The sequence below is a fragment of the Tasmannia lanceolata genome, unplaced genomic scaffold (genome assembly GCF_043159265.1).
Source record: "Tasmannia lanceolata isolate RefF3 unplaced genomic scaffold, GAP_Taslan_0.1 ptg000008l, whole genome shotgun sequence".
NCBI classification, from domain to species: domain Eukaryota; kingdom Viridiplantae; phylum Streptophyta; class Magnoliopsida; order Canellales; family Winteraceae; genus Tasmannia; species Tasmannia lanceolata.
The window spans coordinates 60932472-61004560 of NW_027518685.1; the positions used below are offsets into that span (position 1 = coordinate 60932472).

Here is a 72089-nt window from a genome sequence, read left to right on the forward strand (position 1 = left end):
TTAGCTGTAGCATGCATGTGTTTGTCCACCGGAACTTAGACACTCATTAGGAATGTCACTCATAATCTAGCTATTTTAGGTGACACACTTCTTTCATTTATCTTTTGTATGCTTATTATTTCTATTCTCAGGAAATGCATGCTTAGGTAGACGACTCCTGATGATTGTTCCCATTTCATATGATTTTACCCAAAAATTCTTTGGATCTAATAATAAATGGCATAAGAGACCAAGTGCTTGCACTCGGACGAATTGGAGGCACTCTTCGGACCTTCTCCATTCGTAATCAGGCACGAACCCATTCATTTCTGGTTATCCATGGTATACAGAGCTTATTTTTTTAGGATCCATGGCCGTATACCATGGATGGCGACTCTGAGTTTTGTTTTGTTTCGAGAGTTCCTTGGTAGAGCTCTCCTTCATATTGTGGATGATCCAAGAGGCCGCTGGGGGCTCGTCTCCTCACCTCTCTCCTGGATCGGGGTCCACACTATGATAAAAATACTTGGAGCCCACCTCTCTTTTAGGATACTTGCCTAATCTCATTAGCACCTTTCCTTGTCTCCCCTTTCTCTAAGAAGACATGCTTTGTCTAGATAGCACCCTCTCATATAGTTATCAGTTTAGAAATTCTTTCCATTAGCATTGGAGTCTATCCTTAGCTAGAGAGTCAGTCATTCTTTCAGGAGTCTGTCCTATCATCATAGGGGTTAGGATTCTTTCCAACCTCTCATCAAATCATGTGATTTTTATCCGCTCCTGCAAGGTATAGGATGCTGTCCAACCCTTGCAGAGTTGTTATTCTGTTCATTCCCCCGCAAAGCATATGCTGTCCAACCTTTGCGGGATATCAGGAGTCTATCCTACCCTTATGATGATAGGATTTTGTCCTCTTATGTCAAAAACATCAAAAACACTTGAAAAATATCTGAGAAACTAAAATTCTCAAAAGTCTTGAGTCACTAGGAGAGTAGTTAGGAAATTCTATTCCGAACTACGTTGGCTTGATCTCTTTCCACAGGGTACGTAGTGCAGCTTGGGATTCATATCCCAAGTCCAGCCAAACCTTCCAAAATAAACATTTCAAAACCTCCAAAAATACAAAAAATTATTCAAAACCATTTCAAAAAGATTTTTCCCTAGAGTTAGGAGTCTGTCCTAGATATTTGGGGTATTTTAGAATTAAGAGTTTGTCCTGATTTGTATTGATATGGTGTGTCTTGTTGGGTGAGTGTCCCTAGAGTTAGGAGGCCTCAAGTTGATCGGTTAGACATTTAGTCGAACTGATGGCTAGACTAGGAAGCATATATACATCACATGGTTTTTCTTAAAATGCACAGCCTAGATACACATAGGATATATGGCCCACCTGCATTAGCTTAGGACTAACCAACTTGCATTAGTTAGGACATATAGAGAGTCCTAAAAAAAATTACAATTCACTCGAATTTAAGCAATCGCACAAAAAGCTCTAAAAACCAGTCGAGTCTAGGATAGCGGTTCTAGATGGTTAGGCATCGTAGTTTAGAATAGGTCATCGAACTATGTCGACTCTGATTCTTTCCGAGGCCGGGATACGTAGAGCAGCCAAGGTGGATGGCCATTTTGGTCCGAGTCAAGTCCTGCATTAGAGTTTTAGGATTCGTCTTGTCCAGTCATGTATAGAGTTGATTTGTGTTGTGAGTTTTGTTGTGTTTTCTTACTTTCATGTACAGATCTTATACTTTTAGCTTTAGCATGCATGTGTTTGCACACCAGAACTTAGACACCAATTAGGTATGACATTCATAACCTAGTTATTCTCAGGTGACACTTCTTTTGTTTCTTTTATGGATGTTTATTAATCATCTCCGAGACATGCATGATTAGATAGACGTCTTCTTGGAGATATTCGTTCCCATTTCACTTGACTTTCGCCCAAAACTCTTCAAAATTATTAAGTAAATGGCATAAGAGACCAGGTGTTTGCACTTGGGCGGATGAGGTGCTCTTCGGACATTCCAAATTCGTAACCAGGCACGAACCTTCTTTTATATCTCTGGTTATCAATTACAACAGAGCATAGTATGGGATCCAGGGCCCACTTCCTTAGATGGCGACTCTTCTTTGTTTAAGATACGCCTCGAATCCGGGCTAGTCCCCGAATTGAGAGGTATCTCCCTTTGTATCACCACTCATGCTATGAGGGGCACTTCTTTCGAGAGTTCCTTAGTAGAGCTCTCCTTTCATGTGGAGATCATAGAGGATGTATGGACCCGTTTCCTCATCATCCTCGGATCAGGGTCCACACTAGTATTCTAAATAAAAGAGGGGAGCGCTACTTAGACCGAGCAAAGCCCCTAAGGATGGGCTTGGGCTATCACCTTCATCGCCCTTGCAATGAGGAGAACTAATGGACACGATTCTAAAGTAGAAAATGACCCTAAAGGTAAGGAAATTCCTTAACCTATAAATCCAAATCACCTGTACAAGTAAAGCATGATATTTCAATCATTTGTATCCTCCAAATCAAAAGAAATTGAGATCAACTTATAAGCTTAAAACATTAGTCAATTAATTCTGATATCATGTATTACTTCTCAACAGACTCATGTTCACAAATTATCACTATTGAAATGAGAATCAAATAAGAATCAATACTTAAAAAAAATAATTAATAAAGACCAAATAGGAAATAGAGTTCGTATACAATTATCTTTTCCTTCCTGGAAAAGAAAACAAATTACTTACACTAACAACTTTAAAGGCCTAAACATGAAATACTATAACAAAGTGTAGACCTGTTATTTACATTTATCTTCTATTATTTTAAATGGAGTTAAGTTAATGCTATTATAAATCACTTGATGGGCTGCCTTGAGCCGATAAAAAAAATAAAAATTCATTGAAATTATTCGAAGAGTATCTTAATATAAAACACTATAAGAATCCTACCTCATGATACTAATTTTTAAATTCCAGTTAGTGTAAATCTAAAGAAGACAATATATATGCAGACCTTATGTATATGCTTTATAAAAGGACTAAGATCAGTAAAATATCTATAAAAGGCATTTAGCGAGTTCATACCTATTAGATAAATACCATAAAACCATTTGAAAGGTTTAATTCTCACTCAATAGCATTGGTAAAAACTTTCTAAGAGGTACAACAATAGGTGTGACAAGACAACTAGTTGTATCATTTCGTTGTAAAGTCAAGCATTCAACATAACTGTAAATTAATTCCACAAAGAGTATGACAATGCAGCTTATATTTTATGTATTAGATTACTCCATATACAACACTACTGGACAGAATTCGTGCATCCATCCAACATGGTTCTATGGATAACAAAAATGTTTTTCTTTGCATTTTATACGAATAATATCATTAAGGCCTACTTCCTTAACCGTATACACTTCATTTCAACCTAACAAATCATGATGATTAGTTGTGACTATAATCATAATCTCATGGAATCAAAGAAATATTGTTAAACACAAAGTAGCAAAATTCTTGTACAATGCAAATAGTTAGTCATGACATCACACATGCTAAATTAATTGGGATTAGATTAGTTATAATTTAAGCATAACTATGAACTATTTTCGCATAATTTATGGCATAAGGAAATGACAACTGTGACATCCAAGCAAAATTATTTAGAAAAAATAAAGGTTTATATCCTTTGGATTTGATCATATCAGGATCCTTAAATACATTTTCATATTATGGTTAAAGCCTAAACCAAAATAGTCTCCAAATATATAGTATACAGAGTCGGGAAAGGATAAGATCAAACACAAAAAGAGTGTGAACGACTAATCCCCTGCTAGTTTTAAGGAAATCAAATTCTTGAATTATGTCAATCATTTTGCCTTTCATTCTACTAATGCAAGAGTTTTACCAAAGACACAAGGAATAATACTATAACTGAACTTCTTTCGCAAACTTCATTCTTATGCAATGATGTCCCAACACATATATTCACACATACTCTAAAAGTCATTTTACTGTTTCCATCAATATAGACTCATTTGAATACATTTCTACCTACTCCTAATTACACAGGTCACTTAAAAATCCTACATTATGAACAACATAGAGCAGATGGGGTTCACGGTGTTAATATGAACACGCTCTTGACAATTGCATAAAGACATCTTGTCTTTCATCGAAACAGTGTAAATGAGATCATTTGAGCCAAATAATGGTACAGTCAAAATGACTTTATGCAATTACCAAAATATGATGAAATTAATATCATTTCCTATGAATAAATAATACCAGGCCTATTAAAATTGTACTAAACAACAAAATAAAGTTATACCATGACAATCTGGTAATGATAACCTAACATGATAAAGCTAGAAGGTAAGGCAATCTTCCATAACAGATCCTGAATTGCATGTCCTAAAGATATTAGAGGGACCGGCCTTATTAAAAGGCCTTTAAACATAACCTGCTCAAATAATTACTTCTAATTGTGTCTCATTCAATATATATATATATATATATATATATATATATATATATATATATATATATATAAAAGCATTTTATCCTAAATAATATTACCATACAAAAAATCTATTTTGAAGCCAGATTACTTATAAAATGACATAGCATATAATATAAAGTGAATAAACATGAGTGTAATGTCAGGGGGAAAAGTAGGTGAAAGAATCTGTCAATGAATGTAGCAACTAAGATCCTTATCTCTATTCAATGTATATGTACATCATAAGAGACCTTGAATCAAAATAAAGCAGAAAATAAGAGACAAGATCCCATTTCTTATCCCTCCAGACAAAATCACCTATTACCTATGAGTGCCACAATTTTAAATCCCTCTAAAAAATAAAGCATATATTCACACACAGGGAGCCAACTAAAAAAAATATAAGCGAATCAAAAGAAGATGACCTACAACACATTCCAGGACCACATATAATATTCAGCCATGATTATATGCATGACATAACTAATTTTTGCCAGGAATTTCGATAGGATGCATTTCATATTCAACCATTTGCATGAAAGAGAGCAATTACCTAGATCATCTTCTAATATACTTTTACCTTGCTTAGTTAATTCGTATCAGCTTAGTACTCTCTTATGCAATAAAATTTTAGTCTAAAAAATAATAATTTTTCAAGCAATTAACGAACAAATCCACACACACACACACACACACACACTATTTTTCATTGAGAATGTGTGTGTGTGTGTGGAGATCAAAACATTTACTCAAAAATTTAAGCCTCAGATTTAAGAATACTCACATTCTCAATGAAAAATAGTGTATAAACAAACTCAGGAAAGAAACTCACCTCTGTCAAACGTTAATCTTTAGGCTGAAATGCTAAATTGGATCTGATTTTCCTCCGATTGAATCCTTCTTCTTCTTTTTTTCTTGATTTTTATGAGCGGAAGTCGCTGAGAGGAACAAAGATTACTCGGATCTTGATGATGTCTCAAAGCAAGTGAATGATCTCTGATCTGTGAAAGCCTTTCAAATTCTAACTGATCTTGAAGGAAATTGGTAACGTAAAGCTTGAATTTGAGGTTCTCAGATACAGATCTAAGATTTTTTTACAACACAAATCTAAAACCTAAGAGTTTAGAGTTAGGGTTTTAGCTTGGGAAAAGTTAGGGTTTGTAGCTAATAGGGTGAATGAAGATAGAGAATGAGAACTGAGGTTAGCAAATGAGGAGAACGAGATGATCAAAGTGAAAATCTGACCAGAAAACTTGCCGGAAACTCGCTGGAAAAAAGAAAATTTGACTGGAGATTTAGGATTTTAGACGAGATCTATTTCTCACTCTTCTTTTCCCTCTTTCTCTCTCTCTCTCTCTCTCTGTCTGTCTCTCTCTGTCTCTCTCTCTCTCTCTCTCTCTCTCTCTCTCTCTCTCTCTCTCTCTAATTAAAAGAAAACCTTTGATTAAAAATAAAAAATGAGAAGATTAAATGATATTTATAGGTAACAGGAAAATTGATATTTGCACTACTGCTTTTGATTGGCGCGCGGTTGCGCGAAAATTGATAGGCGCACGATCAATCGTGTCCTATATGGATCTGGGTCGACCTCCTTCAGGATAATTCACCCCCTTCTGCATTTGTACTACGACACTTTCCTGGCTCGTCTTATTAGGTAATTTTGCTCGGATTCTGACGAAATATTGCAGGGACCTAGATGAGACCCTATGCTAGCCTAGGGTAAAGCTTGGGACCCTAATGGACTGATTTGGGGGTTTTTTTGCACAAAATTGGAAGGTTTAGTGCCCGGTCAAAGTGGGGTGTCTACAAAGGGAAATGATGTTAGCACTCTACTCTCTTTTGTTATGTAGAGAAAGCTTCTTGTCTTTAAGTGTTTCATGGGCTGTCAAAAAGGTTATTTAGACTTCCCAAAAAGCTCTGATAACACCAATTAAAAACTAAAAGACAAGAAGCTTTCGCTACATATCAAAAGAGTGAAGTGCTAAAATCTAGGGGTGCAACTTGGGTCGGTCGGGTTGAGCGCTAAAAATTGAATAGGAATCAATCCAAAGTCCAAACCCGACCCGATTTTAAGGTAAAAGCTCAACCCGAATTCCCAAAAATCAACCCGAGTTGCACCCCTACTAAAATCATTTCCCTATAAGAAATGACCAAAAAATAAGATAAAAAGGGAAATAACATATTCGCCCCCATTTCTTCCATGGGCCAACCCCTTCTAGTGTAAAATTAAAAAAGTAGCATAACTCATAAATACACTAAAGGGTGTGGCCTAGGGAAGTTAAGGGGGCAAATATATCACTTCTTGATAAAAAAAATTACTGAAAATGGGGTGCTAGTGAACATGGACGTAATTGGATCCGTTGATATGATTGGGAAGCACAAGCTCATCTGACTGTCGTTGATTCTACGCTGACCTGATCAACCCAAGTGTTTGATCTTTAGGGTTATGACAAAAACAACATACTAGTATTGTACATACTAGTATTGTAGGAGAGAGCAACCACGTAGGCTCACTTTTCAACAGATTTTGTCTCATTCATTTAATTCTTCTGAGGTGGCTGCTCTCACATGCAGCAGGCCCTCCGCGAAATGCCTTATGCGATGGTCCCTAGCAAATCCCTAATCTTAAATGTGGGATGTTTGTTTGGTGTGGGACCGGGACCATCTGAGTTGCCTGATGATGATCATGCATTGGTGTGGTGGGCCAATAGATCTACACATTAATACCATCTATGTGTACCTTAATTATTATTATTTTGATTGGTAAGCTAGGATGTACCTTAATTATTGTGATATCATGGGGTGATAAAGGGTTTACATTGTAAAAGCTAAAAAAATATGAGAAACCACACAATTAAATATGCCAAGCAAGAAGGGATGCCACCAAAATAGTCCTTATACTTGCAACTAAAATATTTTAAGTGAATCATATTTGCAAATGAGATACATCAACTATATCATATTTTAAAGTATTATAACCATTAGATGCAAATATTCATATTTAACTTTAAAATAATTTGCTAATAAGAATTAATCTATCTACAATATATACTAAATGTGAATCTTTCCCTTGTCATTCGTTTTTTTTTTTTCTTAAATTTTTTTTTATTGGAATTTTTCCATAAGAAAATTCATTTTTCAGCATTTTGTAAGCTCATTTTTCGTGGAAATTATTTTGGAAAATAAAAAAATTTCCCCTTTTTCCAGAAAAATTGTAAACCTACTAGACTTTTCATGGAATATTATTATATTCATGAATTTTTTTTTTCAATTAATGCCTAGCATGGGTGGGGACACCATTTTACACCTTATGTTTTGATGGGACACCATTAGACACCTGTTTTGATAGCGTGGGTCTCGCCATCTCCATCCGTAGCTATGGCGATGCCCACCATTTTAGCATGACGAATTCTAATATATATCTGTAATCTATAATATATGTTAAATGCGTCTCTTTCCTTTGCCTTTCGTTTTCTTTCCATGAAATTTTTTGGGAAATGATAAATGCGCCCCTTTTCATCACTTGGGACACCTAGCTGCATTGTACGTGGCAATCAGGTCACTTCATTCCTTAAATGTGAAGTACATCACCCACTTTGCAGCCATAGATACAATGCAGCTAGGTGTCCAAAGTAATGAAAAGGGGCCCATTTATCATTTCCCAATTTTTTTACTGGAATTTATTAATAGTTAATTTTCTTTTACACCTCATGCCCAGCATGGTTGGGCCCATCATTTTTACAACACTTGCTCTGATAAAATGAGGCCCTTCATTCGACACCCATGTATGGCATGGGTGGGGTCCATCATTTTTACAACACATGCTCTGATAAAATGAGGCCCTTCATTCGACACCCATGTATGGCATGGGTGGGGCCCATCATATTACAACACATGTTTGATGAGGCCCATCATTTTATACACATGCATAGCATGGGTGAGGCCCACTATTTTACACCATGTTTTGATATACTAGAACCCACCATTTCTATGCAAACCCATGCATATGATGGGGCCCACTATTTTACACCAATGAGTGAGACGACCATCCTTGACCCACCATTTTATACCATGTTTTGATAGGGTGAGTCTCACCATCTCTGCCCAAACCAATGCCTTAGCGTAGGAGCCACGATTTTACACCTCATATTTTGATAGTATGGGCCTCACATCTCCACCCAAATGTATATGGTGAGGCCCACAATTTTACACCTATGCATACTCTATAGTAGAACAGTTGATCTGATAAGACAGTTCATCTGGTAGGCCGCCACCAAGCTCTACAATAGAACCAGGTCCCATCCTTGACCTACCATTTAATCATCCTTCGTCAAGGGGCAAGGATTATCCAATTGTGATGAGGCTGTTAGCAATAGAGTAGACTGGTTGTGATTGTCTTGATCAATGGACACGATCATCTGTCACTTGGTTTGGGCCATGATTGTCTAAATTAGAGCTCGTTCTGAAAGATTTATTCCTACTCCATGATTGTCTAAATTAGAGCTCGTTCTGACAAGAAAAAAAAACCAGCAACTTCCTATTGCCACTGCCAGGCAGAAGTCTTCTGCATGTATTTGCTATTGGTTTTGTCGCTATTGCGATGTTAGAGTCCATTGCTGCTGTGACTATTACAACGGATTTTGTTGAAGAGACTGAAGAATGTTTCCTATATATACATATATTTGAGCAGTATTAAAAAACATTTCTTAAGAATGGCTACTGATATTGGCATTGCCATGTTTTAATCATTGCACAAACTTAACTTGTCTTTTCTATTTTATTTGTCTTTTAAGAGCTTTTTGGGAACCCTAATAACCTTTGATAGCTGTTTAAATAGTAAAAGACGAGAAGTTGGTGCAATTTAAAAAAAATAGAAGGGTCATAAGTAGCCCTTAAGAATGTACTTTCTTATATCCTATAGGTAAATGTATGTAGAAATTGTGTTATATTATTAAAATATTGGTGGGCTAGTAGTGTATATTATCTGCATTGAAGAGTTGTGCCGTATGATTAAAAAAAAGACAAAAAATCCCTAGTCTTCTTCTTCTCTAATTTTTTTTTCTGTTTTTTCATCTCTACCACCGCAGATGACCATCACTGCAACTCGGAAGAGTATGAAGATGAAGTAGAAGAAGAGGAGGACGACGACGACGAAGAGGAAGAAGGAGAGGAAGAGGAAGAGGAAGAGGAAGAGGAAGAGAAAGAAGAGGAACAAAAACAAAAGAGGAGGAAGAGGAAGGAAGAAGAGGAAGATAAACAAAAGAGGAGGTAGAGGAAGAGAAAAGAAAAACTAGTGCCAGAAAAATGGAAAAGAAGAGAAAGATATAAAAAAAAAATGGAAGACGCTAGAAAAATAGAAAAGAAGAGAGGAAAAAAGAATCATCAATGTAGGAAAAACTGGAAGACCTGGAAAAATTGAAAAAACAAGAAGAAGGAAAAGTTGGAGTTGAGTTAGGATAAGTTGGAAAATGTTTAGTCGTGTTAGAAAAATGGGGACGTGCTGGAAAAATGTTTGGCCGTGTTCGAAAAAATATCGGGTCACGTAAAAAAAGGTGAAATTTGGGGTCGACTCTATGAAATGTAGGGCGGTGTCAGTGAAATGTCTGGTCGTGTTGGAAAAAGTAAGGTCCGGTCAAGAGAGTGAGGTCGTGTTGGGAAAAGTGTGGTCAATACGACCCGACATTTTTTGACACAATCCCATATTTCACTGACACGACCCCATATTTCATCGACAGTCGTAGTTTATTGAAAATGTGAGAAATGAGGAAGAAAGAGGTAAGACAGCCTTGAAGGATATTTTTGTCTTTTTCTCCGCACAATGCCACTCCGACATGGAATCAAATTATGTTGTCCTTTGGATGTAATTTCAGAAATAAAACCCAATTCATAGAACTTTTCCCTATCTTATAACATTAGATTCGGGTACTAAGTATTAGAAATAATAGAGCATAAATAAATAAATAAGAATAATGAGCACAAGAAGAAGAAGAAGAGGAATGATAGATGCAAGGGCCTTCTTTATGCAAGGGCTAAAGAAGGGCCCTTGAATAGATCCACATCATTAAGTGCAACCGAATTCAGTTTCTCAACCCACTTTAAACACGATGTGGATCTATTCAAGGGCCCTTCTCTAGCCCTTGCATAAAGAGAGCCCTTGCATCTATCATTCCTCCAAGAAGAATGCGAGTTTGAGTCGTTTGACCAATAAGATCTTAGATATTCTAAATTTGTGTAGCAAGGTATTCTAAATTTGTGTACCAATTCACTTGTAGGGACCTATTGTAGAAGTTTTGTTTCCTTGTCCTTTCCCCAACCCTAGTTTGATTAAACGTAGAGATCATTGTGCCACTACAGCATCTGACTCTTTTACCCTGAGATTTGATTTTGATTCTGTGTTTTTTTCGAAACCCACTTTATTTTTTGTACTTTCTTCTATAACAAATTTCAACCATGTCCTTCATCTGAAGAAGAGAAAGGGAAAAGCTAGTCTTGATTTTTCTGCTATGGAAAGCGATCTCGAATTGCCACAAGGAACAGTGCAGAACATATTAGAACAAGACAGTCTGAAATGGGTTTTTGTAGGAGGGAAAGGTGGTGTGGGCAAAACTACATGTAGTTCGGTCCTTTCTATCTTACTATCTAGGGTTCGATCTTCTGTATTGATCATCTCCACTGATCCTGCTCACAATCTCAGCGATGCGTTCCAACAGCGATTCACCAAGACCCCAACTCTAGTCAATGGATTCACCAATCTATTCGCCATGGTAATTTTCATGCCCAATTTATGGATTTTGTTTCTTCTTCTTTTGTGTATGATTTTGGTTTTCTGACTATGTTTTTGTTGTATTTTCATTGTTTGTTAGATGGGTATGTGGTAATTTCGGTTGCTTTTATTGATCTTCATGACAAATTTGTATCTTTGAGGAATTTGGTCGGTACCCAAGTCCTGGATTTTTTTGTTTTTAGTATTGTTTGTTAGTTTTGGGATGCAAAATCAGTTAAAGTAGTGTAAATTAACTGGGTAATATAAAGTGTTACAAAACTAAACAGAGTGGTAAGCTGTGTGTAGTAAGCGAAATTCGACCAAAATAAACTATTAATAGCAAATAGATCTCAAAGTGGTAGAGACATGAAGTACAAGTTAAAGCAAATAGTTCTGAAAGTGGTAGATGTTGGGAGTTCCACACGACATTCTTTGCTATGACTGATGTATACACAGATCTAATACAAGTAACCCCTTTGGAGCAATATATCAAGCAGTTAATTAACAAATGTTTTATGTCAATCCAACCATTGGCCATAATTATAAAACCTGTGAAATTACAAGAGAATTTTACATCAACCAAATACTGATGTATGCCATACACAATCTTCTTCAATATGGAGCCCATCAAGTCAGGAAAAAGAGGGTTTCCTGCCAATATGGAGAATTGACAGCATTGAAAGATACACTAACATCGTAGTAAAATATGGAGAATTGATCCCTTTTTCTTCTTTTTGGTCTCACTCCCTTTTGGGACTTTCTCTTTGCCCTTGCTACCCCTTTGGTTTAGTTACTTGGGCATAGATATCTTCCTCACCCTCTTCATCCTCCCCGTCAACAGTTTCATCCATTGTTGTACTTATATGGATTACCAATATCTTGCAAAACTATATTCTTTCTTGACTTTTCTTTTCTGAAATCTCCCAAAAGCTTTCCTACTCTCTGTTTGACATACATACTGATCTCCTTACAAGCTGTTACATTGCCTTTAATGCTTATTAGATGTTCTTTTAATCAGGTAATGCCTCCACCCGATATAACCTTATCACAAAAAAATGGAAATGGTTTTAGTTCGTTGAACCGACACCAATGTACCATATTCCCATGATGGGTCATCCGATCAATGGAAGATGCCCATCTGGTAGGTCCCAAACTCATCTTGGGCAAGAAATTTTAGGAAAATGGAAGACAAGGCAAAAAAAACCCTAAAATGTGTTACCTCTTTTGAATCACCACTTAGTTGGTTGTTATTCAAAAAAAAAAATAAAAAATCACCACTTTGATGGAGGCAAATAATCCGCCCCTTGGTATATAATGATAAGGAAGAAGAGGCTGCATGAGAAATTGCGACAAACTGATCATCTTCAAGCAAGGATAGGGTTTTAAGAGGGATTTAGGAATGTGTGTATTTCTCAGAAGTGTGAAAATGAAGAGGTTTTGATGTGCCATCCCATTTGAAGCAATCCCGTTTCTTGTTTTTGTCTGTTTTCTTGTTATCACTGATGTGGTTGCAGTCCTCCTTGTTTTTCTTGTTTTTGTGAGAACCATTTTTTAGTGGGAGGTTTCTTCTCACTAGTCTCTACAAGACTAGCCTTGGATACTAACTTGGATTCTTTTTTCATGCTGGTCACGAATCCTATACTATTCGATTTGAAGCTTCTAGTAGAGCTTCTAGAGACAATCTACTTGGATTCTCTGAGGTTTTTTTTTCCAAATTCCTTCTATGGTGGAGGAAGCCTTGTGATGATAGAAGCTAAAAGGAACTGACTGTACATATTGATGCCTTCTGCTAATATTTCACTCAATGGGATCTATAATTCATGAACTTGACTTAAGACCGACATGTTATCAGTCTTCTAATTTCTCAAGTCATTTTCTACTAATTGTTTTAGCTCCTGCATCCGACATTTCTTTGGTGGGTTTCATCCCTCAGTATACATCACATGGGGAATTCATCGTAGATATGATAGAACTAAGGATGTAACCACCATAGAGAAAATCATCATATTCCCACCTTACTAAAGTTAGGATTGAGTGGGCTCATGTTCTTTCAGTAATATGGAGACATGTTCATGACATAACCCATTTGTAGGGTTGATAGATTGAAAAGTAGGTATTACCAATGCTTGAAGTTCAGGTCGTCAAACTTCTTAGGACTGGTATAATCATTGGGACAAGAGGTGTTTGAAACAACTTTGGTAATGTATCTTAAGATTCATAATTGAAGTGTGTAGTAGGAAAAATCCGACCAAAATAAACTAGAAAAAGGAAATAGATCTTGAATTGATAGAGGCACATTACTGGTTAAATGATGCCCCTTAAGATAGATTGTCGCCCCCCCCTCCCCAAAATTCGTGTGTGTTGCTTGCGGCCTATCTCTAGGATACAACCACCACTAATGATCTTTGTCTTTGAGGGTGTACATGCTATGGCTCAAACACAGAGAACACAACCAACACCAATGATTTGCCCACAACGACAGCTTATCTAAAGCTTGAAAACTTGAAATCCAAAGCTTGTGAAAATGAGCTTGGTCATGAAAAGGGCAAGGGAAGAGTAATGAAGAGAGGAAGCTCTTGTGCTTACTGTGTGTAGCACAACAGAGAGGAGAATCGTATATAAAACAAATGAGAGCTCTCCATTTTATAGAGCTCACATAACCCCATTGTTCAGCCATGTTAATGGATAAATAGCTTTAAAAATTCAAATGTAAAATATGATCCGACGAAACGTATGAAAACAAGTTTAGAAGTAAAAGAAGATGAAAGTACAGAGTAGCTTTTGGAATTTTGAAAGAATATCTTGTGGTAATAATATAGATGAATGCTTCTATATTTTTGTATATATTTCCATGCATTGTAAACATTGTTGTATTGGCTTGAACTTCTCACGGATTGAGCTATTTAGGAGATTTGTGATGTACTTTGTTAGGGGATTATCAATCTTCATTACTTGTTTATTGTCAATTGCGTGTTGGGTTTGTTTCCTTTGGTTTCCTTACATTATTTTGCACCGTGTTAATATTCGATCAGCTCAAAATCTCAATTTATTTTTTACAGGAGGTAGACCCCAATGTAGAGAATGATGATTTGCCGAATGGGGAAGGGATGGACAGCTTCCTTTCAGAGCTAGCAAATTCGATTCCTGGAATTGATGAGGCTATGAGCTTTGCTGAGATGCTCAAGTGAGATTTCTTTCTTGTTTTTTTTTCTAATATCACACACACACACACACACAAACTAACTAACTAACTAACTAACTAACTAACTAACTAACTAACTAACTAACACACACACACACACACACACACTAACTAACTAACTAGCTAGCTAGCTAACTATTATGCACCACTTTTTGACGGAATTTAGAATGTTGGAATACTTTACTTCGTATTTGATCCCAAGGATCTTCCAGTACTGGATGACACAATTCTTTTTTCACATTTTCTTATGCTACATCAGGTGTTGGACTATTTAGAATAATCACACACCCTATACATGAACTATTATGCACCACTTTTTGACGGAATTTAGAATGTTGGAATACTTTACTTCATATTTGATCCCAAGGATCTTACCGTACTCGATGACATAATTCTTTTTTCACATGCTCTTATGCTACAGCACGTGTTGGACTATTTAGAATAATCTTATATGTTGATGAGGTTATCATTAATAAACACACGACTTAGAGGTAATATGCGATATTGCTTCTTGAAGTTAGTTGCAGCTTCCCAACGTGCAAGGGATTAGGCAACTCAATTTTTGCGATTCACCCAAGTTGGATTCAATCTGAATTTCAAAAATAACTTACCGTACCATTCTGAGATGGATTACGTTACTTAAGAATGCCTTTAAAACATTTTAAAGTTCATTATTCAAAATACAAGATCAATTGATTTTAGTAGAAGACAGTGAGCGATGAACTCTAAATCTCAAACTTTATGCTGATAGAAGGTAATCCTTCGTAGATTTTTAAAAGAAAACTAATATTCAGAGCAGCAACTTCTTTTTTTTGAACTGAAAAGAGCAGCAACTTCTTAAGTTCAGGCTGATAAAAGATAGGTCTCCACGTGATCAGTATTTGTAGAGGATAAAAATGAATTAGTTCCAACATAAGGTGATGAATTGACTGCAGCTGGGAGATAAAATATCGTATAACCACATCTCGGAGAGTTAACTACAGCTGCTCCATGGCTGGGAGATTGGAGATTGAACAATTGTGGCTTCCTTAACTTTCACCCCATACGTTTCTGCCTGAGATGCAGACTAGTTAGGAAAGGGCAAGTGAGTACGGAGTAGACAAGGAGGGATGGGAGGTGGTTAGAGGGTAACGCAGCGGATCAAACGTGGAATCGCACCCGAAGCGTACGATCCGATAATTTCCCTAGAATCCACTAGGAAGAAGAAAAAGAACCCTAGAATCCACTAGGAAAGGGGAGAAGAGAGAGATAGAGAGACAAAAGTCTTCGATATTATTCCATTAATTGATTAAAACGTACATATTACAACCTTTATATAATAGAAAAGCAATCTCTAAAGAAGTAAACTTCTCTTAAAAGAAAAGACTAGAATCTACCACACAAAGAAAGATCTAGAATCCTAATACATATAGAAAGTAACTAAATTAGAATACCTATAATTAAAAGAGTAATCCTATTACACCTAGGAAACAAATCCTAATAAATAAAGAAACTAATGACCTACTTTCTAAAATGATAAAATCCAAAGAATTAGTAACTAGTGTCCTACATCAGACCCTCCCACTTGAAAGAAACTCGACCTCGAGTTTAGACAAAAGGATGAGAACAAGCTTAAGTTTAGACCCTTAGTGGAATAGATCTTTACGGATGAACTGCTTGCTTCGACTTGGAATTGAGATCCTTTCCATCGAACTAGGTACTTCCATCTGCCTCGTAGAAGGTTGGACTTGATTCGACTGCAACTCAAGGCCTCGATAAACTCTTTGATCCTGGGTAATTGTGGTAGAACATATCATTCACTTTGCTCGGTATCAACGTCGTTGTCATAGAGAGAGAGAGTTTGTCTGCCATTTCTGACTCGCATGTTGCAACTAAGAATTTGATCACGATTCTCCGTTGAGTGATCTTGGCTCTCCAGGCTTTCTGAATGATGTTGGCGGCATATTTTGTGCACGAGTAATCAACTCGGGCGATCTTTTGACGCCACCAACTTTGAATCTTGATTGCAGAGCTGACGTACATCTTAAATGAACGTCTGGCCCGATACATGCGCCAAGTCTTTTGGATTAGGGGACACGCGGCTTTCTTATTGGCACGGTCCTTGGCCTTTTGGGCTTTCTCTCGCCTGATTTTAGCTTGGATCATCAAGCACTCTTGATTAGTAACTGGTGCGAATTCTTTGATAAAAGGATCACGAATTTCATACCAATAGCTGAAGGGTGGTTGTCCCAGTCTATTGCTCTCACATTCCATCTTTTTCAATAGCAATTTGGCATGGAGGCCTATAGTCACTTTGGCACATTTAATCACCTCTTTTTGAGTGGTACTGTATTTTTCTTGACAATCTTCAATGGCATCGATCCATTTCAAATAGGCGGCCTCGCAATCTCCATACCCGAAGAAGGACTGAATCAAAGATAGATTCATGGGTGGTTAAGGTAAAGGAATGAATTTTTTTTTTTCGTGTAAAGGGACAACAAAAATAAAGAAAAACTAATGGAAATCCTATTTGACTGGGGTTTCTGTAAGTAATATGGTGTGTTAGGCTAGGTGAATAAGGGTGTGTATTGGAAAACTGGGTTGGACAGCTAAAACAGGAGTTGTTGCTATTCTTTATGGAATAGTGGGCTATTATTAAAAGGCTACAAATCAGGAAACTTTGGATTGCGTTTTGGAAGAAATGGAGAAGTGATTTGGGTGCCAAAGATGGTGGTTAGCTTGCCTAAAATAAAGGGAAAGTGGGCCGGCTAAAAGTTAGGGAAAAATAGCTTGTTGGCTGCCAATAAAGATGGAAAGGGCACGGTGGCAGATTTTGGCATAAAAGCTCGGCAAAGAGGAGGGATATAAAAAGCTTTTTTTTAATGGACGGTTGGGATAGGGATGATACAAGGGGCTAGTTTAATTGGCTCATAGGGGAGAAGAGGATTAATTGGTTTTGGGTAGTCAAGGAGGTTCTAGGTATTACAAGAAAATGGACTTAATGGGGTCTAGGTTAATCTAGGAAGGAGGGTTAAAAACTCTGGGTCAATGACTGTTAAGTCTGTGATAAATTAACAGGTTTGGTGTTATTTCTAGGCTATTAGGATCGGTTACGGCGAAGATTCCAAGGGAAAGACTGGGTTGGGCATCAACTAAGATACAAAAGGGGTATTTGGAGGTTGCGATGTGCTGCGTTCGATCACCGGAAAAGGAGGAAAGAAATTTGTGGCTAGGTTGGGTTGTTGATGGGGCAGTTTTGAAGCGAAAGGGCTGATTTTTTTATTTTATTTTATTTTTTTGGTAGTGGATGGTGGTAGAGATGGAGGATGAGATTTTTGGATGGAGTTTGGGAGGGTAAAGATCAGGAAAATTTGCTTGTGCGGGAAATCCGCATCATAAATCCAAGCCTCCTTGATGGTGGTGTTTGCCGTTGAAGCAAGATGGTCCGATCTGAGGAGAGACCTCGCTCTGATACCAACTAACGCAGCGGATCAAACGTGGAATCGTACCCGAAGCATACGATCCGATAATTGTCCTAGAATCCACTAGGAAGAAAAAGAACAACCCTAGAATCCACTAGGAAAGGGGAGAAGAGAGAGATAGAGAGACAAAAGTCTTTAATATTATTCCATTGATTGATTAAAACTTACATATTACAACCTTTATATCATAGAAAAGCAATCTCTAAAGAAGTAAACTTCTCTTAAAAGAAAAGACTAGAATCTACCACACAAAGAAAGTAACTTAATTAGAATACCTATAATTAGAAGAGTAATCCTATTACACCTAGGAAACAAATCCTAATAAATAAAGAAACTAATGACCTACTTTCTAAAATGATAAAATCCAAAGAATTAGTAACTAGTGTCCTACATCAGGGGGAGAAGAGGAAAAAAGAACAGGGGGGTCCTGTAGCCACAACTTGTCGTGGAGAAGTGGGGACTGGTCCTGTAGCGACTCTGGCTTTGTCAACTTTAGATATCAAAAGTTTTGCAAAAAAAGTAGACCTCACTTGGAAGTTCTTGTCACGGGATCCCATGCAACTCACAGGGCTGACGGACCTTGTCGGATTCTGAATTATCTTGTCCAGTTACCGGCTTACAATGGGATGGGAACCTGATGTGATCAGCCATCATTTAGCCTTTAGATTTAATTTCTTTTATTGGGATATTGGACACATGTTATTTCATTTAGCATAGATGTGATGTCCACATCAACCTATGGCCCTCCTTACTCTTTTTCCATGGCCCACACATCCTTTTTTTTTTTTTTTGAAAACATTAACTTTTATTCCAATAAAGGTGATCATACAATAAAAGGAAAAGGGGACAAGTTGTCCCTGCCCTTAGATTTGCAGATCAGAAAAGCCCAGAAATGAAGTAGGCAACCAAGCAATAAAAGCAAAGCAGGCTCCAGCTAAGTTCCTCCATTTCTCCTTCGAAAACAATACACGTGACAGCCGCACGAGCACCATCTTTAGCTAATCCATCAGCCATGGAGTTGGCAGATCGTCTCATGTGTCGAATAGATGGATGGAGCAAACGCCCCAGGTTCCGGGTTTCATCAAGAATATGATGGAGACGCCACGGTCCCGGGCACCGATTCAAAGCCCAAGAGATGACATTAGCAGATCCCCTTCCACCACCAAGGGACCTAAGTTATGATTAACGAACCATCAAAGACCAAATAAAAGAGCACGTGCTTCCGCCTCATTAGCATCTCAGATACCAAGCGGCCCGGAATAGGAAGCAATTACAGTGACCTTTTCATCACGGACCACCCCACCCATACCAGCCATACCGGATTGCCGAGAGAGCACCCATCAAAATTAAGTTTGAACCAGCCCGCCTTCGGAGGAGAACAAGCCGGTAGAGTGACTGAGTGATACTTACACTCAGAGGATGCCAGTTGCCAATTGCGCAAAATATGACCAACAGAATACGGGATTCCCGCCTTAGGTTTTGACCAAACAATAATTTTAAGCTTGATCTCAAGTGCCACATAATTCCAAGATCTAGCTTTATTCAAGAAAATGCGATTATTCCTTTCACACCAAAGATGCCAAATGATCGCGAATGGAACTAACGATCACATGCTATTGCCGAAGCACCCCTAGAAAGATCCACCCCAAGATCGTATAACCTTTGTAATTTGACGATGTAAAACAATCGAAATATTGAAGGACAGGAAAATGTTCATCCATGCCGCATAAGCATAAGGACAAGCAAGGAGGAGATGATCAAGGGATTCATCAGCGCAATGGCATTAAAAGCACCAAGAAGCCATCCGAACACCTTTTTTTTGATCGGTCACAAGTGTTGATGCAACTGTGTGATACCAACCAAACAAAAGCCAAATTGTGTGGCGGGGCAGCCAGTTTCCAAATGCGACATCGCCGAGAAGGAGGATGGGTACCTGTGTCCAAATGGTGGAAAAAAATCTTACTGAGAAACCACTATCAACATCAGGTATTCAAATCCATTCGTCATATATGAAAGGAGATAAATAAGTCTACGATAGTAATCCCAAAAGAGATGAAAAATCCTCAATTTCATCCTCTTTTAGGTTTTGTCACAACCGGATATCCCAACTTAGATTCCCGGAACCTTCATTTCGGATCAGATTTGCCGACACAGTTGTAGCATGATCGGTAGTCAATCGATAAAGGTGAGGGTATGATTCCATTAGAGGCATATCCCCAATCCAAAGATCCTCCCAAAACCGCACAGAGTTACCCCGTCCCACTTTGAATCTAACCAGTTTAGAGAAAGAGATTCTAGCAGATTGAACAGATCTCCAAACACCTGAACCCCTGCCAGCCGTGGGACCTTTGCACTCCCAATCACCCTAGCCTCGGCCATACTTATCCCCGATAACGGTATGCCATAGTGCCTCCTTTTCAAAGCCAATGCCACCCCTTCCTTCGGATTTGCATACTTTTTCCCACTTCAATAAGTTCTTCAAGCGTTTTTTATCCTTTGCCATTCCTTCCCATAGAGATCCCCTTTGGAGTTGTTCAATTCAAGCAGCGATCCTAGCCGGTAAACCCATCTTTTATAGCAGTATGTCTAATTTCCTATTCGCTTAACTCTTAAAAACCTACTTAAAGTCATTTTAATAACTTTTCTATTAACCTATTGGTTAGGGTCTCGCCACTTTGGCAACTCAATTACTTCATATAAATACTTAAACGCCCAACTAAAAAAGACTGCTTTGGAAAATGTGAATAAACCCCTTCCCCCCTCCTATTTATTCTCTCCTCCCCTCCTCTATTACACTTTCTCCCTTTCCTCTTTTCTCCCAACACCTTTCACTATCCTACTCCCTTCTTATATTCATCTCTCCCACTCCCCCTCTTGCTTCTTTATCTTGTTCTTTGTTTCTTTTTCCTTCTTTTTCTCTCTTCCCTTTTCACTCCTCTCGGCTGGGTTTATAAATCGTTCTCCCCTTCTACTCTGGTCTTTCTCCATCTTGATCTTGATCTTGATCTTAATCTTTCTCGATTTTGATATTTATCTTTTTTTTTACCCTTCTTTCCTTCATCTCTCGTTGTCTTTGGATGAGACCGACCCCTTTTTCTTCTCCAATCTAGTTGTTTCTCTTTCTTCTCTTACAGATCACCTACATCTGGACGATCGAGGTTGAGGCCCTACGCACTACCCATGTACGGATTTCCCCTTCTTATTCCATTATAGTTTACTGTATTTTACCCTTTGAGCCTCTTCCATTACTTTACGTCCCTTGTTTTCCTTGACTAATTGATCTCCTTGTTACCACCCTAAGTCTACATTCCATACATAACCTTCACCCTTATCCCAATACGCCTTCTAGATTTCTTTTAGGTCATAGTTAGCAGTTTGTTTAGTCATATAGTAGTTAGTTTGTTTCTTTTAGGTCATAGTTAGTAGTTTGTTTTGTCATAGTTAGTAGTAGTTTGTTTAACATACCCGTTTAGAGACTTGATTATTATTTATTAGTGAATTGATTTCTGTGATTTGGGATCGATTGTTTGGAACTCACTTTGCTGACTGGTTCTTTGATGATGGAATTTTAAAAACTATGAATGTTTATTGAAAATCTCGACCGCTTATTGACTATTATGTACATTTATTTAGATTTAGGAGTGCATGTTATTAAGTTGAACTTGAAACCATTTATATGCTCTCAGTTCCCAGAAATTAGTCCCTGAACCTTATGTTTGCACCAGAACTAATGACCATTGGGGCTCAAGAGCTGGTGGGTCATGGGTGGAGATCCTTTTCTCGGAGTAAATACCATGGGTAGGGGCTTGTGAAGCCTAGTCTCTTGTAGGAGGTGCAACCCTAGCCAAGACCGATTGTAAATTTAGGGTTAAGGTCGATGGTGCAGGTGTTAAAAGAAGCGAAATTATACTTCAATGATGCCTGCTAATGAATCTTAGGCTTGTCTTAGGACCTGTAGAAAATTATGGAAGATGGAACCTCGATCATCCCACACCTTGACATCTCCTGATAGATTGATGAGGACAGAAGATTGTAGAAGTCTGGTTGAGTCAGCTTCTATGCTATCCTGTTCCATGCTTGGGGCAAGGAAACCATGTTCACCCTGGGCTCCTGTTTGGCCAAGGTGATTCTGATTGATATTGATTTGGAGTTCGCTAGGGCGCTCGCGGAGTCCCTTGTAGGCATGCACATCTTGGACTTTGTCGGTTTGGAGGTGGGAGGTTCTATTTTTTACAATGAAAAATTTTCAGGTGGAAGAAAACGACGGCCATGGGACGCAACAAAGGTTCGTGTAGGGTGACCAAAAGGGTGGGTATGGGCAGGGTGCATGGCAAGAAGTGCCCAGAACCAGTTTAGCCCTGATGGACAAGGCAAATATGACGTAGAGCTTACCGTGGAGGTTTCGAGTTATGTAAGGAGGATAGAGGGGCCCACCAATGTGGGATTGAAATTTCATTGGGATTATTGGATCCCTACTAGCACTTTGTTCTAGGATCGTTGTCAGAACTCTGGCCAAGGAACCGGTGGTAGTTGCAAGAGGACGCACCATCATGTAGGAATGGGGAAAGCAACAAGGATGGGACCCACAGGGGGGTTCCATTATCAATCCACAGAGGGGTGCCACAGAGGGGGTGCCATTTCCTCGAACAGCATTTTATTTTGAACTAGTAAGATCCTAAGATCACATCGGCTTTTGTTAATGGCCATTTATAAAGTTGATGCTTATCAGGAAAATGAACAGGGATAGTCTATTTGAGATTCCTGATGTCCATGTCTCTGACCATTTACCTTCCAACATTATACTTTGTTCTTGTTGCTTGATTTTCTACTCGTTTTTTTCTATCATACAACATTATTTGTAAGCTATTTTTGTTAAAACTAACACATCTTTACCACAGGCTAGTTCAAACAATGGATTATTCAGTTATAGTGTTTGATACGGCTCCTACTGGCCATACACTCCGCCTATTGCAATTCCCGTCAACATTAGAGAAGGGGCTGGCAAAAATGATGACCTTGAAAAATAAATTTGGTGGTCTGTTGAGTCAGGTATGTCCCTTATGTCTATTTTTGTAAAAAGTATAGTTTTCCAGTTTTCTCCACTCTACAAATGCTTTTAGTTAACATTTTTGGGATCTGAGGCCATATTTAATTTCCAAAGCAGCTTACATGCAACTGGTAGGTATCTCAGTGTGTTGTTTTTTGACTTTTTGCATGGGAGTAAGTAAACAAAATATATTTGCAGATGATAGTAATCGTATTTATACCATTCAAAAAAAAAAACAAAGTAATCATATACAGCTTGCTTATGGATGGGATCATATGTCACAAATGTCATTCTCGGGAATTTCTCGGCAAGGGAAAATCTTGGGATATATATATATATATATATATATATATATATAGAGAGAGAGAGAGAGAGAGAGAGAGAGAGAGAGAGAGAGAGAGAGAGAACATTTCCTACACACTTGTGTAGGTAAGTTACCTACACACTAGCTTAAAATACAGTGGGGGCCCACATTGTTTGGGTGATCCAAACCATTCATTTGAATGGTCCTCACAGAGATAGGGTGTCCACAAAAAATCAGATCCATAGGATCATCCCAACCCTACGATTTGTGGAGGTAAAATGGACGTGTATAAACCTTCACAAATTAGTCCATTTTTTGCCCCCATATATGGATCTGATTTTTTGTGGACACCCTATCTATGTGAGGACCATTCAAATGAATGGTTGGATCACCCAAACAATGTGGGCCCCCACTGTATTTTAAGCTAGTGTGTAGGTAACTTACCTACACAAGTGTGTAGGAAATGTTTTCTCATATATATATATATATATATATATATATATATATATATATATATATATATTTTTTTTTTTTTCGGGTTTATATCGGAAAAAAATGGTAAAAATAAAATTATTTAAAAAATTTATCAAAATATCAAATTTAAGAAAAAAATATAAAATAAAAATATCGTAAAAATATCAGGATATTATCGGGATATCGCGATATTATCAAGATATTTTATGATAAAAATGAAAATATCCCTATAGTAAAGCTTGGCAAGAAAACTTGAAGAAGAAAGTACCGGAAGAGATTCTAGTTCTTGAGCCCCTCTCATCTATAACTTGAGTGACATTAGAGATTCTACTTCCCGGGATACTCTCATCTATAACCCGAATGACAATTAAGTCTCCACCGATACACCAAGGTATCAACCGCCTCTCTTTGACACTGTCCAACTCGATCTACATACTATTGTGGAACCCAGGTGTGCTTTGAACCTTAAACTGCCAAACACACACAATCAAAATTGTCTGTAATCCTCCTCAAGAGGCACCCGCAACATCCTGAGAGGCAAACTGAAAGCTAGTCTTACACCACCAACTCTCCCATAATTGATATGGGTAAGTGATAAGAGTTTTGTTTCTTGAATTCAAAAAATTGGAGGCTTATGCTGCAAAAGATAGTCCTCCGCATGGGCCTTATTCTTAGGGGTTCCCAATCTCCTAATGTTTCAACTCAAAATCTTCATGGATAAACTAATAAGGTTAACTTAACTTTCCCATGGCCCTTGCCAGTCGTTCTTGATCGGCTACCGAAGGATCTTCTGCCACTTGACCCGCCATCACAATTAATACTGGTTTGATGTCGTGCCACCTCCTTAACCAATACGCTACTCCCGCGCCCCTACTCCTTATTCAAAGATTTGCAGTTTAATGTATCTCTTAACTCTACAACCAAGAAGAAATCTCTTGCTTCGACTTCTAACCCAGAAAACGAATGTTCGAGGGGTTGCTCGCATTAAGTGTATGGTTTTCAACCAAACCACTAATCTTTCCTAGTCTTCCTGGAAAAACCTCAATTTCTTTGTCATTGGGTATGTAAGCCAAAGGACTATCCCCTTTTTCCTCTAACATCAGCAAGGCCCATTCCTTATTCCTTATTGAATAGCAAGGGTTGACTTTGGTTTCTGTCGAAGAAAAAACATTCTCCCTCAGGCCTTCCAACTCAAAAGCACCTGCAACCTCTAAATTCACAAAGGAAATCAACTCCTCCCCCAGTTCTTCCTCCATCTCACCGGCTCTAACCAAACTCGACCCAATTCTTGATTCACACTTAGTGATAGCTCCTAACCCCTTGATGTTATTCTTAGGAGTCTTCGCCAATCATTCTCCCTGTGTTCTCTCTGATTCAACCTACACTCACAAAAGAAAGTAGAAGAATATGCATCAAAACAATGTTCGTGTAGAATTGGCATACCTTAAATTGAAGGCAATGCAAGATCCATTCAGATTGTCCCGAGGTTTGCACATCATTCACCTGTTGGTTCGACATTGTGGCATCATCTTATTCTCCCCACCAATGATCGGCAAGTGAAATGAGCACTGGCACTTAAAACCAGGCTACCACCTTCCAAAGCATCATGAACCGGTGAAGATATTGCGGTTGAAGTCCCTAAAAGCAGGCGAATTGCAAAGTTGACTCGCCCCCACCTGAGTCACTGGGTAGCAATTTGGAACAATGTCCCTTCTTTACCTGCTCGATCCACCAGAGTGCTTCACACCAGGGCCTGCCGACGAAATAAGCCAGATTGAGGAAGACACCTCCCTCCCAACGTAAGCTAGCTCTGCTTCATCTGTACGCAGAGGAGCATGGATCTTAATTGATAACCTTGATTGGAAAAGGCGTGGTTCACTGAGCTAAAGAGAAGGTGGAAGGAGGCCCTCACACGACGAGCCACCCACCACTTGCATCTGTATATCAACTATGGTAAAGGAAGGCACCTCCCGCATTGCCCACTTGACATTAGGCAGTACATATGCTGTCGAAAGGAGTCATTCTTGATTCGACCTATTGCAACATATCCCCTGGGTCCCAGCAGGCAGCAAGACCGAGCAACCAAAAAGATTGAAACTTCCGTCGATAAACAAACTTGCTACAACTAGTCTCCATGTTGTGATGATGCGTTAAGATACTGGACAACATGCAACATCTCATCGCCACTATCAGCTACCTCGGTCGCCATGACATCATCTCCTACCTTTTGAGCAACAATGTAGGAGACGAGATACTACTGTGACTCCAGCACCCTGCTCGAACTGGCAGACCACTCAAAACCATTCACCATACCTTCCCCCAGGCCCCCTGCCTTGCCGTCGGAGGATTGACACCGCCGGAGCATGAATCAGCCAAAGCCAACTCACTCGGTCTGAAGAACTTATCCACCACCCCCTTCATCACCATTGAAACCCAAGGTTGAAGCCTTGAAGGAACGGGGCTCTGGGTAAAACCGTCGCTTTTTGTTCATAACCGAGCTACCTGACCCCTGAAACCTTCTTGACAAGATCTGTCTTAAGAAACGATTTCCCCGGCGATGAAGGTTTCAGTTGTCTGAGCATGTGGAGGGACACCCCGTACCTCCCACCAGATCTCCTAGGTCTAGAATCCACTCTTTTTTTTCAAATCTCTAAGCTACGGAAGGGGAAACTAGGTTGCCTCTGGAGCCGAGCAATCACCTCTGATTAGTCCTCTGGTGACACCTCAATGGAAATAGTGAAAGGCCCCACCACCTGAGCAACCATCCTATTTTTTAAGCTTCCACTCTCCAGAACCATTCCTCGATTCCATGCTTGGACGGCCAATGTGAAGCTGAGTCGGAAATGATGAATAGCTCAATTGCAAAGCGATGGTCCAATGCCCACAATTAACAACTCAACTCAACGCCCACAATCAATGATAATATTAAATTTTCTGATCCAGAGAGGTGAAAGAGATGCCGATCTACCTCGGCCAACCTGTCACTGTCAGCTGCCTGAGGTTGAATCAGTGGGGTGCCCCCTAATCCGAGCCTGGACTTCCAGTTGTGACCTGCCAAGGCCACCTCCCACTCTCCCATAAGCTGTAGGAAAGCTGAGATTGGCACTGGACCAAAATTTTCCACATGGTTTGCACATAAACCATCTTTTGAAGTTGGGAAACCGGCATCCGCAGCACATCAGTCACCCAGGTTACATCTTCGCCTCTTCTCCATGCTTTCTTAAAGCTCTCGTCATTACGACTCAGCTTGATCTCCCACCGAACCTTATCAACATTTCCATGTTCCTTTGAAGAATGATCTTGCAAATGAGGTCTGCAATGGAGGCAAAATTTTCTCCAGCAGAAATTGCAGAACCCAGAGGCATTGCAGGTCCAGTCCTCTTCACTGTGAAGGCCTCCTCTTTCATCTTTGTTTGTCTGAGCATCCTTGTTCGGCATTTTCCTATAGAGTTTCTTTCTGTCCTAGAGATGATAAAAGAAAGTCATTTCCTTTTTTATTGGTTCATTCTGATGTTGGGTCATGCTAGTTAAAATTTAAAAGTGTGTTAGGTTGAAGGTATTTTCATATTATCATTGATGATTTTTCTCAAATGACGTGATATTACTTAATGACCGAGGTAGAAAAGAAGAATCTAAACGGTGTAAATCGTTTGGTTTAAAGTTAACCCCAGAATCGCCATTCAAAGAAAAAGTTAAACCCCAAAATTTCCTCTATGGTATTATACGCAATCTCTAGAAATAATAAATTACTAGCATGCCGCACATTAGCGATGAGCTCCATCACAAGATTCACAACATATTCTTTAATAGTTTAAACACTTAGTTTGAGCAGTAACAAAGAAGTAGGCATACAAGCTCTGACATGCTCGCCAACACACTAGAAACATACTAAGACTGACAAAAATTACCAAATCATAGAAATATTTTCACCAAACTATGCCAAAAATCACTGAAAACACAAAACTGTGGTGGAAACATGGTGTATCACTCAATTTCCATGAGCTTAAGTGAAGCTTTCTTCGTCCGATATGCCGCATATGCAACACGTATAGGTGGATACATGTCGTTTTGGCGCTCGGCTGATAACCATCCAATACTGCTATTTTGAACCTTAATCAAACCTTAATCTCAGTTCGTTGAATGTGTTTGAGATTTCTTCACTGTTGAGTTCGATCACAGATTAACGCTAAAGGTTTTTGAGCTATAAAAATGCTCCTGAAGTTCAGCAGCCCTCCTTCAACTTGGGAAATTAGAAGCAAGGGCTCAAGGCTCTGATTTAATGACCACTGGGAAATCATGGACATAATGTCATTTAACCTCTGTCAAGTCATAAAGGGTATTTATAGCCCAACAACTTGAGGACTGCTCTCCCCACAACTAACTAAAAGATTTGAGTGACAAAAACTAACCTGGCAGATATAAACAATTATAGGACTGCCAGTTGCAATGAAGTTTGATGGTATTACTTTTCAACGTGCTTTTAAATTTCCACCGAAACGGACACGAAATGACAGAAACGTTTCCGTTTCCATCCCCACCGAAACGATAGTGAAATCGAAACGCATACCAAAACCAAAATCGTAAGTGCATTAGTGGTATACTATATCATTACGTATTACATAATTATTTTATTATGAATTGCATGTGAAATGTGATATGTAATAAATTATCGGACGTGCAGCAATGCATGTCCCTAGGTGTTCGATGTTATTATTTATTAAACCATTATGGATGGGAAATGATATCTGCGCCAAGGTGTTTCGATAAACAAGCGCTCCACTTGTTTGTCTTGTAGTATTTAAAGGGTTTAAAGAGCTTTTTGAGAACCGTAATATCCTCTGAAATCCCTTTAAATACTACACGACAAACAAGTGGAGCGCTTGTTTATTGAAACACCTTGGCGCGGGTATCATTTCCCTTATGGATAGCTTTCTTGGTTATTTCTAACTGTGTATATGTGCTTATTCTAGCATTTCCCGAAGTTTCATCATAAAGGCCTATCATTTGCTTATGTTTTCATGTGTTTTTATGATTTTGCAGGATTTTCTCTGAAATTTTCAATTGAAACCGAAACATTTCTGTTTCGTGGCGACCAAACTCAAAACCGAAATTTAAAACCTTTCTTTTCAATCTAACATCGACATCCCAATAACACAGCTTGAAATTTGCAGCACTAAAATGGAGCTGATGGTATACACATATATGGCCTGTAACAAAGTCAAATGTTGTATAGCAAACTATTAGGATGAATAAAGAAATTATCTGAAAAAATTGAAGAATATAACATAAATTTCATTATATTTAGAACCTAAATGCTTCATGTTTTGATTATCAGTAGATGCTTCTGTGTAATCAGTCAATTAGATCCATTTACTTCATATAGTTGTCTCTCTTTGATTTATTTATATGCTTCCAGTTACCTGTTCTATCCGTAGACAAATTTTGGTGCATATACTCAGATGACCACTTTACATGTGAAGCCGTTAATGTGATCAGTGAAAAGTCGATTTTGATTTGGTATTATTTCTTGAGTAAAGAACAATTTGGTAACTGTTCCCGACAGGTGACACGTCTTTTTGGTGTTGATGATGAATTTGGCGAGGACGCAATCTTAGGAAAGCTCGAGGGAATGAAAGATGTGATTGAAAAAGTCAATAAGCAATTCAAGGATCCAGTAAGATTCCACATTTTTCAAATGTTCTTTATATAAAATGTAGGAAATAAATGTAATTGATATATTTCCTTTATCTTTTTTCACTTGGAGAAAAATAAAGCACATTTGTGCTTTCATGTCTGATATGGATTTTGTATCATTTATTAAATGGTTTTAATTTCTTGCACCCAGTTTCATAAGTACTTTAAATATTGTTTTGTTTGATGATCTGATTAGAAGTAGCATTGACGTTCCCATTTCAAAAGAAAAAAAGATTAGAAGCAGAATTTATTAATAATCCCACATGTGCATTAATCATTCCATGAAAAACTGGCCTTTAGGAAGGGGCAAAGGCCCTGGCAATCCCTTATAATGAGAACTGTAGTTGAAGTTGTTCGCTTAGATGGCCTTGGGAAGGGGTTTGTTTTACGCCTAGGCAATTGTGTGCAGCCTAGGCCACCAGCAAGGACTAGGTGCAATTATTGCCACCCACAAAGGGAAAAAAAGCCGTTCTCCCGAAGGGAAAATGACCATAGATATGGCGTCTATCAACCACCAAAACACTACAAAAACTTAATTTGTCTTTGCTTGGATCCAAACTATATATGCGACATATTTCATAGAAATGATATTATAATTAAATATTTTAAGAAGGCACTTATATTATGTGTGTGTGTGTGTGTGTGTGTGTGTGAGAGAGAGAGAGAGAGAGAGAGAGAGAGAGAGAGAGAGAGAGAGAGAGAGAGAGAGAGAGAGAGATTGTACCATATGCAGCTCACGTTAGTTTTTTTTTTTTGAATGAATGATAAGAAAATTTCATTAAAACAAGTAAGACTAAGATAGTCGGATTATGATACAAGAAAAGAAGCAAGAATTCAAGGAGGGAGGAAGTCAACTCCAATCCCTCCTTGAAGATGCCATCCCCAACAAGCATATCGGCAACACTGTTAGCCAATCTCCTAACATGCCGGAAAGATATGTTCCCGCCACCCATCCTATCTTGGATCTCATAAAAAAGAGAAGCAAATCTCCACGGATACGGATGGGATCCTCTAAGCCATTTTGTCACATTTAGGGAATCCCGTTCCACTCTCACTTTATCCATGTGGTCAACCTCCAGTAGCTTTATTCATTGACATACCGCTTTCACTTGTGGTCGGCTACACCTATGGGCCCCGCAAATGCCCATCTCACCGACCTATTCTCATCTCTAAGAACTCCTCCAATGCCAGATGGTCCAGGGTTTCTGACGCAGGGGGCGGATCAGCGGAAGATTTGAAACAAGAAATCTCTATTGTAGGGAATGAGAAAGTGAATTTCTTAGGTGGTCAATGGAGGAAGTGAAGGGTTGGTTGTTGGTAGTGTTGAAGAATACAATGATGCGTTCGAAAGGATGGAGATTTTGGGTTCTTGGTTTCTAGGAGTTCTTGAAAATCAACACTTGTAGCTGGTTAAAGAACTCCAAGAATCAGTAAGAGGATGAGGGCTATAGTAGTGGTTGTATGGAATTAAAGGGGAAGGCAATCGATTGAGTGGTAGGCTGATATTAACGAGGTGAGGTTGGGAAGAAATTAAAGGGAAGGAGGCCTCTCGGCTGGGTTGAAATTAATGGTTCGGCAAGGATGTAGTGGGGTTTATGATGGGTTTGAAGTACTATTTAGAGGTAAATTAAGAATTAAAGGGAACTGATTGATAGGTGGATCATGTGGCTGCTGGATGTGGATTAGGAAGGGGGTTAAGGGGCTGATTGGATGGAACTTGGGACTGGTTTTCAACAGGGATTAACGTTCCTAAAAACTAGAGAAAAGAGAAAGGTCTCTGCTAGTTAAAGAAGGTGGATGTGAGGCTGTTTTGAAGCAGGAACGGCTGCTTCTTTGGAGATTAAAACCTGCATAAAAACAAGTCAGAGGATAATGAAAGAGAAGCTGAAGTTTTCACAATGAAAAACTTACAAATTCTTCTTCACAAAACACAAGAGATAAAAGAGGAGACTTTTCTCCACAGTAACCCAAATCAAATTTCTATTATTCAAAGCCATCAAAAACGTTTTACAATGCCTTATTTATAGGCTTTTCTTAGATTTTCTAAATCTACTAAAATAAGGAAACAAAAGAAACGAATACTCCTAAAATATCTCACCCAATATTTATCCAATCTAAAGTATCCTAAAAGATATATAACTCCTAAATAATCTCTACTTTTGGGCGTGGCAATGTGGAATTTGCCCAACTCAAAAGTCCTAATTAAACTAAAATTCTAGTAATAATAATAATATAAAAGAAAGTCTAATAAAAGTAAAACTCCATGTTCCATAGGATCAACGTGAACCGTTGATCTGCGCAAATCGGCGAGATGCCCCTGCATCAGTTTCCCATGCTGGAACGCTCAAAATTAAGTTTGAGCAAGCCAGGGGCAGGTGGTTCCCACTCCTGAACAATCTTGGGTCCTTGTTCTTAGCTAAAACAAACCTCAGCTCACGTTAGTATGCTCACAAAAAACAGTTAGACTCATTTTACTCCTTGTAGGTGGCAAGAATGTAATATAAAGGTTGGTTTATTTATCATTTTAAGCAATCCTAATTGAATTACAAAAATACCATTATATTTAATGACAAAAATACTCTTTATTACCCGTCTCCTCTCCTCTTCATAATATTCTACTTTCCCAACCTCATCCTTTGGTGGTGATTCGTGCTCGTATTGCGGCCTGTGGGTGACTAGCGCAGACGATCAGTCTACTGCCAAGATCGGACGTCGCTAAATATTTGGCCGACCAACAACCTGCGCAGGAAGTAACACTGCAAAATGTATTTAAAAAAAAAAAAAACTAAAAACCATTGTTAACACCTGCTCCCTTCCCTGGGTCGGCCAGCCGTCATATTAGGCAAGAACAATGTTAGAAGAGCAGCACATGCTGTCTAGCACAGGACGGCTGGCCTGTGCCAACAACGCAAATGGAAAGATGATTTTTGTTTTCTCAATTTTATTCACGGAAGAACCTCTTTTCTTCTCTGTCGTTCGTCACCAGAAAACCACATTTTAGATTGTTGTTGTCGCTGACCATGGCCTATTTGTGCAGACGAGCAAATTTCATTGTTGCCGTCGCGTCTTCCGATTTGTTCTAGTCTTTGATCCATCCGTGTGATCATTGCGTGCGCTAGCCGATGACATTCTTGCATTTTGGCTTATCTTCATACAATGACATGTTTATGAAAGTTTGATCACCAAATATGGCTAAACAAGGCTTTTGGATGCAAGGGTTTGGGGTTATCAATCCAGTTATTTTTCATACAATGACATGTTGATGAAAGTTTGATCATCAAATATGGCTAAAGAAGGCTCTTGGATGCAAGGGTTTGGGGTTATCAATTCAGTGTGTGTTGTTTGATATTTGACCTCAAAATAGTACGCTTTTTGACCTCAAAAGAGTATGCTTCCCTTCAAAATTTAGCGCTTTCAGTTCCTTTTGCTGATTTCTGTAGTTATCTCATGGTTTTAAATTTCGGCCAAAATACCGAAATTTCGGATTTCAGCTGGACCGAAATTTAAAATCGAAACCGAAATTTAAAAATTTTGGCCAAAATTATAAGATTTACAACGAAATTTCCACCGAAACTGAAATTGCCACCGAAATTTCCACAGCTGAGGCCGAAACGGAAACGGAAACTGAAATTTCAAACCTCGAGTTATCTTTCTGTCTTATTAATATGGTAGTGAGTATCTACTTATTTCTATATCCACACTTTCTTATTCTTATCCTTTAAAGCTTATGACCAATTTCTCGACTTTCCAAAAGCATAATTATCTGTATGTTACTCTAGTTCTGTACATCACCATGGATTAAAGTATTAGCCAGACCTATCACCCACTAAATCTCAGTTTTTAAGTGGAATGATACAAACAATAGTGTATGACTGTATAGTTTGGTACAAACACTATTTATCCAAAAATAAAAACATACTGTATCACTCAATGTGATGTTTTTCTCATGTGATAGAGACTCATCCGATTTTGAGTTGTTTCCTTAGCGGAAATCAGATACTTTAACCATATGCATCACCATCTATCTCACCAGAAAGCTTTAAAATATGCAGGTAACCATGCCCTACATGTATTATGTTCATCTTTAATGCTTTAGTTCACCATTAAACAGCCATATAACCTTTCCCAACCTATGTAAATATATTTCAAAATTTGTATAGTTTTACACAGGGAAAAAATACATAAAATCATGGTACCTATGTGCTCTCCTTTTTTTAGGATGGTCTTTCTCTGTACACATAATGCACGCATACCTACTTTCATAGCCATACCTGGATGAGACTAGGGTCATCTATAACTTCTCATCATTGTGGTCTGCTCCGTGTTCCTTAAGCTTCTGCAAGAAGGAATGAAGGGTGAAGAGTGCCAAGATTTTGGCGATGCATCAAAACCGTAGCATGCATACTTGCCCATAATACCCTTCAAAATGCATCCACACTCCTTGGCTGGAATTGGGACCTGAATAAAGGTGATGCCACCTCAAAACCCCAACAACCTCTTCCTATTTTAGATCCATTGAACTATTTCATTAGAATATTCAATTTCAACATATTCTTTCCTCAGAGCAAAATGATCGACTTTTCATTCCAGATGGTGATATGGACACTCCTTTGGCTACAAATATGCTAATTTTAAGCCAGCCGAATAATGAGATTTTCTGATTTAGGGCCTCTTTTGATACCTCTAAAATTGGTTGCATATAATCTTATATGGAGTTGGTTTTCAAGATGAACATCATTATTTACAAATAACAGAGTTTTGCAAGTGAGTGTCCAAAAAGGCCTTAATGTCCAATTTGCAAATAAGATCGAATTAAATTAATCACAACTGAAAAAAGTAGCAATGTTGGTGGCATCCAAAAAGGCCCTTAAGTAATAGATGGGGAACAAAGATGATAATCCTATCGGTCACTCGGGAACCAAAATGCCCTTACATATCCCCATACTTTTCCATCTAATCACATGATGTGTTTGTGTTCTTGTGTTCTTGTGTTTAAGCGTGATGTAAAATGTGATTGATGGAGATGTCATCAAATTATTGGGTTGCATGCATCATCATTTTTCTTTTAGGTCAAATTTCCCATCGCGTATACTCACTAGGCCTTTTTTTAAAATTTATTGTGACAGGACTTGACAACATTTGTCTGTGTTTGCATACCGGAGTTCCTTTCTCTCTATGAGACGGAGAGGTTGGTTCAAGAACTTGCAAAGTTTGAGATTGACACTCACAATATCATCATTAACCAAGTACTTTACGATGAAGAAGGTGCATTACTTGTCTAAACCCATACTAGGGTGTGCATCAAGCTCATCTTTCATGTTACTGCTTTCCACGAGAATTTCTCAATCATGGCAAACCTAACAATGAATTTGTCTCTAATTTTTGTAGGCGTTGAATCCAAATTGCTGAAAGCACGAATAAAGATGCAACAAAAATACCTTGATCAGTTCTACATGCTGTATGATGACTTCCACATCACTAAGCTACCATTGCTTCCGGAAGAGGTAGCATACCACAGTTTAAACCATTCCTTACATCTTCTGAATTTGTTTGAAGATTTTTGGCTCGCTTCCTCCTTGATTTTGTTTTTTTTCTCCATTTGTAGCTTTGTTTCCTTTCTGTTGTATCGACGAGCTCGGTCACTTTTCCCCATTCAGAAATAAAAGTAGGGGTTTTGCAAAAGGAGTCCTCTACTTTGCCTTATTTGCAAAAACAGTCTTCTAGTTTGACAATTTGAAAATAGAGTCATCATGTTTGAGAGAATTTCGCAAATCAGGTCTTGTCATCAATTTGTGACCAAAATACCCATGGCAATTTTTTTTTGTTTTAAGACTCACAAAAACCCAACATGTCTTAATATGTGTAAAGATCAAAATACCAAAAAACCCATGATGCTCGATATGTTTTGACAGGGTATATCCCACCAACTCAATTCAAACCCATGTATCAGGCGGGGCCTACCATTTTGCCTCATGTTTTGATGGGGTAGGTCTTTATCTGAGCCCGTTGTATGGTGGGGCCCACAATTTTACACGTCATGTTTTGATAGGGTGGGCCCATTTTTGTACGGTGGAAATGATATATCTACACCCTTGATTCAAAACTTATCATTGACTGGGTTTTTGGTCTTTTTATATGGTAATATTTTGTCTTTTCCCATATAAGGCATTTTGGTCTTTGGTAATGAGTGAGGAATCTACCATTGGTATTATGGACTCTATTTGCAAATTGTCAAACTAAAAGACTGTTTTTGCAAATAAAGCAAAGTAGAAGACTATTTTTTTTTGTTGCAAAAATCCCATAAAAGTATTACCGTTCAAAAAATAAAATAAAATTTGACACTCATAGAATTAATTGCGAGTTGGTTTTCACAGGTGTGTGGAGTTGAAGCTTTGAAAGCATTTTGTAGCAACTTCTTAACACCATACAATCCCTGTGCCGCCAAAGACACAGTAGAGGAGCTGGAGAAGAGGATATCTACACTAAGTTTGCAGCTGAAAGAAGCTGTAATGGAGCTAGACAGACTGAGAAAAGGAAAGCAGAAGATCTGATCCACTCGCAGCCACACCCTGGTGCCATTCTTTCATTTCCTTGGCATTCATAAACAAATGGGCCAAATTCGTCGAGGCTGTTCATCAGAGTTGCAAATGTATTATGATGTGTTATATTCTATACAATCTTTTGGGTCTGATTATCGAATTGAGACCGACTCTAATTTATAAATCATGCTCCAATGTGCATTCTTTTTACAAGGAATATATGTATCCAAATTGGTTTGGTGTGCAATTGGCTCCTACTATTCTTAATAAATGAGGGTTTTACGTATCATTCATTCATTTCAGTAGTATTCAAGATATGTGGTTTGATTTAGTTCTAGTTTGGTTTGCATTTCATAAAATCCATTGGTGTCCTATGAAACCAATTCATTAGGTTCAATGTTCAGTCAGTTCTTGACATTGATTTGCAGAGTTCATACAATAGGTTTGTCAAATTTGCAGGTGTACATGAGATGATATAAGTGCTTGAGTAAAAAAATTACGCCTTCAGGTTCTTTTTCAAATTGAAAAATCAGCTTTTTTGATACATTGCTCTTATTGTGTTTCAATATTTCTCTAGATCAGGTTTTTTTTCTCCTTTGATGTTGATAATAAATTAAGGAAAAAGCTTGCTGAGAAGTTAGGGGGCTGTTCAGCATCCATTTTAAAAATGTGTTTAGCAAGTATTGTGTTTCATGATGTTGGACTAATCGACCATGCAGGGGAATGATTTGATCCAATATTATCTCCTAAAATAAATTCCAGAATTCATTTTTTTTTGTTAAGCAAATGTTATTCTGCTAAAAAAACAGAAAAAATGATTCTTGGACATATGTTTGCCGACTGCATTCTGATTCTTGATTCCAAGATGAAAATCAAGAGAGGAGTTGGGCCTGTAGCTCAACTGTTGAGGCTTTATTTCCCAACCTTGAGGTCTTCGGTTCGATCCCAGCTTACTGATAAAAAAAAAAGATGAAAATCAACAGAATAGTCCTAATGCAGCCTTAGGGGCTGTTTGGATATGTGGATTTTAGAATCCTTGTTTTCTTGAAAATTGTAGATGGGAGACGATAGAAGGAAGAGACCAGCTGTATTTTTTGATTTCTCGCCCTTCTTTCCGACAACAAGAGAGCAGCAGATCATCCCATGTTTCCAGGTTTTAGAAATCTCAGGATGTGGGAGAGATTTCTAAAACCTGGATTTCTTACTTAAAATCCAAGAAACGCTATCAGGACAACGGCAGCTTGATCATGAACCCTCCTTTACAGTGTTTTCACACAAAATCCTGGATTCTAAAATGCGCGTATCCAAAGGGCCCCTTAGGCTCTGTAGGTGAAGAAGATAACATGATGTCTGGTTCACTTCAGTCCAGCTTAGAGTTAAAAAAGAAAACCCAACTGCAAATTGGGGGTGAGGGTTTTTTTTTTATGAAGAATACTGGGCAGAAAGTCTCTTTTAGGATCAATGATAAGGATATTTTGGGGGGTCCTACAAAAGGGTACCCTGGTTATGCACATGAAATTATGACCGTTGATCTTGTAGAACATGGGTCCTTTCCCGACTGAACAGCATTTGGCTGGATTTATAATTGCCATCAATGGATAACTTAAGGGAAATGCTATATTTGCACCTTTTCTTCTCTCGGCCACCCCCTTGTGTAAAAAGAGTAGTCGTAAAATTCATTAGAGGGGGTGGCCTGGGGAAGAAAAAGGGGCCTTATATATCACTTCCCAAACTTAAATGAAACAATAGAGAGGGGCCCAATAAATGCCTTTTAAGGAGGAGTATGAAGTGACTTTCTTTTTAGCATTTTTCTTTTATTAAGAGAAAGAGGGATTTTAAATGCAAACTCATTTGCACCATGGCACTAGACCTACAATCCATGCAATGTTGCAACAACCCAATTCCTCTTCCAAAGCAACCCACAAAAAAAAGAGCAAAGAAAAAAAAGGGGGAATATGAACTTAGGATATGCTCCCATCAAGGGTTTCTACCACCTTTCATACCAAAAGATGAAGAGAAAAGTGAAAACCAAAAATTCTGATACGTCAAAATCATGCTAATGAGAATCACATCTTGAGAGAGAGATTTTGAAAGATCTAGCCATGGGAGAAAAAGGCACTGTTCCCTACCTGAGCAAAAAGCAACTTAGAAGCATATCCCATGGTATAACCCTATAGCATATGCCATTGCTTCATGAGCTTATCCCTAACGCTTGGCCTATAAAGGTTGCATGCCATGGCCAAGAAGAAACAAGATCCAGTGCAAGTCTGTTCTATAAGCAAATCAGCCATAGGGCTTCTCTCCCTTGGCAGGTAATGGATAAGGGTCATGGGCAAGCTATGGTATGCATGCACCACTTTGCCTGCATTATCGTCCGATGACCCCGCCAAAGGAGAGTTGCCCTCTGACTGCTTCAGCTTAGCATTTTTCAGTTTATCCAATGCTTCTTGAGCGAAAAGGCTATAGGGGCATTTCTTCATGGGGATAGCAAGCCGGGGTTTAATTTATCCTTGGATAGGGTTACTATCCTCCCTTTGCATCAAGAACAGCCTCAATGGGTAGGGTATACCATACAAGTATGGTAAGCAATCCATGGAACAGCTTATCCAAAGATTTCTATCCCCGCGAAGAACTGCCCCATAAGGTAAGAACAAATGAATTAAATCAAAACAATTCTTCTTGCCACACCTATAATTCTTCTTACGCATAACTGCTTTTTTCTTGCCAGATGTATAATACTATAAGATCATAAGATGAAACATGGAATGCAATTCATGTAGTTCCCAAGATGCATGTATGTTAGTCAATTAGGGGACTACTTATTTAAATATCTCAAAAACTTAATTTGCGTATAATCTTTTAATAGGATTATTTGCAAATAATGGAAGCAGTAGTTTCAGAAAGAATACAGCTAATGGTTTCCGAAGTCGTCTCAACTTTATGCTTGCAAATAAGATTAAATTAAAATGATCTTATCTGTGGATAAGGACTAATTTTGGTAGCATCGAAAGAGGCCATGATGTTGTAGGGTTCTTCCTGTTGATTTGGAAAATGCAGAAAAGAGCAATAAAATCATGTAGTTTGTCATCAAGTGAATGCAATGGCACAAATAGATCTCTTATCAATCTACAATGGCATTGAGATGAAAATGAAGGAAAAAAACCAAAGTCAGCTGTGTAAGGCCAACTTCTTTTTGCAGTGCCATATGCAACAAGTTCATCGATCTTCCCATACCACTTTGATTTGATGTTTATGTAAAATTCCTAATCTAATCCAACAGATATTACATAACTACTTCATTTTTCCTCACAAATTTGGAGGTAAGTTTGTGAAAAATATGGCAGTCATCAAAACTGTCAAGGCCATTTTAATTGGATTTTAGTCTCCCGTTTAACTTTGTTTTGTCCATTATTATGTGAGTTTAACTTGGTTTTGTCTATTATTAGGCCAGTTTACTCGTAAGAGCCCCTCATTATCTCTGGTGAAGCATGGAGCCATTGTGGCAGCGATCCCCTTCTATGCTTGGACATGCGCCTCTTTGGATACACCCAAATTTAGTTCTAATTTGCAAATTAGATTATATATTTTAGTTTAATTTCATTTGCAATTGGGACATTAAATCCTCTTTGGAATCCATTAACTTCATTATTTCTAATGCCATTGTAACCATTATTTCCAAATAATCATATTTAACTTCAAAACCATTTGCATATATAATATTACGCAAATAATTTTAAGACTTACCCAAAGATACACTAAGCTTCTTGGTCCCTCTCTCTCTCTCTCTCTCTCTCCACCTGTTTTGAGAATCCAAAGTGGCCTTTTACCATTGCTACTGATATTCAAACAAGTAGTACTCTTTGGACTTTCCATGGATGTTTTAAATACAATAAAGTTATAAATTACAGCATCTTTTAGTTTAGTCGATATCTTGTAAACTTAAAAATTTGATAGAGGAAAGAAGCCATTAACTATATCATATCTAATACTATAATAATCATTATTTGCAAATAATCATCCCTAACTTCAAAGCCATTTGCATATAATTGAATTGAATGAGTCCTTCTAGGTAGAAAATCGAATAAACAAGAAAATAAAATAAAACAAAAGCATTAGCTTATGCTGTGTAGTTATAGAAAGAATTCAACATTTGCTAATCTTCTTTGATTGTGATTTGTCTGGAAGGAGAATTCCTACCACCAATGACTATATAGTGACTCAATTATCTTCATACTTCATCTAATTATCGCTTCTTTTTATTGGAGCCATAAACTCTACTCTTGTGCTTGATCAGCTCCAAACTGCGAGGATATTTCATCACTTTCAAGTGTTACCATTCTATATGCCTAAATTTAAACATTAGTTTATCCATCATATTTCTTTGGTGTACTAACTATTCATTTTTATGTATTAAAAAAGATAGGAGAATGCTAAGGTCAATTAGTGACTAATTTAAGTCCATGGAGCCAAAGGGAGAGATATCACTCCATAGAAACTCAAAGTAATCTGGACCCTTTATGAAATGAGGCACTTCCAATGTAGTAAAATTTTCATTTTTATCAGTTTAATGGTTATATGAAGCATGAGATAGGTTTAAACCTATCTCAATGAAAATGGTACAGCTCTCTGAAATCCTCCAATTAATGATAAATGTAGGTGAAGACGAGGGCTTTCACATCATTTTTCTTGTTCCTCGTTGCTAGAAAATGTGTGAGCTCCACTCGGTGTTTCACGCTTTATCAGATGTGAAGATGTGTAACTTTCCTTTCGTATAGGACCTTGTGTGATGGCTTGATCTTCCTTCAAGATGTCTCAAGTACTTAATTGTGTCGTTGAAGGGAGAACTTTTTCTTCTCCTGAGTTGTTTTCTCTCTGGATCATTTTGTATCTTCTCGCTTTTTTCTAAGAAAGAGGGAAACACCTTTTTATTCCCCTTATGCAGTAACTACCTTAAACACACATTGCATAGTGGTGCAGGTGATTGTGGACCTATATACCAACTTTTTGGGTCTGATGGTAATGTACTTGAAGTGGTGGCTTTTGGGCTGGCTCTTAATGGGCCTTCCATTTGGATCCAAGTAAGACTACTTATATTTTAATCCCTTTTTATGGGTGTAGAGCCCACTGACGGAGTTGAGGGCAAGTTTGTAATTTAGTACGGTTATGTCCACACAATATTGATATTTTATTAGGATCGACATGTTTGACTACTATGATTTTTTTTTTTCATGATAAATCAGTGTCCCCAACTGGTAGCGCAGGTGAGATGACTGAAAATCAGGAAACTACTGTATCCAAGTGATGAGAAGTGGCTAAAAATTAGGAAACAAAAAAATCTCAATCGTGCCCTCTCAAATCTTTCTCCTCCGACTACCCCACACCTCTCTCACCACTTGGAGACACCGATTTATCTTAAAAATAATAAATAAAAAATAAATCCTGACTGCCGTACTTCATTTTCGTCTACTACATCATTGCCAATCCGGTCATTAAAATTATTCTCAACTAATATGTCGTCAAGATCAATATGATCGTATCATGCAACAATTATGCTTAATTATTTTTTCTCTCAACCTCAAATTGTAGTGTAAGAAGACAAGGTAGTTCAACTTATTTCTGTTTCAGGCAATAAATATTCTTTGTGTATATTTGATCCCAAGTGTTCTAGTTTCTTTCAATGCCAGTAGGTGAACATTTTTTACTTTAAACAAGAACTACAACATTTTGGATGTTAGGAATGGTATTTCAAAGGAGTCCCACAAGTAGCTGCAATATCAAATCCATATGTTATTGCAAAAATACCAACGTTAATTTCGTAAGGCAGTCAATACTAAAACTTACATATTAGTTGAGAACTTCATTGAAGCTGTGATTGTTCCGGTAAAAAAGATGAGAGTTGCATTAGCATTTGTTCAAATTCAAATGGTCTGTGTTTCATTATAGGGGTTTGGTGATTCGTGGTGAGTTTGATAGAATGATGACCAGATTATATGTGGTGGGGATGGGTTAAGTATGCTTTGAGGTGTGTCTGTACCCCCCACAAAGTTCAATGAGTTAAATGCTTTCAGCCCAACGAGTTAGATCATTGAATCCGGACTGGGCAAGACCTACCCATTTCTCTTCAAGCCTCACCGCTGAATTCACGTATTAGGGTCAGTTTGGTTGCACGTTGTAAAATAGTGGAGTGTTATTACTAAAATAAGGGGTAGTAAGGGTGTTAGTTCCCATATAAAGAAAATAACACACACACACATATGTATATATACAGAGAGAGAGAGAGAGAGAGAGAGAGAGAGAGAGAGAGAGAGAGAGAATTGCTAAATCCCAAGACTACTACTGTAAAACCACCTTTTTGTAGTTTTTTGCTAATATGCCACATGAGCAAACAAGAAAGAGACAGGGGGAAGACAAGACATGTAGTCTCGTGGTAGTTTGAATGTAAATATGCAACCAAATACTACTAATAGATGATGTGACACCCCAAAATAGGTCAAAACACCCAGTAAATCCCAAAAATTGTGGAACTAAACAGACATACCCTAGACTCATGGTTGTCTGTAAGGCATTAAAAGTTTCAAACTCATTCGAAGTGAGATTCTCTTCAGAGGGTTTGGTTTGCATAGACAGTTGTTGAAGTATAAATGATTAAATAACACCAACTCCAACTGCTTAAGCTTTTGGAGTAATTGGTTGTTTCACATGGTAATAATGCCAAAGGTCCTGAGTTTCCATGTGTACGGCCAACACAAAAAAAGAAGAGGGGCCACACGCGAGGGGGAGTGTTGAAGTATAACACCAACTCCAACGGCTTAAGCTTTTGGAGTAATTGGGTGTTTCTTAACAGTTGATAATATCCACCTCAGTAGACATGCAATAATTACCCATAAGACATCCAAGGAGGGTCTCCAAGGAGTTTTGATGCTATACTGGCAACCAAACAGGGAATTTTGCCGACTTAGTACCCAAATGCCAATCAAATAGACTCCCTGGCTTTTGTGCAGCCAATCTAGCCACTTAGCACTGCCTCCTCACTAAATGCCCTCCCAATTCTCCCCCTCCCCCTTTCTTAGTAATTCCGTCTCTCAGTACTTTATTAGCAAGCTAAGATATTCCGTGAAAATACTACCCTCTATCACTACTCGGTAAGCTAATTATATTCTGTGAAATAAAATTTCATTGTTTCCAAACATGGCCTTACAAGAGGACATTTGAACATTTTCTCGATTTGTACGTAGCGTAATGAATTGTTTGGTTGTTAGGCTGTTACGCTTGGTGCGCATGCTAGAATAATCTTGAACGGGCCATTTGAACCTTTGCTCGACCCTTTTTCTTCTTGATGCGGCCCACACCCATGTGGCTGACAAATTTGAAGCCCACATGAACCATCCCAAGCAAGTGAGAAGATCAGCCCGCATTCAAGTCCAACAAAAGGCCCAAGCCTAACTTGAATCCACCAAGCATAAACGCCATCTCCAGCCCAAGATCATGGACACGCCTATTCGAGCCTGATCCAGTTGCATTCATGTCATAATGATTCTGATTGTTTTTTATGCACGAATTTTGATCTTTAGATGGACTAATCATGGAAAATGGTAAAGTAAGAAGTTGTAGATCTTTAAATTATGCTTCCAACGGATATTTATGGTCTTCACTTGGACTAGTGGTTAGAAAGTTAAGACCATTTTAGTAGAATGTGTCAATAGGTATTTAACTAGTCAATGTGTTTGAGTTCCTAAGTCATTTATTAGTTTTGTAAGTCCCTAAAATACTTAGTGGGCTATCTTGAACGTCTTTTCTATTGTATTTTCTCTATAAAAGTCTAGCAAACGTCTGTAATAAAGTTTAGAAGTTGGATAATGAATGAAATTTGCTTAGAGTAATTTTTCTTGAACCTTGAAGAGTTCATCCTTGAAACCTAGAAGAGTTTAACTCCTTCCTTGAAGAGTGGGAGCTTTCCCTATCATTTGCATCCTTAAAGAGTTGCAGCCATCAACCTAGAAGAATTGATGTTACCTACCATCCTTGGAAACCTTAAAGAGTAGCCATTGAAGTTGTTATCTTACCCAGAATTTTATCTTTGCTGGACCGTCCACTTCCAACATACTTTTGAGTACTTTGCAGTCCTTTTCTAAGAAAACTTTCTTCATCAAAGTTTTAGATCAGTGAGTTTTTTAAATTTTGGCTTTGGAATTGGGTCATTCCGATCTATATCGAAGGACATACACTCATTTTACTGAACTTGTGCAAATCTATTTTCCTGTCTCCAAATTATTGAGTGATTGAATGGATGTCTATCAGTCTCCCGATCCTTAGTCCAAAGAGGCTTGCACCACTTCCCCAGACCACCCCCATATAGTGTAATAGAGTAGCCCTAAATACACTAGCGGGGCTTGGCTAGGGAAGAAAAGGGGACACATATTCTCCTGGTAGTTTGAATGTAAATATGCAACCAAATACCACTAATAGATGATGTGACACCCCAAATTAGGTCAAAACACCTAGTGAATCCCAAAAATTGTGTAACTAAACAGACATACCCTAGACTGATGGTTGTCTGTAAGGCATTCAAAGCTTCAAACTCAATCATAGGGTTTGATTTGCATAGACAGTTGTTGAAGTATAAATGATTAAATAAAACCAACTCCAACGGCTTAAGCCTTTGGAGTAATTGGTTGTTTCACATGGTATCAAAGCCAAAGGTCCTGAGTTGCCATGTGTATGGCCAACACAAACAAAAGGGTCACACGCGAGGGGGAGTGTTGAAGTATAAATGATTAAATAACACCAACTCCAACAGCTTAAGCTTTTGGAGTAATTGGTTGTTTCTTAACCGTTGATAATAATATCTACCTAAGTAGACATGCAATAATTACCCATGAGATATTCGAGGAGGGTCCCCAAGGAGTTTTGATGTTATACTGGCAACCAAACAGGAAATTTTGCAGACGTGGCACCCAAACGCCAAGCAAAATACTAAGACTTCCTGGCTTTTGTGCCACCAATCCAGCCACTTGGCAACGCCTCCTCACTTATGCCCTCCCAATTCTCCCCCTCTCCCTTTCTTAGTAATTCCATCTCTCTGTACTTTATTGGTAAGCTAAAATATTCTGTGAAAATACTACCCTTTCTCACTACTTGGTAAGCTATCTCTCACTACTCGGTAAGCTAATATCCTTTGAAATAAAATTTCATTGTTTCCAAACATGGCCTTACAAGAGGCCATTTGAACATTTTTCGATTTGCATGTAGCGTAATGAATTGTTTGGTTGTGAGGCTGTTACGCTTGCTACGCATGCTAGAATAATCTTTAACGGGCCATTTAAACCTTTGCTCGGCCCTTTTTCTTCCCCTGGTCACCCGCTTCTAGTGTAAAAGAGTAGCCCTAAATGCACTAGCTGGGGCTGGCCTAGGGAAGAAAAGGGGACAAATATATATACCACATCCTCTTTCTCTATTTCTAATTGGCGTATGTTAAGCGGTTACACTCGGTGAGCAGGTTAGAAGAAGGTTCTTTGAAAAGCTTCCTTTGGTTACATTGGCATATGCACCGAGGGTCATGACCGTCGGTGAATGTTACTTTTCTTGTAGTGAGCTCTTGTTTTGAACTCGGATCTCTCCTTGCATGGCCTCATCTCTTCGGGCTTGGGCTCTCGAAACCCTATCCACCTTCAAAGAAGCAGACACAGATCTTCTCCGGCCAAGGTATATATAAAAAGATTAGATCAATCAAGGCATCAATGTGAAAGCCATTAACTAAGATAAACATAAGACTATTATAATCCATTATTATTTGCCTGTAAGATTACATGGACTACGTCACTATCCACATAAAATTATATGCAACTAATGTTTAGGGTTATTCAAAGAGGCCCTTTAACTCCAAGGCATCAATGTGAATGACTCTATAGGGTTCTCCATACAAAATGTGTTTTTGCCCTTACTGCCCAACAAAGCGTATTTTGGGCCATTCAGCATACAATGACTTTTTCGTGTCATACGTGACGTGCACTGATTCCTTCTCATAGTCGTATAAATAAAGATATTCCTGCTGTTCACTATATAGTGATAGAAGTCCTTTCAATAATCGGCTTCTGGTTGGCTATCCTGCTTTGATTAATTTATCTTGAAATTACCTTGTCCGTTGTGCACCAAATTTGTTCTAGTGATATTTTATTCAAGAACAAAGGTTGACGCGAACAAAGAATAGCAAGTCTATCCGAGGATAAAATAAGCCCCCGGCAGTAGTGAACAGCCCCATTATGTTGAATTTGAGCTTCGCTCAATATGCACTCTTAGCACCATATGTCATGTTATGCCTAAAATCGGTAACAGGTACAGCAGTGATGTAAGAGCTGAGCTGGATGACTAGGGGAGCTGAGTCCTGAAGGACCGGAGTGAACGAGGAGTGAGGTGGTCGAGAAAGAGTCCTGCTATGAGGGCTGAGTCCTGCACAAGGCAAGCGAGGTCAGAAGACCAGACCGGGTTTTACTCCGGACAGGCCCTTCGACACTCAAGTCAATATGAGCAGGAGTGAAGGGGAGATGTCTAAGAGTTTAGGGAAAGAAGGGATTTTTCGCATTACCCATTGGTTTGAGCTTTGAATCCCTTTTTATAGGGAAAACCTGGTGTGGGACATGATCCCGCGAGAGGGGTGGGGCGCGAGCCGCCATGCACTCTCTTGGTCTCTAATACCCACGCGATTGGCGTGTGCTTCTTAGTGTTGATTTAGATTCGTCTTTTATGTGAACTTGGGATCACTAAGGCAATCCGAATTCCACATAAAAGAGACTGACAGAGTCGCCACCTAGATATGGGATCTAGGACCCGTAATTAACCAGAAATCTAGACTCGCTACCTGGTTACAAGAATGGAAGGTATGGGGATTTATCCACCACATGCACCATTCCTGCCCGATAATCGGTCTTCGATTCCAAAAGCTAACTCTTTTAAATTTATTTTAAATGGCTCATTCAACTCTATGTTAATATGTTATCTACGGGACATGCATCCTATGATTTAATTTCAATGTGAATCCTAAATGTGTATTTTGATTTCTTGATTTGTCTGGATTCAATCTAAGTGCAAGTTCTCCTAAGATTCTAATCTCATAGAAGATCCTAAGTGATTTAATTAAGAATTTACAATAAAATTAAAATACAAAACACCACAATTTGTTGTGGTGCCGACTCGCGGTTGGTATGCCATCTGACATCCAAGCTGCCTACGTACCCAAGCCTCACTGGGATCAGAGTCGACGTAGTTCGGTGCACCTAAGCCAAGCTACTTATGCCTAACTCAACTAGGACACCGACTTAGACGGATTTGACTGTTTCAACAGTTTTAAAAGTAGTTCTTTAATTCAAGTTGAGGATTTTATTATCTTAGGATTTCATCTAAGATGCTGTATGATTCTTATCTAAATGCAAGTTGTTCCTTAGACTAATGCAGGTTTGCCTACATCCTAGTTTACTAGGCTTGTCTTAAGGAAAGATTGGGCGACTAGTGTAACTAGATCTATGGTACGGTTGCTATTCATAGCAAGCGTCCGTGATGAGGCTGGACTCCTAACTCTAGGACTCCCTAAAACCTAGGACACGGCACGACACCAGTGTTCCTAAATTGGGCTCTAATGGTTCTTAGATTGGAAACCATAATCCAATGGTTCCGAAAGACACAAGATAAATCGATTTAAGTTCTCGAGGTTAATGAGTTTCAGATTTCGAAGATTTTCAGTTTCTAGACATTTAAGGATTACCAATGGTTCTAGGGTTCACCAATTTCGGCCTTGAATGGCATCCAAATGAGGGAATCGTGCGCTCTTTCCTTGTGCAATTTAATACTTAGGTTATAGCATCTTATTGCCTGGCAGAATCTCAGGATTTCCGTGGACAATAACCTCGGAGCCAACAACATGCTATAACTTAAATATTCAAATTGTCAAAGATCAAGTTGCAATTGGGATACGATTATGGATGCACTGGCCATTTTTCCAGGAAAATCTAAAGATCCTAAAATTTCTGTTTCAATGGATTAAGGAGTGAACATGTGACAGAATTTTAAAGTTCTTTAGGAATTTTTATATGATTTTCAATTAATTTCGAATTTTCCATGGATTTTATCAATTTTAAGCATATGAGCGGTTTTACAAGTGAAATTGTTGCAAATAAATTCGAAATGATTTGAAATTTCTACAGCAGCAAGATGAAAATGTATGTAGCTTACAGGATGAGTTTTGCATATTTTTACATTAAATTCACATTTAATCTTGATTAAACTATTAAATGTCCAGATTGCACAATTAACACATCAACTAGTAGAAATATAACTCTAAATTCTATGAAATTTCTACAGAAATACTATATGAATCAAAATAGCATGCAGTGAGATTTTCATGAATTTTAGAAATTATTTACTACCAATTTCGGATTTGACAATTTCCAGACCAGATTATAAATTAACACTACATCCCATATTAAAACAGATCCAAATAACACGAAAATTTTACAGTAACAAGTAATATGGAAGATAAGACTACTGTAAAAATTGTATGAATTTTAATGATGATCTGATGTTAGTAAAAATTCTCCTAAAATCTGATAAGTTTCAAAGAAAATATTAAATAATATACCAAATAAACTCCAAAAATCTTTATAAATTCATGGTAAAATGAATCAGTAACATATTATTTTCCCACGAAATTCCATTAATTTTAGAATCTGTTTGGTATATAATTTAATTTTTCTTCGTCAAAAGATGTTTTTTGAAGAGTTTTCCATTTTTAAAACACAATTTGCGGAAAAAATCAGAAAAATTCGGAAAAATACAGAAATATTTTGAGAACAATGCACCTACCTGTGGTGAAGATCTCCGCCCAATCCAAAAAAATATAAAAAATCCTGCCGCCGCCGATCCGCTCCGCCGTCTTTCGCTTTCTCTGGAGTGTTTAGAGGGAGTGATTGAGGGAGTGAAGAGATAATGGAAGAAGAATATTAGGGAGAGGGATGGAAGAATATATTGAGGAAAGGGATTGGAGGGAATGATTAGAAGAGATAATGGAAGATAAATTTCTCTTTTTCTTTCCTCTCCTCTTATGGATGGGAAGGGAGATATATATAGGGAGAGAAAGAGAGAGAGAGAGATATGTTGGTGGAGAGCTCATCATGTTGTCCCTCTTAGTGGAGAATCCATCATTATTGTTCTTAGTGGAGGGCCCATCATGTTTCTTAGTGGAGAGTCCATCATTATTGCTCTTAGTGGAGGGCCCATCATGTTTCTTAGTGGAGAGTCCATCATTATTGCTCTTAGTGGAGGGCCCATCATGTTTCTTAGTGGAGAGTCCATCATTATTGCTCTTAGTGGAGGGCCCATCATGTTGTCTTAGTGGAGAGCTACCATCATTGCTCTTCATAAGAGGCCTCACAAGAGGCCCCACTGAGGCCCCACAACGCGGGCCCCACAATGTGGGCCCTCGGTTGATTCGATTTTAAACAAATGTTCAATGCGGGCCCACCAAACGAGTCCAAATTTAATCAAAATGCATCATGCGGCCCCACCAAATGGGTCCAACTTTCTCGATCCAAATTTAATCGAAGCACCCAATGCGGGCCCACCAAACGGGTCCCAATTCTCTCTGGTTTAGATTTTTCTGAATAATCCTTCTCAACATTTAGCGGGAAAATACGAAACACGACGGAAACGACCAAAAATATTTAGAAATGTAACAAACGGATGCGGGAAAGAAAGACATTGGAAAACCGACGGAAAACAAACCCTAATTTCTTTATCGATTAAGGTAGAGCAAAATGGGGTGTCTACAGATGCCCCTCTTTGGTAGAGATGACGTAGTCATTGAATACCAAAGTCAAAATGACAGAACCATTTTGCGTAGCTTTAATCGACAAAAGACTCTACACAAAACGGAACTTAGACGCAAACATTTACTACCTAATGCAAGGCCCTAAATGAAATCCTAGAATTAGAACATAATAAGAAATCCTGATGCGGTGCCGTTCACAAACGAGCAACGAGAGAATGAGATACCACTTTCGAATGGATTCCGAACAGAAAGAAAAAAGATCGTTCTCAAGCGGTTTTTTTTTTTTTTTTTTTTTTTTTTTTTTAAAAAAAAAAAAAGAAGAAAATGAGACATCTTTCATAAGCGGGCTCAAGGAGGATAAGAGACCATTCACAAATGGACTCAGACAATGAGGTACCATTCACAAACGGCCTTAAGGAGGATATGAGACCATTCACAAATGGACTCAGAAAATGAGGTACCGTTCACAAACGGGCTTAAGGAGAAGACGAGATCATTCACAAATGGACTCGAGAAACGAGGCACCGTTCACAAACGGGCTCAAGGAGAATAAGAGACCATTCACAAATGGACTCAGAAAATGAGGTACCGTTCACAAACAGGCTCAAGGAGAAGACGAGACCATTTACAAATGGACTCGAGAAACGAGGCACCGTTCACAAACGGACTTAAGGAGAAGACGAGACCATTCACAAATGGACTCGAGAAACGAGGCACCGTTCACAAACGGGTTCAAGGAGAATAAGAGACCATGAAATACCGTATTTGTACGGATTTCAAGGGAATGAGACATCATAGTTGTATGATGTTCAAAGGGGATAAGAGACCATAGTTGTATGGACTCGAAGAGAATGAAAATACCGTATTTGTACGGATTCCAAGGGAATGAGACATCATAGTTGTATGATGTTCAAAGGGGATAAGAGACCATAGTTGTATGGACTCGAAGAGAATGAAATACCGTATTTGTACGGCTTCCAAGGAAATGAGACATCATAGTTGTATGATGTTCAAAGAGGATAAGAGACCATAGTTGTATGGACTCAAAGAAAAGAGGCACTGTTCTCAAACGGGCTTGAAGAATTTAGAGATTTTTCATGAGCTTGAATTTGACGTAGGAAAGGATTTTTTTTTTTTTGAATTTTGGATTGGATTTGATGATTTTTTTTTATTTTTTTTATTTTATTTTTGGGAAATGAGACACCATAGTTGTATGATGTTCAAAGGGGATAAGAGACCATAGTTGTATGGACTCGAAGAGAATGAAATACCGTATTTGTACGGATTCCAAGGGAATGAGACATCATAGTTGTATGATATTCAAAGGGGATAAGAGACCATAGTCGTATGGACTCGGAGAGAATGAAATACCGTATTTGTACGGATTCCAAGGAAATGAGACATCACATTTGTGTGATGGTCAAAGGGGATAAGAGACCATAGTTGTATGGACTCGGAGAGAATGAAATACCGTATTTGTACGGATTCTAAGGGAATGAGACATCATAGTTGTATGATGTTCAAAGGGGATAGGAGACCATAGTCGTATGGACTCGGAGAGAATGAAATACCGTATTTGTACGGATTCCAAGGGAATGAGACATCATAGTTGCATGATGTTCAAAGAGGATAAGAGACCATAGTTGTATGGACTCGGAGAGAATGAAATACCGTATTTGTACGGATTCTAAGGAAATGAGACCATAGTTGTATGGACTCGGAGAGAATGAAATACCGTATTTGTACGAATTCCAAGGGAATGAGACATCATAGTTGTATGATGTTCAAAGGGGATAGGAGACCATAGTTGTATGGAATCGAAGAGAATGAAATACCGTATTTGTACGGATTCCAAGGGAATGAGACATCATAGTTGTATGATGTTCAAAGAGGATAAGAGACCATAGTTGTATGAACTCGGAGAGAATGAAATCTCGTATTTGTACGGATTCCAAGGAAATGAGACATCATAGTTGTATGATGTTCAAAAGGGGATATGAGACCATAGTCGTATGGACTCGGAGAAAAGAGGCACCGTTCTCAAACGGGCTCGAAGAATTTAGAGATTTTTCATGAGCTTGAATTTGACATAGGATTGGATTTGATGAATTTTTGATTTTTCAGAAATAAGGCACCGTCCACAAACGGGCTCAAGGAGGACATGAGACCGTAAATGGACTCAGAAAAATGAGACACCGTTCACAAACGGGTTCAAGGAGAAGACGAGACCATTTACAAATGGACTCGAGAAACGAGGCACCGTTCACAAACGGGCTCTAGGAGAACATGAGACCATTCATAAATGGACTCGAGAAATGAGGCACCATTCACAAATGGGCTCAAAGAAACAAGATAGCTTCAACCACGAAGAATTTAGAGATTTTTCATAAACTTGAATTTGACGTAGGATTGGATTTGATGAATTTTTGATTTTTCAGAAATAAGGCAGCGTCCACAAACGGGCTCAAGGAGGACATGAGACCATTCACAAATAGACTCAGAAAATGAAGTACCGTTCACAAACGGGCTTAAGGAGAAGACGGGACCATTTACAAATGGACTCGAGAAACGAGGCACCGTTCACAAACGGGCTCAAGGAGAACATGAGACCATTCACAAATGGACTCAGAAAATGAGGTACCATTCACAAACGGGCTCAAGGAGAATAAAAGACCATTCACAAATGGGCTCAGAAAATGAGGTACCGTTCACCAACGGGCTCAAGGAGAAGACGAGACCATTCACAAATGGATTCGAGAAACGAGGCACCGTTCACAAACGGGCTCAAGGAAAACATGAGACCATTCACAAATAGACTCAGAAAATGAGGTACCGTTCACAAACGGGCTTAAGGAGAAGACGAGACCATTCACAAATGAACTCGAGAAACGAGGCACCGTTCACAAACGGGCTCAAGGAGAATAAGAGACCAATCACAAATGGACTCAGAAAATGAGGTACCGTTCACAAACGGGCTCAAGGAGAAGACGAGACCATTCACAAATGGACTCGAGAAACGAGGCACCGTTCACAAACGGGCTTAAGGAGAAGACGAGACCATTCACAAATGGACTCGAGAAATGAGGCACCGTTCACAAACGGGCTTGAAGAGGATATGAGACAATTTACAAATGAACTTCAGAAAATGAGACACCGTTCACAAACGGGATGAAGGGGAACATGAGACCATTTACAAATGAACTTCAGAAATGAGGCGCCGTTCACAAACGGGCTCAAGGAGAACACGAGACCATTCACAAATGGACTCAGAAAATGAGGCACCGTTCACAAACGGGCTCAAGGAAACAAGATAGCTTTGATTGATGAATTCAACAATGAAGAATTTAGAGATTTTTCATGAACTTGAATTTGACATAGGATTGGATTTGATGAATTTTTGATTTTTTGAACTTAATGAAATCGGGGATGTTACAGATCATGCTTGACAAAGATATCGGAAACTAGGACTTTGACGAATGATGAAACGGCAAACCGAAGAACCATTACTAACAAGAATGGATTAGAAACACTTTTATGAAACTTCAACAAGATTTTTCTCAAAGAGACTGCTGGTCTTGTCTTTGGGGATTTGGATGACTGAAACCTTGAACAAGACACTTGAAATTGGTAATCTAGAACAACGGCTCTCTTGGATATAATCATGGAAAAGTGGGACTTGCCTCTTGATAGGTGTTTAGATAAACATTTCTTGACCAGGAAAGTATTTAACTAACTGGAAGGAAATTCTGAATTTTAACGGTTCATCTTTCTGAGAAATTGGCTCGACCATCATTGCATCTGAGGCTCTTCCAAGCTTAAGATGCCTTCCTGGGGTATGATCTTTTTACGGAAGCTGGGCTTTCTGATGTTTCTACTTCTGAACTCTTCTGAGTTGATCATCTTTGAAATGAAGCTGTTTGACTGGATTCTCGAACTTTTTCAAGTACAATCGCAGGGAGCTGACGAGGCCGGGCCTCCTTCACCGAGACAGTTGCATCATTTGGACATATGGATGACGATTGACTCTTTTTAAATAGAAAACTTAGATAAAAGGCACTACTCAAATGATTGAGGAGCTCTAAAGGAGTGAACATAGAATAACAACGATTGATTAACTACACTGACAGACACAGTAATGCTTCTGACTTAGTTAACGTTTTATTTGGTAAGTCTATCCTTTCAAGGAATATTTTTTTCAATTGGTAAACACTGGACTTTTTCCTTAAAACAGTAATGCCTCAATGATTTAATTACAACTCCTAGGATTGCTTAGCTCCAATGCCCCCAGTTTTGAGGATGTCACTTGAATTTGTTTGAACTTCAATTGATCTTCAGTCCTGATACCGGCTGTACCCTTCTTATAAATTTGCTTGAACTTCAGTTGATCTTCAGTCTTGATACTGGCTGTAGCCTTCTTATAATGATTCTCTTACCGTGACCAAGTCACCTCTTCAGGGTTTTTAACTTGGCGGACCGTGGTAGCCTTAACTTTTGCCTGAACCGCCCTTCTAGGTTTTCGATTCAGCAGGCTATCCCCTTAGCTTTTGCCTAAGCCGCCCTTTCGGGTTTTCAACTTAACAGGGGAATGATCTTAAATTTTGCCTAAACCGCCCTTTCAGGTTTTCAGTCTAGCAGATCTTCAAACTCCATTTTTTTTTATTCATCATCATTTTTTTTTTGTTTCGGGACCTAGATCATTAGTTCTGAACACAGGAAGGACTTTATAGGTAGGATAGGGCTTTTCAAAGAATGGCTTAAGGTTCAACAAAGATTTCGACCGAACCTGTGAATAGGTTGCCTACATATCCCAAGGTAGGAATCAGGTCGTGTATAGTTCAGGGCGAATGCCCCTAGTTTGAAGATAAATTGTTCGAAAGTTTATTGATTTTTCTTTTTTTTTCTTCTTTCTGGAATAATTGACTTCTCTTCTTTAGGAACTTGTCCCCTTTTTTTTTTCTGAAAGGATTGAATTTCTTTTTTTTTTTGGATTGATTGAATTGCTTTTCTTTTTTGAATTGACCGAACTCAGTTTAACCGAGCTGCCTACGTACCCCAGTGTAGGGATCAGGTCTCGCGTAGTTCGGGGCGAATGCCCCTAGTTTGATGGGTTTTCAAGAAAATTTCATTTAGGCTCGAAGGGTTTGCAAACCAGTATTCTTTTGACGTTGGGTTCTGATTTTGGGATTTATTCGGCCAAAGGAGGCCTTCCGATGTTCAGATTGGGAGTCGATCTAGTTTACTAGAGTCCCTCTGGTACTGATTATTTATTTTTTTATTTTCTTTTTCTTTTTTTTACGGAGTTTGACGGCATTTCCAGGTAAGAGATAATAAATCTTCTTCTTTCAAGATTCTAATACGTGTCTTCGACATCCTCCATCTATGGATTTGTAACTCTTGATATCTGATGATCACTTTTCAATGCTTGCTCTTGAACTTCTTATCTCGAATTTGATGGCTTCATGTTATGAATTTGAGAACCAAGGTCATTGATTGGAAATATGAAAGTTGTTTCCACTCCATGCCCCTTGCATAGCATATGATATTCACTTCATTCTTTCTTGAACCTTCTATCTGGGTCTTTCTCTTGGCATTAATGGTAACGCTTACCAGACCATCTTTTTATCCTCAAAATGGGTTTACCAATTCTTCACACTCTTCAGAGGGTAATGTATTTTCAATCGGCATTTACTGGATCAAGGTTTCAGTGCCAGTGTTTACCACTTTAATTTCATCTTTGAAAGGCTGAGATTGGCGCTCCTCCTCTTGTTCAAGTAATCGTTGTGACTCAAGTGGAGTTTCGTCAATTTTGTCCTCATTTGATGAGGGAGTCTTATTTTAAGATCAGAAGCACACTTAAGAAATAGACACAAGTGAACTCTTGGAACTTGAAATTTTATTTAAAGAAAAAGATACTACATCTCACAACCTATCCTGAACATGTTCATGATTCACAACTCTAAAAGAAAAGCAAAAGATAACTTGCCTGGACTAGGCATTAACCTTGAACTGTAGAACCGGACTCAACAATTGTACTGACCATGATGGCTGACTCAAAATAAAATAATAAACGACTAAAACTTTAACTGCCGCAACTGTCTAGCTTCGGAGGCTCGGCGAAAGCTGGCTCATAAATGGTACTTTCAACTTCTGATTCTTTTCATTGCAACCGGACCTGTGCCCCTTTGAACCTTCAGTTATTTAAGCATTGCGAACGGCTGGCGGCAGTACTGCATGATTCGGTAATGGGTTATTGGTAGCAACGGGACTTGGCTCAAACACAAGGCTTTTATTGTCGAGCAACCTCTGGATTCTGAATTTTAGGGCAATGCAATTATCAGTGAGATGGCCAGAATTTCTATGGTATTCGCAGTGTTGATCTGTTCGCCAATTTGCTGGTAAAGGATTAGGAAGAGCCCTAATGTCGGGCAGGATTATGCGACCTGAGGCTAGACACTCCTTGAGTATCACAGATGGTGGAAGAGGGAGAGGGGTAAATTCTGTCTGGGCCTGTGGCCGAGGTGCGACAGCAGGTTGGGTATAATCCATCACCATGGGGTTCTGAGGTTTTGAAGGCTGAGGCTTGGAGCGGGAAAGGTTATTAATTTCAGCTGATGGAGGCTTCTTGAATTCTTTGGTATTCGGGTTACTTTGGTTGAACACACCTTGAGCCATAGCCTCCTCTATTTGGGTGCCTGCCACGATAAAGTGTTTGAAGTCCGGATAATACTGCAACGACATGTGATACTGGAGCTGGGGGGAAATATTTTTCATGATTATTTGGACCTGCTCTTCCTCAGAAGGGCGCTCCATCATCTGAGCTGCTATTCTCCTCCATCTTTTCACAAAGGTCAAAAAGGATTCCCTCAAGTCTTGCTTTGTCCTTTCCAAATCCTTTCTGGTGATTTCTGTCCCGTCATCATATTTGAATTGCCTGATGAACTGCTCGCCGATATCCTTCCATGTCCTGTAACGAGTCTTGTCCAAGACCATGAACCACCTCCTGGCAACCTTGGTTAGGGAAACCGGGAACAATTGAGCCATTTGCTCAGAAGATAAGCCTTGAGGTTGACACATGATGGTGAACATTTGCAAATGTGTGATTGGACAACCCACACCATCATATTTATCAAAGTCCGGCATTTGAAAATTGGCTGGGAGACGGATTTCTGGGAACAGTGTGAGGTCACTTGGATTGAAACCACCCTGGTCCTGAAACTGAATGTCCTGAACCTTCCTGGTAAGACTTTCTAATTTCTCCATAACTACTTTATCAACCATGGACTGAGAAGGCCTGCTGCGATCTTCGCTGTACTGCTCTTTTTCAAAATCTTCTTCAGTTTTGTCAGGGATAGGAATGAACACTGGCTGGGCAGGTGCGGCTGAAGTAACTGTATGGTGCATGGACCCTTTATCTTTGGACAACGATGGCCCCAACTTTTCAGAAAGCTGGGCCTTGATAACTTGGTTCTCTTCTTTGAGTTCTTGAAGCTGCCGGAGAATCAAGGTGAGAGTATCGGTAATAGCAGCGGGTGGAAGACTACTGTTCTGGTTTTCTGCCATTGGGGAGGATGAGGATGGGAAAGAAGGAGATGCTGGGGTCCTCAGAGAAGGTGGCGGGGAGACAGATTTCCTCTGCAATCGAGAAGAGATCCGAACCCAAGGAATAGTAGGGTTAGCTATGGTGTTTAGTGCCCTGTCATGGAAATAATGAACACGAGGTATATGAGCTTGGCATTCATGGAGTGTTTCTTCTCAATGACTGAAAAATATTACACATTTAAGCAAGTAATTGGGACAATAGAATGAATCCAAATGATGAGGGGAATGCCCTTAGTTCAAGGATTATGAGAGTAAACTCTGAAGGATTTAGCAGAAATATTCTTGAAAAAGGTAGCCCCTAGAGGAGGAAGAGATCAAGGGTACAGGCAAGATTGGATCATCAAGATTGCACGATCAAATGATTGAGACACAATTTCCGCCAATGAAGACACAATCGAATCCCACAAGAGACGAATGATAGACACATGATCAAAATGTGAGATTGCATAGGATTACTTTCAACGGGTAGATCAAGAATAACTAATCCTATGAGATCTTTGGAAATGATGGGATTTATATCCTAACCCCAAAGGAAAAGTTTTTAGTCTTCGCACATTTTAACAGTGTTACCTGAAGGCATCAACCCTAATCCTAATCTAGCGGAGTGGAGAGAGGATCTCGACTCATGACTTTGTTTGTGTACCTAGGACCGATCGTAGCCATTGGAAGATGGACTACGGCCTAATCTAGACACAAATGGGTAAGATATCCTAAACTAGGCTCACACATGTGGTGCACATGTGTTCGTATACTGCATGCATGTGTGGGTTAATCTAGGGGTAAGGCCAAGAGTCCCCTTAGCGCGAATCCATGTTCGATATACTGTACCAGTGTCCGGCGTATCAGTACGTGAACAAGAGATCCGTTTACGCACCATAAAGGTACTAGGCTAAGGGTGGAATGCTTCTCTAGCACAGAGGCACCAGGTGATGAAATCCCAGTCAACCATGCTAGATAACACTCCGGGTTCCTAAAATAGGACGTGTGTGCATGTGAAATGCAAGGGTTTAGATGCAAGTGATGTAAGTGTGTGCAATAAGTTCGCGCAATCTATGATGCCTTCAGGTTTTGTTAAATTAAGTTCAAGTAAAATGTGATGAGAAAATAAAACGAGACAAACTAATCTAACAAGTATAGAGTTTTTATGAGCCAGTTAAATTAAATTCAAATGAATTATCTTTTGAAATTTTAATGAAGTTAGGTGGTCCCCAGCAGAGTCGCCAGACTGTGGGACATGATCCCGCGAGAGGGGTGGGGCGCGAGCCGCCATGCACTCTCTTGGTCTCTAATACCCACGCGATTGGCGTGTGCTTCTTAGTGTTGATTTAGATTCGTCTTTTATGTGAACTTGGGATCACTAAGGCAATCCGAATTCCACATAAAAGAGACTGACAGAGTCGCCACCTAGATATGGGATCTAGGACCCGTAATTAACCAGAAATCTAGACTCGCTACCTGGTTACAAGAATGGAAGGTATGGGGATTTATCCACCACATGCACCATTCCTGCCCGATAATCGGTCTTCGATTCCAAAAGCTAACTCTTTTAAATTTATTTTAAATGGCTCATTCAACTCTATGTTAATATGTTATCTACGGGACATGCATCCTATGATTTAATTTCAATGTGAATCCTAAATGTGTATTTTGATTTCTTGATTTGTCTGGATTCAATCTAAGTGCAAGTTCTCCTAAGATTCTAATCTCATAGAAGATCCTAAGTGATTTAATTAAGAATTTACAATAAAATTAAAATACAAAACACCACAATTTGTTGTGGTGCCGACTCGCGGTTGGTATGCCATCTGACATCCAAGCTGCCTACGTACCCAAGCCTCACTGGGATCAGAGTCGACGTAGTTCGGTGCACCTAAGCCAAGCTACTTATGCCTAACTCAACTAGGACACCGACTTAGACGGATTTGACTGTTTCAACAGTTTTAAAAGTAGTTCTTTAATTCAAGTTGAGGATTTTATTATCTTAGGATTTCATCTAAGATGCTGTATGATTCTTATCTAAATGCAAGTTGTTCCTTAGACTAATGCAGGTTTGCCTACATCCTAGTTTACTAGGCTTGTCTTAAGGAAAGATTGGGCGACTAGTGTAACTAGATCTATGGTACGGTTGCTATTCATAGCAAGCGTCCGTGATGAGGCTGGACTCCTAACTCTAGGACTCCCTAAAACCTAGGACACGGCACGACACCAGTGTTCCTAAATTGGGCTCTAATGGTTCTTAGATTGGAAACCATAATCCAATGGTTCCGAAAGACACAAGATAAATCGATTTAAGTTCTCGAGGTTAATGAGTTTCAGATTTCGAAGATTTTCAGTTTCTAGACATTTAAGGATTACCAATGGTTCTAGGGTTCACCAATTTCGGCCTTGAATGGCATCCAAATGAGGGAATCGTGCGCTCTTTCCTTGTGCAATTTAATACTTAGGTTATAGCATCTTATTGCCTGGCAGAATCTCAGGATTTCCGTGGACAATAACCTCGGAGCCAACAACATGCTATAACTTAAATATTCAAATTGTCAAAGATCAAGTTGCAATTGGGATACGATTATGGATGCACTGGCCATTTTTCCAGGAAAATCTAAAGATCCTAAAATTTCTGTTTCAATGGATTAAGGAGTGAACATGTGACAGAATTTTAAAGTTCTTTAGGAATTTTTATATGATTTTCAATTAATTTCGAATTTTCCATGGATTTTATCAATTTTAAGCATATGAGCGGTTTTACAAGTGAAATTGTTGCAAATAAATTCGAAATGATTTGAAATTTCTACAGCAGCAAGATGAAAATGTATGTAGCTTACAGGATGAGTTTTGCATATTTTTACATTAAATTCACATTTAATCTTGATTAAACTATTAAATGTCCAGATTGCACAATTAACACATCAACTAGTAGAAATATAACTCTAAATTCTATGAAATTTCTACAGAAATACTATATGAATCAAAATAGCATGCAGTGAGATTTTCATGAATTTTAGAAATTATTTACTACCAATTTCGGATTTGACAATTTCCAGACCAGATTATAAATTAACACTACATCCCATATTAAAACAGATCCAAATAACACGAAAATTTTACAGTAACAAGTAATATGGAAGATAAGACTACTGTAAAAATTGTATGAATTTTAATGATGATCTGATGTTAGTAAAAATTCTCCTAAAATCTGATAAGTTTCAAAGAAAATATTAAATAATATACCAAATAAACTCCAAAAATCTTTATAAATTCATGGTAAAATGAATCAGTAACATATTATTTTCCCACGAAATTCCATTAATTTTAGAATCTGTTTGGTATATAATTTAATTTTTCTTCGTCAAAAGATGTTTTTTGAAGAGTTTTCCATTTTTAAAACACAATTTGCGGAAAAAATCAGAAAAATTCGGAAAAATACAGAAATATTTTGAGAACAATGCACCTACCTGTGGTGAAGATCTCCGCCCAATCCAAAAAAATATAAAAAATCCTGCCGCCGCCGATCCGCTCCGCCGTCTTTCGCTTTCTCTGGAGTGTTTAGAGGGAGTGATTGAGGGAGTGAAGAGATAATGGAAGAAGAATATTAGGGAGAGGGATGGAAGAATATATTGAGGAAAGGGATTGGAGGGAATGATTAGAAGAGATAATGGAAGATAAATTTCTCTTTTTCTTTCCTCTCCTCTTATGGATGGGAAGGGAGATATATATAGGGAGAGAAAGAGAGAGAGAGAGATATGTTGGTGGAGAGCTCATCATGTTGTCCCTCTTAGTGGAGAATCCATCATTATTGTTCTTAGTGGAGGGCCCATCATGTTTCTTAGTGGAGAGTCCATCATTATTGCTCTTAGTGGAGGGCCCATCATGTTTCTTAGTGGAGAGTCCATCATTATTGCTCTTAGTGGAGGGCCCATCATGTTTCTTAGTGGAGAGTCCATCATTATTGCTCTTAGTGGAGGGCCCATCATGTTGTCTTAGTGGAGAGCTACCATCATTGCTCTTCATAAGAGGCCTCACAAGAGGCCCCACTGAGGCCCCACAACGCGGGCCCCACAATGTGGGCCCTCGGTTGATTCGATTTTAAACAAATGTTCAATGCGGGCCCACCAAACGAGTCCAAATTTAATCAAAATGCATCATGCGGCCCCACCAAATGGGTCCAACTTTCTCGATCCAAATTTAATCGAAGCACCCAATGCGGGCCCACCAAACGGGTCCCAATTCTCTCTGGTTTAGATTTTTCTGAATAATCCTTCTCAACATTTAGCGGGAAAATACGAAACACGACGGAAACGACCAAAAATATTTAGAAATGTAACAAACGGATGCGGGAAAGAAAGACATTGGAAAACCGACGGAAAACAAACCCTAATTTCTTTATCGATTAAGGTAGAGCAAAATGGGGTGTCTACACCTGGTGAGGTGTCCTGGACAGGTGTCCAGGACAGATGGCGGCCTGTAAGAGGCTGGAGTTCACCTACTCCAGGACAGGTGGCAGGCTGTGAGTGGCTGGAGTTTACCTACTCTGGGACAGGTGGCAGCCTGTGAGTGGCCGGAGTTCACCTGCTCTGGGACAGGTGGCAGCCTGTGAGTGGCTGGAGTTCACCTGCTCTGGGACAGGTGGCAGCCTGTGAGTGGCTGGAGTTTTTACACCCCATCAGTTGCCCCCCAGTTTTCCAAGTCATTGAGTGACTTGGGAAAGTGTGGTTGATCGCTTATCTGGATGGACAGGTGTTGTGTGGAAGTGAATCGGAGGGTTCAGTCCGGAGATCCAGTCCGGAGTCCGGCTGGAAGTGGAGTCCGGAGATCCAGTACGGAGTCCGGCTGGAAGTGGAGTCCGGAGGTCCAGTCCGGAGTCCGGCTGGAAGTTGAGTCCGGAGATCCAGTCCGGAGTCCGGCTGGAAGTGGAGTCCGGAGGTCCAGTCCGGAGTCCGGCTGGAAGTGGAGTCCGGAGGTCCAGTCCGGAGTCCGGCTGGAAGTGGAGTCCGGAGATCCAGTCCGGAGTCCGGCTGGAAGTGGAGTCCGGAGGTCCAGTCCGGAGTCCGGCTGGAAGTGGAGTCCGGAGATCCAGTCCAGAGTCCGGCGGGAAGTTGAGTCCGGAGTCCGGCTGGAAGTTGAGTCCGGAGTCCGGCTGGAAGTTGAGTCTGGAGTTCGGCTGGAAGTGGAGTCCGGAGTCCGGCTGGAAGTTGAGTCCGGAGTCCAGTCCGGAGTCCGGCTGGAAGTGGAGTCCGGAGTCCGGCTGGAAGTTAAGTCCGGAGTCCGGCTGGGAGTTGAGTCCGGAGTCCGGCTGGAAGTGGAGTCCGGATGTGGACTGATTTTTGTCGTCTTGCGGCCAGTCCGGTTCGGTCCGGACTGGTTTTTGTCGTTTTGTTGAAACGCGTTATATCCAGTTCGGATTTTCCCGGACTGATTTTTGTCGTCTTGCGGCCAGTCCGGTTCGGACCGGACTGGTTTTTGTCGTTTTGTTGAAACGCGTTATATCCAGTTCGGATTTTCTCGGACTGATTTTTGTCGTCTTGCGGCCAGTCCGGTTCGGACCGGACTGGTTTTTGTCGTTTTGTTGAAACGCGTTATATCCAGTTCGGATTTTCCCGGACTGATTTTTGTCGTCTTGCGGCCAGTCCGGTTCGGACCGGACTGGTTTTTGTCGTTTTGTTGAAACGCGTTATATCCAGTTCGGATTTAAAAATCCAGTACGGAGTGCGGAGCGTGGAGCACGGAGTACGGAGCACGGAGTACGGAGCATGAGGTAGAGCGGTGATGTGAATTTTCATGCACGTAGGAACACGCGCGTGCTTGATCGTATTTTTGAGTGGGAGAATGTGTCCGTCATAAATATGGGACACGTGGCGCCATTTGAGTGTCCTCGAGATGCGTGCATCGTATTTAATGCCCCACCACCTCTGAAAAGCTATAAAAGGAGGTTTTACCCCCTTTCATTCTTTACTTTTTACTTTTCATCTTTTCTTCTTTTTCTTGCTCTGGGAGCTTCGACTTCTCAGTTCTCAGTTCGCAGTTCGCAGTTCCCAGTTCGCAGTTCGCAGTTCGCAGTTCGAGTTGTGCAAGGACTTGGCGAGCTCCACTCACCGGTATTCCTCTCAGCCCTTCTCTTTACTACATGTATGATAGTAGTTCGAGTTCCGAGTCCGGTACGGAGTCCTCCACTAGCAGTAGTTCGGAATTTAGGCCGCCGCAGGAGCCTGTAATGGCTAGGACGTCCGCTAGAGTAGATCTTGTAGATAGTGACGACGAAGGGGACAAGGAGGAGGTGTTTTTAGACTTAAACGCCACTCCACTCCCCACTGTTAGTCTCTCCCGAGCAGAAGGGAGTGTTGAAAGTGACGTTGCTGAGGCGTCTACAACATTCCCTCCTGGTCAGGCGGTGGAGGTAGTCGCTAGAGCGCGGATGGATGCCAACCCAAAATACAACCTGCGAGCTCTAGTCGAAGAGAACTACCTCACCAGGTCCATGCTAGGCGACATTAGGAATAAGTACTGTGTGCCTCCAAGATTTGAACTGAAGGCAGCTATAGAGGGAGACAGAGCCTGTAACGAGAGTCGAGATCTCTGTATTTATGAGGAGTCGATGAGGGCGGGATTCCGGTTTCCTCTGCACCCATTCTTCGCAGCGGTGCTTCGATACTACGGACTGGCCCCAGCTCAAGTAGCTCCGAACTCATGGAGACTACTGACTGGGTTCTTGTATCTTGTCCACGGCCGGTTAGAGAGGAGCGTGAGCTTGTCGCTATTCCGTGCTTGTGCACATCTGAAGAGGCATAAGGAAGGGGGCTGGATCTACATCAGCCAGCGCCCTGAACTCAAAATCATCACCAGTATCCCCTCGTCAATACATTCATGGAAGAATAGGTTCTTCTACGTCGAGGATAAGGAGGTCAGTGAGCCCTGGCCTGTCCCTCTAGTGTGGGACACTCCGGACACTTCCAAATTAAGTCGAAAGCCGCTCCTCGAGAGTGAGGACAAAGAGACTTTCGCCTTGATGCGGAAGGAGATTGAGCAATCAGGCCTTATCCGCTGTGCAGAGTTCTCAAGAGAGGAGGTGCTAGTTGGACTGGGCGTGAGTGCCGCGACTCCAGAACGTATGTAGCTAGACTTGTCTTTTAAAATATGTTTACTTTTATATGCTTGCTTCTGACTGCTTGCTTGTCTGGCAGAAATGAAGAAACAATCGACTGTCGAGAAGATAAGACAGGGAGCCCAGCCACGGGCACAGGAGGGTGCTGCACAGGCACAACAGGAGCGCCAGAAGAGAAAGGCGACTGTACTGGGGAGTCCGGCCCCGTCACAGGGCACTCCTCCCCCATCCCAGAGGCCCAAGACTACGGTGAAGCTAATAGGCCCCTTTGCCCAGGGCGGTGGCTCTTCTAAGTCCGGTGGTGCTTCTACCGGAACCGGTTCTGGGGCTCGTCCTCCTACTGGGCTTAGTGAGCACGTCTTTCGACCCAATTGGGCCGTTCTGAAGGATGACACTGCCCTAGGCGAGAGCCGAGTAGCAGCAGAGCTTATGAGCAAGTGTTTGCTGCGGAAGGACAAGCAACAGATCCTTTACGAGCCGCCAGCTACAGGAGAGGAGGCTGTGCTATCCTCAGCTTACCAGGTAAGGAAGTGGTGATCCGTTTGCTAACTTTCTGCCCATTTCTTCCTTTCACCATACTGATGCCTGTTTCTTTCTTCAGATCTTGCTCTACTATAATGACCTCAAGGAGAAGAGTAAGAAGTTCTCCCAAGCCATTACTGCATCTGAAGAGGTGAACGGAAAGTTGGCCGCTGAGGTGCAGGAGCTTCAAACGAGCATCGGGCGAATAGAGGAGGAGAGGAGGTTGTTGAAGGAGGATCTGGCCGCAGAGAAGAAGAAACTGGGCAAGGCTGCTGAAGCCATGGAGGCTCAAAGAGGAAGAGCCACTGAGAGGCAGGAGAAGGCAGTGAAGGAGGCCACAGAGGCGAAGGAGGCTGAACTTTTCAGCCTGTCGAGCGAGGCTTATAGTCTTGGATACTACGACTGCCTCCAGGAGCTCCAGGCCTGCAATCCAAACTTATTGATGCAGAACATGACTCTCCCTGCCAGGCCGAAGATTACTGATGAGGAGCCAGATGCTCCCGCTGATGCTCCTGCTGACATCACCTCTCTTCCAGATGCTTAGTATTTTTTTTTTGTTTGTTTTGACCTCTTTTTGTAATGGTCCTTGAGACCCTACAGCTGTTACCAGCCTTTTTAAAGTGAATTTTGTAATGGCCCTCGAGGCCCCACATATTCTGATCAATGAAATCACATGTCTGTCTCTGATACCTCTCAACTGAGTGATTTGCTTGACTGTCTTTTTAATTTTGATAACCTGGGACTGAGGCTGTTGATAGTCGAATTGTGACGAACTGGTCTTTTAACAAGTACCCAAGTTCAGGAACAACAAGTACCCAAGTTTTGTGAACTGGGTTTCCAGTAAGTACCCAAGTTTTGTTAACTGGGTTTCTAGTGAGTACCCAAGTTTAAGAACTGGGTTTCCAGTGAGTACCCGAGTTTAAGAACTGGGTTTCCAGTGAGTACCCAAGTTTTGTGAACTGGGTTTCCAGTGAGTACCCAAGTTTAAGAACTGGGTTTCCAGTGAGTACCCAAGTTTTGTGAACTGGGTTTCCAGTGAGTACCCAAGTTTAAGAACTGGGTTTCCAGTGAGTACCCAAGTTTAAGAACTGGGTTTCCAGTGAGTACCCAAGTTTAAGAACTGGGTTTCCAGTGAGTACCCAAGTTTTGTGAACTGGGTTTCCAGAGAGTAAGAGTGAAACAAAGTCTGCAAAAAAGATTATTTATTTATAACAACAAATTGACAAATTTACAAAGTCACCTTTTTACGCTGTACATTTTGTCTATTGATAATATCTCCTGAGATTTTTGGAGTTCCAGGCGTGAGGTAATAAGTGCCCTTTCAGTGTCTCCAGTTTATAGCTTCCTGGCCGGATAACTTCTTTCACTCGATATGGCCCTTCCCAAGTCGGGGAGAGTTTCCCGACTTTCGTCGGTTGGGAGACGGCTGCCTTTCTCAGGACTAAATCTCCTGTCCTGAATTCTCTGGGGCGAATCTTGGAGTTGTGATAATTTGATACCCTCTGCTTATAAGCGGCGACCCGGATTCGAGATTCTTCCCGGATTTCTTCTAGTAAGTCGAGGTCGGCACGGAGCCCGTCGCCGTTAAGCTGCTCGTTGAAGCTGGTGATTCGGGGAGACGGAGCGCCTATATCGACTGGTATCACAGCCTCAGTACCAAAGGAAAGGTTGAATGGCGATTCACCAGTCGTCGTGCGAGGAGTAGTGCGGTAAGCCCACAGAACGTGATAGAGCTCATCTGCCCAACGGCCAGCTTTTTCGTCCAGCCTCTTCTTTATCCCCTGGAGCAGGATTCTATTAGTTACTTCCGTTTGCCCATTGGTCTGGGGGTGTGCAACCGAAGTGAATCTCTGTTCAATTTTTAGGTCCGAGCAGAACTTTCGAAAGTTCCGGCAGTCGAACTGTTTGCCGTTGTCTGTGATCAAGATACGGGGAATCCCAAATCTACAGACTACTGCCTTCCAGAAGAAGTTCTGCACATTCTGCTCAGTGATCTGGGCCAGAGGTTCTGCCTCCACCCACTTAGTGAAATAGTCGATCGCCACTACCACGAACATGCGCTTTCCAGAGGCCGGTGGGAAAGGGCCTAGGATGTCCATCCCCCATACTGCAAAGGGAAGCGGACTAATAATTGGAGCCATTGCTACGGCAGGCTGGTGGATGGTAGGAGAGAACTTCTGACACTTCTCACACCTTTTAACCAGATCCAGGGCATTCTGTCTGATAGTAGGCCAATACAGTCCTCTGAGCAGCACCTTTATCGCCAGGGCTTTGCCCCCCAGATGTTCTCCGCAAATTCCTTCATGAGTCTCTTGTAGTGCATACGCGGCGTCGCTCGGCCTCAAACACTTCAGATATGGGAGAGTATATGACCTTTTGTATAGATTGTCACCACTGAGGGAGAATCGGGCAGCTCTCTGTATCACCTTACGAGCTTCTTTCTTATCCTCCGGGAGTCTAGCATCGCGCAGATAACCCACGATCTCATCCATCCAGCACGGCTCATCTTCCACCTGCATGACTTCCATGTCTTTACTGTCGATGCTGGACCTCTGTAGAAACTCCATGTGTATGCTTCCGAGAGTGGTATATCCAGAGGCAGCCAGTTTTGACAGCACGTCAGCTTTGGCATTCTCCGTTCTTGGCACTCTGATGACCTCGAAACTTGCAAACTGGCTGGAAAGTTGGCGAACCTTGGCGAGGTACTTAATCATACGCTCGTCTCGGGCTTCGTAGACACCTTGGATCTGGTTTGCTACCAGCTGCGAGTCGCAGTATGCTTTCAATTTTTGGGCGCCGGTCTGAATTGCTAGGCTCATTCCGGCAAGGAGGGCCTCATATTCCGCCTCATTATTTGATGCACGGAACCCGAATCTCAGGGCGTAATCCGCAGTGAACTCATCAGGCCCAGTGAGGATGAGGCCAGCTCCACAGCCGTTTTTATTTGAAGATCCGTCGACATATACTTCCCAAGTTGGTGTGCTGGTTATGGAGTCCTGTCCGGCTGAAGGTGGCCTGATTTCTGTCCGAATTTCCTCTGTCATACGCTCTTCAGGGACTACTTTCTCTATAACTGGGAGCTGCAATGCTTCAGGGTCGACGACCTGCTGGGGGATAGTGCACTCTGCTACAAAATCTACCAGTACTTGGGCCTTGATAGCTGGCCTGGGTGCGTACTGAATATCGAACTCGCTTAGCTCTACAGCCCATTTCACAAGTCGCCCGGAGATATCTGGTCGATGGAGAACTTGTCGAAGTGGCTGATCAGTCAAGACCTTTACAGTGTGAGCTTGGAAGTACGGCCTTAACTTCCTGGCGGCCATTACCAGCGCGTAAGCCAATTTCTCGACCCGCTGGTACCTTGTTTCTGCGTCGTGAAGAACCTTGCTAACATAATAAATTGGTTTTTGCTGGCGGTGCTCTTCACGGACGAGTACAGCTGCCAGAGCCGTGGAGCTGATGGAGAGATACAAAAATAGCTCCTCGCCCGGCTCCGGCTTTGTTAATAATGGCGGAGAGGACAAATATCTTTTCAGTTCTTCGAATGCGACCTGGCATTCTTCCGTCCAGGGCGCGGTCTTGAGTCCCTTGACCGCGCTGAAAAAGGGGAGGCACCTTTCCGCTGATTTGGAGATAAAGCGACCCAACGCCGCTATCATTCCTGTGAGCCGCTGGACTTCCCTGATGGTTTTTGGGGCAGTAAGCTCCATGACGGCTCTGATCTTTTCTGGATTTGCTTCTATCCCTCGCTGGCTCACCATGAATCCTAAGAACTTCCCCGAGCTGACACCAAATGTGCACTTGGTGGGGTTAAGTTTCATGTTGTGCTTCTTCAGGACCTGGAATGTTTCTCTGAGATCAGACGCATGATCCTGCGCACTCCGACTTTTGACCAGCATATCGTCTACATAGACTTCCATGTTACGGCCGATCTGGTTCTGAAAAAGTTTGTTCACAAGCCTTTGGTAAGTGGCTCCGGCATTTTTGAGGCCGAAGGGCATAACTCGGTAGCAGTAAGTCCCTTGATCTGTGACGAAGGAGGTCTTTGGTATATCCGACTCGTACATCCTGATCTGATTGTATCCGGAGAAGGCGTCCATGAAGCTCAACAGTTCATGACCCGCTGTGGCGTCAATGAGTTGGTCGATCTTCGGGAGTGGATAGCTGTCCTTAGGACAAGCCTTATTCAGATCGGTGAAGTCGACGCAGGTCCTCCATTTCCCATTAGTCTTCTTGACTAGGACTACGTTTGCCAACCAGTCCGGGTATCGAATCTCGCGAATGAAGTCAGCCTTCAGAAGCCTCTCCACTTCTTCTTTTATTGCCTGCCGCCTTTCGAAGGCGAAATGTCGTCTCTTCTGCTTCACCGGTCTGCAGGTTGAATCAACACCGAGCCTGTGTGTGCTGATCTCTGGATCAATGCCGGGCATATCAGCGGGAACCCATGCAAAGACATCTGCATTGTCCTGGAGAAAAGTGGTGAGCTGGTGCTGAATGTCGGTGCTGAGGGAGGAACCGATCAGAGCGACTTTCTCACTGTCCTCTGGGCACAGTGGGATGGAGAGGAGGTCTTCAGCAGGTTGAGTCCCTCTGAGCTCGTCCCTTACATCGAGCAGTTCAATTGGCAGTGACTCCACTGCATTTTTGCCTTTAAGTGCCGTTGCGTAGCACTCTCTGGATTGAGGCTGATCTCCTCAAACTTCCCCCACACCATTGGGGGTTATGAACTTCATTTTTTGGTGGTAGGCCGAGGCTACTGCACGGATGAGGTTCTGGCCAGGCCGTCCCAAAATAGCATTATAGACCGAAGTGGCCCTTACTACTAGAAAGTTGACCATGGCGAAAGCTTGACAAGGTGGATCTCCGACAAGAACAGGGAGCTCGATCTGCCCCACCACTTTCACGACCTCTCAGGAGAAGCCAAATAAATCTGAGTTTGCCGGCTTCAGACGGTCGTCGCCTATCATCATTTTCTCAAAGGCGTGGTAGTATAGAATGTCCGCCGAACTCCCATTGTCTATGAGGATTTTCTTCACCTCCCAGTTGGCGACGAGCATGGTTAAAACCAGTGCGTCGTCATGGGGCAGGATAAGATTATCCAGATCTGCATCTGAGAAGGAGATCTCATTCTCCGTTCTCGTCTTTTTGCTGGTTGTGTGCACGGCGTTAACTCGCCGTGCATATGCTTTGCGAGCGGTAGAAGAGGTGCCCCCAGCTGCAGGCCCACCCATAATTGTACCGATGACCCCCCTTGGCTGAGGTTGGGGTGCCTCAGGTTGCGCATTGCCCAGCTGAGGAGTTTTGTCCCGAGCAGGGGGCTGCTGTGATCTTCGAGGGCTGCGACCCTGAGGGCTCTTTCCTCTGCGTTCTTGGTTGCAGCCGTCAGTTCGGATATACTTTTTCAAATAGCCCCGGCTGATGAGTTGTTCAACTTCCTGCTTGAGTTGCCAACAATCATCTGTGTCGTGGCCGTGGTCCTTGTGGAACCGGCAGTACTTTGAGGGATCTCGCCTGTTTCCCTTGGAGATCATTCTAGCAGGCCACTTCACGAACTCTTCTTCGCTGATCGCCGCCAGTATGTGCTTTCTGGAGGTGTTGAGAGGCGTGAAGTTTTCTTCTCTTCTTTGAGGAGGCGGAGACTTCTCTCTCCTGGGAGGTTTATCCTCCCTGCGCTGCTTAGGGAGATTCTTCTCTTCAGAGGTTATCCTCCGATTTGAATTAAGAGCTGCCAGTGTTTCTTCCACCGTGATGTACTCTTCTGCTCCGGCCATAAGATCCGCTAGTGAGCGCGGATTTTGTCGAGCCACCGCTCGACGGAATTCATTAGACCTGGCGCCTGCGAGGAGCGCATTCATTGCTGCTGAGGGATCTAGATTTGGCACTTGAAGTGCCTCCCTGTTGAATCGGCGGACGAACACCTTCAGAGGCTCGTTGTCGTCCTGCCGCAAGGCCATCAGGGAAGCTGTTGTTTTCCTTGGCCTGCGGCTGCTCATGAAGTGGCGGACAAGATCCTCTCCAAAATCATCAAAATTGTTGATGGAGTTCGGTTTGATCCTGGAATACCAGTCTCTTGCTGCGCCAGTTAGCGTCGTTGGAAACGCTCTGCAAAGAAAGCCATCGGAAGCTCCGTGGAGGAGCATAATTGTTCTGAACGTCTCCAAGTGGTCCACGGGGTCTGTAGTGCCGTCATACTGAGGGACGGCGGGCATTTTAAACCCTCTGGGTGCTGGGGCACCCAGAACATCATCAGTGAATGGAGTCTTACTTGAGAACGCCCTGGAGACGGGCCGGCTCTGGTCCTTCGCCAGTTCCTCTATCCGATGGTCCATCTCCTCCATTCTCTGTAGCAGCGGATCCGTCCTGTGGTCCAAGGACCTGATCCTTTCCACAGACTGGCTCGCCGCAGAGCCGGATTGGCTCTCCCGACTCATACGACGAGGTCGGCGCTTCGCTGGTGGCGCGCGATCTTCATGAGCTCGGCGCCTCTGTACGGAGGGGGAACGTGACCTTTCACGGCGATGAGGCTCTGTTTGGGCATGCCTCGTCGCGGGGTGAGGGACTTGTCTCGTGGAATGATGAGTTCGGCCCTCACCATGGTGTGATGACTCTCCCCTATGGACGTCTGACCTTCCTTGGACAGATCGCGGAGCCTCTGGGGGAGGTTGAGGGGGTACTTGGAGTAGTTGCTGGTACTGCCCAACGAGGGCTGTCATCTGCTGAAATAGAGCTTGAACCTGCTCCGGGGTGGGCAAGGGATTCAGATGTTCTGAGCGAGCCGGGCTCTGATCTGCAGTAGCAGAAGCTGCTACTACTAGTGATGCAATTCGCTCGCTCCGGGTCCTGCGGGGTAGCGCGGTTTGGGTAGTCCGCGCCCGCGCAGTAGGCATCCGCGTACTCTTGCGTCCTGCCATTTTTGTGAGTGGGATGTAAAGACAGCTTTTAGTTCTGAGGTCCCACGGATGGCGCCAATCTGTTATGCCTAAAATCGGTAACAGGTACAGCAGTGATGTAAGAGCTGAGCTGGATGACTAGGGGAGCTGAGTCCTGAAGGACCGGAGTGAACGAGGAGTGAGGTGGTCGAGAAAGAGT

The 72089-nt window shown here is 40.6% G+C and overlaps 2 protein-coding genes across 2 annotated transcripts; both read left to right on the forward strand.

Annotated features, from left to right (window-relative positions):
* Positions 1-10675: 10675 nt before the first annotated feature.
* On the forward strand, positions 10676-36256 carry LOC143885417 (ATPase GET3A-like). The gene is made up of 7 exons (XM_077389581.1): positions 10676-11247; positions 14306-14430; positions 22808-22958; positions 29298-29408; positions 34555-34693; positions 34817-34932; positions 35803-36256. The coding sequence occupies exons 1-7, from the start codon at positions 10987-10989 to the stop codon at positions 35977-35979; spliced, it is 1080 nt and encodes a 359-aa protein (XP_077245696.1). The 5' UTR covers positions 10676-10986; the 3' UTR covers positions 35980-36256.
* A 28025-nt stretch (positions 36257-64281) lies between these two features.
* On the forward strand, positions 64282-65559 carry LOC143883699 (uncharacterized). The gene is made up of 3 exons (XM_077387021.1): positions 64282-64482; positions 64558-65000; positions 65080-65559. Exons 1-3 carry the CDS (start codon positions 64383-64385, stop codon positions 65542-65544), a joined length of 1008 nt encoding a protein of 335 aa, XP_077243136.1. The 5' UTR covers positions 64282-64382; the 3' UTR covers positions 65545-65559.
* The last annotated feature ends 6530 nt before the right edge of the window (positions 65560-72089 follow it).

Bases quoted from the DNA above. Each gene is read 5' to 3' on its own strand.
- LOC143885417 (XM_077389581.1), top strand. From the start codon at position 10,987: ATGGAAAGCGATCTCGAATTGCCACAAGGAACAGTGCAGAACATATTA. The intron at 11,248-14,305 runs GTAATTTTCATG...TATTTTTTACAG, and splicing joins TCACCAATCTATTCGCCATG to GAGGTAGACCCCAATGTAGA. The intron at 29,409-34,554 runs GTAAGATTCCAC...TTATTGTGACAG, and splicing joins ATAAGCAATTCAAGGATCCA to GACTTGACAACATTTGTCTG.
- LOC143883699 (XM_077387021.1), top strand. From the start codon at position 64,383: ATGCGGAAGGAGATTGAGCAATCAGGCCTTATCCGCTGTGCAGAGTTC. The intron at 64,483-64,557 runs GTATGTAGCTAG...CTTGTCTGGCAG, and splicing joins GAGTGCCGCGACTCCAGAAC to AAATGAAGAAACAATCGACT. The intron at 65,001-65,079 runs GTAAGGAAGTGG...TTCTTTCTTCAG, and splicing joins TGCTATCCTCAGCTTACCAG to ATCTTGCTCTACTATAATGA.